We start from the raw sequence: 60,948 nt of genomic DNA on the forward strand, positions 1-60,948 counted from the left end.
ACAGTTTTCCGTTTCAGAATGGGAGATATGTCAAGCCCATTTCTGAAAGAGAGGTAACTTGGTAACTTACTCTGTGAACCTAACCTGGAGTGCGTTTCCCAAAGCCAACTATTGTCGCAAGTTCCGTTGTTACAATTAGGGATCGACCGATATGGATTTTTTAGTGCCGATGCCGATACCGATTTTTTTTCATCAGCCTTAGCCGATGACCGATACGGGTTGCCGATTTTCTTGGGTCGATATTTGGAGCCGATACTGCTTTTGCTCACTCAGTTTACATCATAAAAATGACACGTAGGCCTATATAATATATAATGATAACAACTGTTACAAGTCTCAATTAAGAAAGGGACATTTATTGAACTTAAAAAAAACACAATATTTGACAAATATTAAAAACATGTGAGGTAGAACAGAAAAAAAGTTCAGTGCTGAAAATACTGAAAATAAATATTTAAGCATAATTCAAATTCTGAAAATAAATTCTGAAAATAAATATTTAAGCATAATAAAATAATTTGACTGGAACATGTTATTCTGTGTAGTTGCCTGATCTATGTAATCGTGATCTCCATTTTAAACAAAACAAAAACGATTTTAAACCAAATAGATTCTAAGTTTATTATGAATTATGGATCGCGTCTAAAACGTGTGGAAAGCACGGCCGCGCCGCTTCTACAAGCGCTTGCGTCTGTTGTTGCTATGCAAACATGAACTGCTCTCTCCATGATGACGAGGAAGTAAGGATTAATTTATTTCCAGCCCTTTACGACTACATATATTTATGGAGATGAGAAATAAAAACCCGCCCTGTCCAGCTATGATCCGCTGTTCGGCCGAGCTTTCGATGTTGTCATGGAAAGGTCAGTTGTTTTTTGTCACATGACCTGCGTGCGCTTGCGGCATTCTGAAAAGTTTTGATGTTTTCATCTCACCACGGCATAGGAGCGCCTGGACAAACCGTTTATACTGTCTATGGGACAAACCGTTTATACTGTCTATGGGACAAACGAGCGCGCTGCATCGCGTGCGTGTCACAACCGCGTCGCTTCTTTTACGAGCACACGTCCAAACGTCAGCCAGGTGGTCGCTGAATAAAACTCCCACAAATATCACGGAATCACCGAACAACGTCGGCATTATTTAATCCTATGACCAGTGTTTGTAACAGCTGCCATATGCATATGGATAGCCTCAAACTTAGCTATTTGCAGCTCCCTAAATACAATGACAAGCAGTTTTATAGATGAGGCATTCGCGTTTTCCATTTGGACCCACAAACTTGCTTAGCTATAGTTGCACGCACATATAGAGCAACGTGTTTCCACTTTCAAAGTGTATTTCAGCTAAGTTAAACAGTTAAAAAGATGCTTTGAAATTTTAAAACTAACCTTTGTCTTGAAGAGGCTTCCAGCACTCTGCTAGTGTGGGAGGGGCAGTGCATGGGCTGCACGTGAACTGCAGCGTCTCCAGCAACACAGAGCTGCCTGCAGATGCCTGTCTGTAATTAATGCCGGGAAAAAAACTATCGGCGAACGCAGCAGCCGCGTATCGGCCGATGCCGATACACGTCAAACCCGCAAATATCGGCCCGATTTATCGGCCGACCGATATATCGGTCGATCACTAGTTACAATAGAGTTCAATGGAACTTGCGACCATGGTAATATTACACTTTTAATTTAATTAATAATTTAATTTGAATTTAAACAGAAGGATGTTTATCAATACAATTTATAATTTTTTCATTAGCCTATATCTATTTCGGTTATCTTGTGTCTTATAGTGGATATCCTTAATTAAATCATTCATATATTTTTTATTTAGACCTGTATATAATTTTTTTGCTAAATTGTTTATTAAATAAATTATAGTTTAAGTGTGAAGTAACTTGACAGAGATTTGTTTATTTAAAGAGATTTAATACCATAATAAATTCTGTATGCCTGTAACACAGCTTTATGTATTATATCTCCCAGAGAGCATCAGAAATTACAAGAAGCATAGGAGAGATGATAGTGAGGGACCTCCAGCCAATCTCAATTGTAGAAGACAGGATTTATTGCAGTTGTCAAGACTCTTGATCCACGTTAGCAAATCCCTAGCCAGAAAAAGTTGATTGAGGGTACAATTAACAAACTTTATGGTGACCGTAAAGCTAACGTAATAGCAACATTACAACAAGCTAACCATATGATTCTCACAACAGATGTGTGGACCTCAAGGTCCACAGAGGCATATCTAACTGTGCCCTGTCATTTCATTGACAACTGGCAAATGCAGGAATTTGTGTTAGAAACCTGCCATTTCACTGCACAGCACACAGCTGACAATATTAGTGCAGAGCTGAAAAGAATATCTGAAGAATGGGGCATAACTCAAAACTTTCTGGTACAACTAGCTGCTGTCTCTCTCTCCCGCTGGTACTTGTTGTGATTCGGGACAAGAGGTTGTGGCGAATGTTCAACTTCAAACCCTGTTGCCGTAAGTGTCTCAATGGGGTTAGAACTTTTCGTTGAGGTAAGTATATGCCCGTTCTCCACTTCCTGCTTCACCTGTCCGATGATGGGGTCTTGCTCTTGTGCTAGTCTCAATTCAGAGTTGGACAACTGCTCTTTGTGTCCCATTTCCAACTGTACAGGACAAACATACATAGAGGGAATGACTTCTGGAGTAGCACCCAACTGATCCACCAACCTATTGTATGATCCTGGACAGCCACCAGGGAGCGTCAGCTTCGAGGTGCTGGGTTTTGACATAATCCTCGACCGCAAGCTCAAGCCCTGGCTGCTAGAGATCAATCGTGCTCTGAGATTTGGGACAGATCAAAAGATTGATTACGACGTGAAGAAGGGGGCTTTACTCAATGCCCTGAATCTGCTCAACATCAGAGCGAGTGATAAACTTTCTTCACCCCGTCCCCTGCCTCATGATCTAAGTGGACAGATGATATTGCCACCTCCTAAAACTGTTGTCACAAAGACAGCGAAGAGGAAGTAGATTGGTGCCAAAACTGTGCCTCAAAAGTCTCTGAGGCAGTAAGAGATCAGCTGTTGGAGATATGCCTTCACCCCCAATTATGGAGACGATCAAGGAACGTCCCCCATGAACATACCACCGGCACTATCCAATCAGAATGGAGTAAAGAGGAAGGTCCACACCAAGAAGAAGAAGAAGGGTTTCATCACAGCCAACGTTGCAGGAACAAAATATGAGATCGTTCGTATAGTCATTAAGGAGATGACCTTTCATAAAGCCAGCGATGAGGATGAGATGGCCAATCTCATCTGGAATGACTCTGCCGTGCAACATGAGAAAATCGCTGAGCTCAGTAACTACCAGAGGATAAACCATTTCCCTGGAATGGGTGAGATCTGTCGGGAAGACTGCTTGGCAAGGAACATGGCCAAAATGATTAAAAGTCAGCCTCAGGAATATAGCTTCATCCCCAAAACCTGGATCTTCCCAGCCGAGTGCACACAGTTCCAGAATTATGTAAAGGAGTTGAAAAGAAAAACGCAAGCAGAAAACATTTATCGTTAAGCCTGCAAATGGAGCCATGGGCCATGGTATATCTCTGATTTGAAACTGCGAAAAGATCCCGGTCCAGGACCACTTCATTGTGCAGGAATACTTGGACAAGCCTTTCCTCATGGAGGGCTACAAGTTTGACCTGAGATTCTACATTCTTGTTACTTCCTGTGATCTACTGCGTGTCTTCCTCTACAACGACGGCCTGGTTCGAATGGGTACAGAGAAGTACCATACACCAAACGAGTCCAACCTGAACCAGCTGTACATGCACTTGACCAACTACTCTGTAAACAAACACAATGAGAACTTTGAGCGAGACAAAACGGTGGACAAAGGCAGCAAGCGGTCTATTGGGTGGTTCACAGAGTTCCTTCGAACAAACAAACACAATGAGAACTTTGAGCGAGACAAAACGGTGGACAAAGGCAGCAAGCTGTCTATTGGGTGGTTCACAGAGTTCCTTCGAACAAACAATTACGATGTGGCCAAATTCTGGGGTGATTTATCAGAGATGGTGGTGAAGACCCTGATAGTGGCCAAGCCACACGTCCTCCACGCCTACCGTTTGTGCCGTCCCGGACGAGCCCCCAAATTATGTAGCGCCCCCTACCCTTGACCTTTAATAGGGCGGAGCACCCAGGTTCTAAAATTGTCTCTCAACTTTATAATAATGTCCCTCCTATTACCCTAGTTGACTACTGTAAACTCGAATTATATTTATACTCTTTTATTAATATGCTTATACTGAATGGAAATTAACCCAACAGAGAAAAAAGCCTTCAATCAACACAAACGGTAAGTTTAAAGAAGTTAACAATAGGATTTATTAAAACAAAATTTTAATCACATATTAAGCCGTTTTTTTTGGTACCACTTAAGTGTGACTTTAATACAACTTTATATTTACTTTCATAATTGGTTTTAGTGTCTTTAAAATTGATTTAAAGTGCACTACTCAATGCACTGACAAGCAATTAATGTGAACTAAAATGTACTTTAATGTCAGTTAACAATACACTTAAATGTGAATTAAGTATAATGTTTTTCTACAAACGTATTGCATATTACATGTAATTGATTTCAAATGTATCAAAGATTAAGCTCAAATTAAATGCAATTAGTTGAAATTAAGAGTGATTTTTTGGAACAACTTAAGTGGGACTTTAATACAATTTTATATGAACTTTGAAATAAAAGTGTACTTTCAAATATACTGACAAGCAATTAATGTTAACTAAAATATACTTTAATGTAATATACATGTACACTATGTAAAATGTCAGTAACCAACCAGTTAACTGGTCCCATTGACTTCCATAGTAGGAAAAATAAAATACTATGGAAGTCAATGGGACCAGTTAACTGTTTGGTTACTGACATTTTTCAAAATATCTTCATTTGTGTTCAGCAGAATAAAGAAATTCATACAGGTTTGAAACAACTTGAGGGTGAGTATATGATGACAGAATTTTCATTTTAAAGTGAACTATCCCTTTAACTCTCATTTAGAAAGAGTCTGGAGAACAATGATGCTTATATGCACAATCATTTTCTCCCTCATACAAAGGTACCTAAACCTATCCATCACAGAAAACATTTTGCGTTTTTACATTTTCAGAAAACATCATTCTGTATGATTTATAAGATTGTTTCCATGTAATTTACTGGTATTACTATACTTTTGGGGTAATTTGGTCCCCATAATCTAGGGATTACCAGTACACACATCATTTTAGAAGCAAACACACAGTACCTCAAACACAAAACCCATGAATTAATACAAACAAAATGTGATGAAAAGTATCATTCCATGTACAACACTAAGATTCAAACGGGTAATGCTTTACAAAAAGGTATTATTAGTTAACTACTTCAGTTAACATGAACTAAGAATGAATAATACTTTAAGCATTTATTAGTCTTAGTTAATGTTAATTTCAACATTTAATAATGCATTATTATATTCAAAAGTTGTGTATTAAAATTAGTTAATGCACTGTGAACTCACATGAACAATGACTATAAATTGTATTAACTAACTTTAACAAACTATATTTTAATTAACTAATATTAACAAAGATTAATAAACTGTAAAAAAATGCTTATTGTTAGATCATGTTGGCTAATACATAAACTAATATTAACAAATGAGACCTAATTAAATTGTTACCGAACCTTGTTAATTTTAGCTCTTAAACCTTTACATAGCACCAACATTAAACAGGACAAAATGCTTACTCCAGCATTACAGTGAATACAAGTGTGTCTAAAAACAAAAAACAAAACAAAAACTTAAGAAATACAAAGGCACAAAAAAAAGAAAACCAAAATCATTTGTCACCAATTTTTTTAAGTTGTTGGAAAGTGCTGTTTATGTCAATGTCCCAGGTGCTCTCCAATGTAAATGTGAATGGAAATGTTCCAAAGAGGCAGGAAAGTCAGAAAAAATACCTTGAGAAAAAAAAACCCAGAAAAAAAAAAAAAAAAACCAGAAGGAAAACATTTGTTTATAAAACAGATCCAGTCCATTATTATATTGTTAATAATTTTAGCAATAAGACGGATCACAAAAATGTATATGTTCTCTTTTTATTTAGTACTACCCTGATGAAGCAGTTTATTATGCAAAGTGTACGTAAACTTTTGACTGCTAACTGTTTATGAATGTGTGATGTGATGAATTACCTCAGTCATCAGGGTCACATCGTAGTAGAAAGCTGGGCAAGGTTCCTTCTAATTTCAACAAACAACAGGATTCCATTGACCACGCCATCTTCACTGACACCCCAGCAAACATGTCAGTATGGGCCCACTGTGGGTAAGTGTATGTTTTCTGTGGGACAGTGTGGGCAAGGGCAAACCCTTTGGGGCCCCATGTGGGCTTTCTGTGGGCAAGCCACAGCCCACTGTGGGATTGCCCACAGAAAACCCACACAGGTTAGCCCATGCAGGGCCCATAGCTGTTTTTCACTGTGGGGCCACCATGAGGGTTTACTGTGGGCAACCCACCATAACAGTACAGTTAAATCATTGTTTTAAGATTAGAAGCTCAGGGTTAATCAAACTATTTTAACAATGCCGTAAAATGTCATAAATGTTATTTCATTCAACAGTCCATCCCATACTTTACTAAAACTGCACAGTCAACAATAGCAAGACAAGTACTATCTTTAACTGTTTGCTTGTAGCAGCTGTTCCCAGACAGACTGATAAAGTCAGACAGACCAGGACATTACAGTAGTTTAAACACCATTAGACCTCAATAAATCACCAGCACTTATATATTAATACATTCGTAAATAACATAATAACATTATAGAAATGCAGTTTGCATCTTTATAAATATACATTCATGGAACCATAAAACTGACTAATTAATACTTATAAATCAGTGAATAATGGATTATGAGCATGCGCATTGAAAGAGCAAATGAGTGACTTGTAAGGAATTATAAAAAATGTATATAAATTTAACTATATCTTATAATGCATAGGTCTTAATGAGTCTTTATAAATATATTTATAGAATAATAATATTGCTCATAAAAAGTATAAATGGAGCTATAATTCATTATGAGCATGGTCTGCATAGAAAGTGTTACCATATTTATTAAATAAAATTAACCTATTTGTCACAATAAAACAATGCAAATGGTTGACTGATTTGTTTTGGTATTCGTCGGTGATGTATTTATTATTAAAAAAAAAAAAATTTATACTAATAAATACATCACTGATAAATTATATACTTGTATATAATATTATATTTCTTAAAACTGCAAAAGAAAAATTACAAGTAATACAGTAGATGGCGTCATCACGTGATTAATTCTAACCAATGAGACTGCTGGAACTTTGCATCGTTAAAGGGATAGTTCACCCAAAAATTAAAATGCTGTCATCATTTACTCACCCTCATGTTGTTCCAAACCTGTATGATTTCCTTTCTTCTGCTGAACACAAAAGAAGATATTTTAAAGAAGGTTGGTAATTAAACAGTTGCTGGTCCCCATTGACTTCCATAGTATTTTTTTTTCCTACTATGGAAGTCAATGGGGTCCATCAGTCGTTTGGTTACCAAATGGAGCTGTCATTCTGAATCTGGATTCGACTGGTACCGCCCAGCTTTGCACCAAAACAGGTAAGCTTTTTAAATGTCCTTAGTAATTTGAGTTTTCTATTAAAATGAGTCCCATAAGAAATTTTACCATGATGTACTATAGTACATACCATGGTATACCATAGTAGTACCATGGTACCTTACATATAACCATGGGGTACATACTATATAGTACTTCAGATATTATCATGGTACATTGCATGGTTCTGTAGATGTTACTATGGTACATAGTATGGTACCTCAGATTTACCATGGTACATACTACCTCAGATATAACCATGGTACCTCAAATATTACCATGGTACTTTGCACGGTACTGCAGACTTAACTATACCCAGTATTACCATGGTACACCTTGAGCAAATAAATAAATAAATGAATAAATAATATAAAACAAACCACACTTGAGTATTTTGAAAAACAAAAACACTGTACCCACACAAGTACTAGTAACTGATTGATGAGGGCTCAAGCAACATCTAGCATGACCCATTGTCCTCCTACCCATTGTCCTACTTAACGAGTAGTTTTACTTTTGATACTTTAACTACTGTTTTACTAACAAAGCTTGTGAGCTTATGTCAAATTTTGAAAGAAGGCCATATAGCTTTAGGTTAGTATTTTGCAACTTTTAGTCGTTTTAGTTAGTTTCTACATACAGCACTACAATGTCTTTTATTTAGCAATATCCATACAGAAACACCCAAACCCCAAACTTGCATGCACAAATTCATTAGGAATACAGTGTAAAATAAATTAATATAATAATCATATATAAAAAAAAGAACAATATTGCAATAAAGAAATCCTGCTTATCAATTTTCATTGGTTTAATTTACCCAGAGATTATATGGTATAGACTGTAGAGACACACTACAAGCCATTAGAGGGCGCTATTTGCACTCGCGCTTCCCGCTTCTCTTGTTGCCTAGGATACAGACCGCAGTGGTAATTGTACACAAACAGTCTTTTTGGAAATATGTAACGTTACGCTCTTTATGAATTTAGCAACTATACAATTGAAGTTGGCTGGTTGAACCTTACTGAGGGTGATTATGAACCTGACGTGGACAAAGAATATGTGGTATGGTGGTCCCAAAACGGAAAAACGACTGCTTGGACAGACAAGATATTGTCAACTAACGGTAAGTTTAGCTAATGTTAAGTTATAGTTTCACTCACAGCTAGCATAACATTAGATTAACATTAGTTTGTCATTGTATCTGTAATATCTGTGTCTGTATATGTACCTGTTTTATGTCTATGCATCTATCTGTAACGTGTCTGTTCTCCTTTCCTTTCCTTCTTTTCTCTCTTTAGGTGAAGTTAAATCTGTCTTCCCAGAAAAGTCAGATGCTGAAATTAAGGGATTCATTCACCAGAAGTTGTCAAATGCGGCCAAGATCATAAAAAGACAATCATGCTAAATCTATGGAAAAATAAAATAAACATGGTACATACCATGGTAACGTTACATGTCCCATTGTACTATTAAAAATACCATGGTTTATGTACCATGGTGCATATCATATGTGTACCATGGTACCATCAATATACCATGGTACATGTACCATGGTACTGTCAAAAATACCAGGGTACTAGTACCATGGTAAAATTTATTATGGGGTGAAACGGGTCAAAATGGTAATTAATTAATTGGTATTAAATTACACTCGTTTTATTGTTATCTGATTATAGGCTATACAGTATAGCTAACGTTTCTCTCTGCTGCTGTTTAAATGAAATGGTAATAACGGTCAACAAACGTTAGCTGCTCAGACAGTCCGTTTTTTTTGGTAATCTCCGAGGTAATGTATACTTTTAATACTGCGTGAATTAATTACCTGTAACTGTTAAGTGTTTCACACTTTTGGTGTTATTATAATTTGGTTTATTATTGTTTTCCCGTTTACGTGATGAACTAGGGCCGAGCTAGACACAATGGCCGGGCTGAAGTCATGTCAAGTCATGTCTTTGTTTTAAAGTTTTAAATAGCGATGTAAACGAGGATTTATGTAGCGTAAATACAATACATGAAGTTACACACTCTTGTTAAATATCTTGTTAATAATTAATAGACACCGATAAACACTGCGCGCGGACAGACAGCAAATCAGTTAGGCTAAGTTAACGTTATTTAAGTTAACTTCCATAACGTTACATGGGGTCATAACTATCATCTTATCGTGACCTAAAAACAACAGATTTTACAATTCTATCTTTAATTGATAACTGAAATGAAATCAACCATCTGTAATATTTAATTAACTTACTTATGTAAAGTTATAATAGAAGTAAAACATTTAGGCCATGAAATACTATTCATTCATTTAATATCATTAATGTAATAATTTCTTTTGAATACATAAATTTCATCAGAACGTTTGTCCATACAGATACTGTAAATATTTGAAATATAAATGTTTGTTACTTTTTCTCCCTTTTCCATGTGTGTAATCAGATCATTTGTGCTGCTCTGTGTAAGCATTCTGTTGGAGTCACTGTCTGACACATTCTCAGTGTTTGCATTGTAGATTTGTCATAGACATTTACATGTTCCTCACCCCCTGAACAAATACTGTATTTGAAATGTTGTTTGTCCTCTCTCTTTTCAGTATTTATTGCCATCTAATCCTGATTGCAGAATTGAGCTCCAACCCCAGTTAAGCAGACCTGAACCAGCTGATCGAGGTCTTCAGGATCAGCAGACACTACAGACAGGCTGGAGCTAAACTCCTCCTTGACCAGGACTGGACACCACTGCTGTAAGTGATCCATCTAGTCATGTTCAGAACATTTTGCAGGGGACCTCAGCTCTGGCCCTTGAGGACCACTGTCCTGCAGACTTTAGCACCAGCCCTGGTCCAGCACGCCTGAACAAGCTAATCGAGCTCTTGGTTAAAAGAGCAAGTGAGATTGATCAGGTCTGGACATAAACTGCAAGACAGTACACTTCGAGGACCAGAGTTGAGAACTCCTGACATATTAATTAGTCAATAATCACTGATGAAAAAATAATATTTTTTATTTGTATAGATTTATGTAATATTTGACTAATATTCAGTTGTCTTCTCTCTTTTTTCCTCAATTGTGATGTGTGTCAAACACCTAAATAAACCCAAAAGAGCCACTCAGGCACAGGTCACTCTTTTTCTGTGCAAGTACATTTTTGACTGTCAGACACATTCTCTGTATTTTTTTTATTATAAAAATGACATATTCAGGCTGCAAGTTAAAGCTATCAATGATTTCTTGGTAAAGACATTAAAAGGATTGTTCTTCATGTTGTTCCAAACATGTATTTACGTTTTTCTGTGGAATGCAAAAGAAGATTTTTTAAAATTGTTTAATCTGTTTTGTTCATACAATACTGGTATCCGAGGGGATTGATTTATTTTATTATAGGATTCATAATCCACCTTAATGTGTTGTGATGTGGTTTTATATGCGTTTTTTTTACTCAAAATCTATTTAAAATAAATGCTGCTCTTTTGACAGTTCTGTTCATCCGTTCCTGAATTTTTTTTCACGATTTACATGCCGACGACTGGATGCTGGCTACTTAATTTTTATTTTATTTTTTACATCCCAGGAATGATTACAACGTTCTTGTAATTATTGTAAAAAAATTAATTCTTTATTAAAAATAGATTAAAACAGAAAACAGTTATTTTAAGTTGCAATAATATTTCAGAATATTACTTTTTAATGTATTTATTAAATAAATGCAGTCTTGATGAGGGGATTTCTTTCAAAAGTATTTTAAAAATGTTACTGACCCCAAACTTTTGAATGGTAATGTATTGAATTGTAGTGTGTGTGTGTGTGTGTTGTGTGTGTGTATATATATATATATATATATATATATATTTTTTTTTTTATGACTGAATAAATGAAATTATTTGAAACATATGACTTCTAATGTACTACTTCAACTTTCAACAAGTGCAATTATTTTGCATGTATTGTGGCAAATGTAATGTACAACCAAACTAATCTTGTTGTTTGTTAAGGCCACAGGTATATTACAACACATCTTTGCATTGGCCGCAGTATGCCCACATTTTTCCCAGTGCACCCACTGTATGCCCACACTTTTCCCAGTGTACCCACAGTATGCCCCCACTTTTCCCAGTGCACCCACTGTATGCCCACACTTTTCCCAGTGTACCCACAGTATAGCCACACTTTGCCCACAGCGTGCGCTTGCTGAGGGCCCATAACTGGCCCCAATGGGGGCCCACTCTACTTACTGTGGGCCAGCCCACACTTTGGGCTGTTCCGATGGGGCTTTGGGCTGTCCCGATGGGGCCCCACCTGGGCCCCAATGTGGTTCACGCTGGTATCTGGGCGCACAGTGGGCTGCCCGCAAGGGCCCCTTTCGGGCCCCAAAGGAGCATGTTTGCTGGGACTGGGCTTAAAGTGATTAAAAATATAAAACATTTTTAATGCTACTTTACAGGGAATTAAACATAACTATCAATTACACAAATATAGATAAATGACCCATGCAAATTGAGAAAGGTAATCATGAATTTTAAGCTTGCCGCACATAGCTATCTTCATGAAGGATGATCCTGTAGGCTATTTACCACGGTTGACACAGCAATGCTGCAACCTTCCTCGTTTGGTTTGTTACCTGTAAAATATATGATGATTATAGGGGCATATGTAAATGCACAGGTGGAAAAGATTCAAAGCATTTACAAGCTATAGGGATAGTGACTTGATAGTAGTATTTTAGCTTGATCAGGGTGTGCTGTCTTGGCAACAATTCATGATAAATCTTGTAACATCCCCTCATCAATACAGGTCTGTGATTCCACACTGCTTGCACTATCCAATAACAAATATGAACTGATCCTGAAAAATGAATGTTTAAATCTAGATAAGCACAAAAATATTACATATTCCAAAACAAATAGTAACTTAACTCACTCTTCAAATGCAAAACGAAATTAAATACATTACAAGCATTATTTCTAGAGGTTTGTGATATATTAAATATGTATGGTGGTTATATAAGATTGATTAATATTAAATGTATATAAATATCTTCAAGTGTTTCAATATTGGACCAGCATTCAGCATGCAAATTAAACTGTAAGACATTTAGTTTGTTTAAAATTATTTAAAAAGTCGGTTTAATAAAAAAATAAAAAAAACATTCGCAGCCAAATTCCTTGAACACATTACGATGTAAGACATTATTAAAATGCAATCATAGATAAATTATTGGAAACATGATTAATTCACCTCCCGAGTATATTGCGTATAGCCTACTATCAGCGATTAAAAAGCACACTTAATCGTAATATCAACTGCCATGTTACGGTGAAAAAAATAAAATAAAGTGTTACAGACCCCGGGCAGAAGGCCAACTATAGGCTACAGATAAGAAAGTTCTGCAAAATAACAGGAAATATTGATGAGACGAGAGCCACTGCGTCACGTTGCACCAAATCCTCAGCAGATGGGTTTTTTTTTTCTGGTTTTTTTTCTCACATTGTTTCTAATAAAGCATTAAAGTATATTTCTTATTCTTATTATACAAGTGTCAGTCTTCCTTTTTTGTCCATATTATTCAAAAGAAACAAATTTCACATTTACACTTTTCCCCCACAAACTATAGGCTAATACATTTTAGCTTTCCACAAGACTCTTGTATATACTTCAAAGTCAAAATAATATTTTATGCATAACACAATTACAAATGACTTAACATGTAAGGCCTAAGATCCAACAACAGTATTACATCAGCTGAATGTATTGGCCTATGTCTGAAACATTTGACTGAGAAAGTGCATCCGATCTTCATATACATAACTTAATAAACCAAACACAATTTTAAAGTAAACTCATAATGAACACTATAACCTTGTAACTGGAGTCAACGAATCGAATTAAACGCATTTCACAATCATCTCGTGTTACAGCGTTCACGAAATGGCGGACAGTCTGCATATCAACATATTCACAACCCCGACCGTCATTACTCGAAATATCTGCGGCATGAACATTTGCATTACAGATCTCGTGTGCATTTTATCAAGTTGTTAATTATTTTGCAATAATACCTGCAAAATAACAGGAAAAATTTATGAGACAGAAGTCACTGCGGAACGTCGCACCAACTTCTCAGCAGAGAGCAGAATGTGAAGGCGCAGGCGCACACAGCTCCTATATAAGAGTCCTCCTTTCAGTTTTCATAATAAGAGTCCCGATTTCTCATAACAACAGACTTACACTTACACTTACACTAATCCTGTAATGATTTACTTTCAAGTCCCACATTTCTTACAATTCACATAAATAAAAATAAATTTCTGCTTAATGTATAACAACTTTACACAAAATGTGCACATACTTTGGGGTGTCACAAAAGCATCAAGATTTACTTACTTGACTGATTATTTGCAGTATAAGGTCTCATCTGCAAACACCCAAAGGTAGATGAGCCTCCTTTTGTTCTTTTCTTGTTTGGGTTGGGAAGCTTCCATTTCCTCACGCATCGCGATTACAGAAACATAACAGCGCATTTTGCGAACTTTTTATTTATTTTTTATTTATTTTTATTTTTATTTATTAATCTTTATTAAATCATTACGATACAAGAAGTAAGAACACACAAATAGAGTCATTAATACAGAGAGAAAAAAAACATAAACAAGAGCAGAGCCAGGGGGAGTTTCAAATAAATACATTAAAGATAGAGCATAATTGAATGGTTTTAGCAGCCTTCTTATTTTTTTAATCATGGATGGATTTGATGTACTGTTCCGTCTCCTTACCAAAAGCAATAAAAGAAGGTTTAGAATTACTAAATTTGGCTTTGTGAAAATGATATTTCCCTAAAATGATCAATAGATTAATTAGGTATATTTCTTTCTGTTTTTTACTTTTATTATCATGGAAACCAAACAGTACATCTTTCCACAACAAAGAAAAATCAGCAACAAGTTTAACAGTAATGTAGGCTATCGGGACAGATCTTTCCAGAAAGCGATGGTGTAGGGACATTGCCAGAACAGGTGTACCATTGTTTCTGGACATATTCCACATAAAGAACAGTTAACACATATGTCAAGCTTAAACCTAAGGAGATAATGCTTAGCAGGATAATACCTATGTATGATTTTGAAAGAGATTTCTCTTACTTTATTCGTAAGGAGGTATTTGTAAGGAAGGATCCATATATTACCCCAGTTCAGGTTGGTTGTCAACAAAGTTAGACCAATAGGGAACAACATTAGGGGTGCTGGTGACATCTCTCTGGAATAAAGAGCGAATATTACGATTATTATTCCTCGTTGTGGTTGCGAAACAAATATTACCAACTGAGGTCAGCTTAGGGTCCAAATCTGGTAGGCAATCTGGTTTTCCAGCCCCTTTTAAGAGAGTTAAAATACCAGATAGGATGGCATCCATAACAATTGCAAACTCTCTTGGGGTGATTGGAATGCCAAAAGTGTGAAGGAATTCAGAATAATTCAGCAATAATCCATTATCATTTAATAGTTGGGATACTAGAATTATGTTATTATTGAACCAAGTTTTATAAAATAAGGATTTATTCTTAAATTTAATAAACTGATTATTCCAGATGAAGCACCTATGTGGGGAGAAATTATGTTTGTAGATTAGTGACCATGCTGAGAGCATTTGTTTATGGAATTTATATCAAATTAAGGGGATTTTTTCTATTTTATAATCACATAAAAGTAAAAATTCTAGACCACCAACCTTCGAGAAAATATAATTAGGTATAAAATTCCATATAGATGTGGGATTTTTTTAGAAAATGCTTTATCCAATTTATTTTAAAAGTATAATTAAGGGTTGTAAAATCAAGAAAGTTTAGACCACCACGTTCAACAGTGTTCATAATAATGCGTCTTGTTTTTCCAAAAAAAAATTGAAAAGTGAATTGTCAATGGAATTACAGAGCTTTTTGTTGACAAACAAGGGGATAGCTGCATAACCTTCTGCCTTTGCCAGCAATATTCGTCCTTTCAAGGATAAATCCCTCTGCAGCCATTGATTTAGCTTTTTCTTTGTCTTATCACTAATCAAACTAAAGTTTACAGAGCATCTCTCCTCCTCATTTTTCATTATAGTAATCCCTAGATAAGTGGGAACCTTATCTTTGATTGGTATGCTACAGATCTGGGAGGTGTTGCTTTCTTTAAGGGAAAAAAGTTCACATTTCTTCAGATTTAAGCAGAGTCCAGAAAAAATTATGTAGTATCATCTGCTAGTTGGGTGAGGATAACTGCTCTTTCTGCAATTGAAATTCCTTTTAAAGCACTATTTTTAATATGGGTGGAAAGAAGTTGAGTACATAAAATGAATAGATAGGGGGACGCAGGGCAGCCCTGTCGGATGCCTCTTTGCATCTCAAATCTTGGGGATGTCCCATTTTTTTATTTGATAGAGCTATTGCCTTTGCAGTACAATGTTCTAACAGCTTTACAAAAAAAAATCACCAAAACCAAATTTCTCAATAGTTTGAAATATAAAATTATGCTCTACTGTGTCAAAGGCTTTATAGAAGTCCAAGAAAAAGATAAAACTATCATCAGGGCATAAAAATGAATAATCAATTATATCTAATACAAGTCGAATATTGTTTGAGATGTGTCTTTTTCTCATGAATCCTGATTGGACTTCATCAATAATAGGGTCTAAAACATTTTTTAAACGTTTAGCAATAATTGAGGCAAAAATTTTGTAGTCAGTGTTCAGCAATGAAATAGGTCGCCAATTATCTATAAACAGTGGATCCTTTTTGGGTTTTGGGATTAACGTAATTAAGCCTTGGGTTAGCGAAGGAGGTAGAGAACCTTTTCCAACACTTTCTAATATTACTTCAAGTAGAAAGGGAGCTAAATCTTGTGTAAAAGCCTGATAAAACTCTGCAGAAAGGCCATCAACACCCGGAGATTTGTTAGTTTTACAATGTTCAATTGCAAATTTAATTTCCTGCAAGGTTATATGGTCATCGCAGAGTTTTCTATCATCTTGAGAGATTGGAGTGACGATAAGAGAGTTCAAGAATGTAGTGGTTGATTGATGGCAATATTTGGACTTGTATACATTTCTATAGAAGTCCGCACAGAAAACAGCTATGCTCTTTGAATCATCAGTTACAGTATCGTTAATATTAAGTTGCTGGATTAAATAAAATTTCCCATGATATCTTTCTAAGCCGAAAAAATAGGCAGAGTTCTGCTCCCCTTCTTCAATCCACCTTTTTCTTGACCTTAAAGGCACCTTTTGCTTTGTTGGAGTAAATCTCATTTCGTTTAAGTTGTTCTGAAATTAAAGTTAGTCGTTCCTCTTCTAATATATCTGCAGGGTCCTTCTGGTACAAGGAAATTATTTTAGAGACCACTCTTTCTTCCTCCAATTTACGATTTTTGGATACTACCATAATCCCTCAAGTATTGGTCAGCTTTAAATTTCAGAAGTTCCCAATTGCTGCCAAAAGCATCCTCGGACTTTGCTTTATTCAAAAATTTCAATATTAGATTTTTTATTTCTGATTTAACCTCATCGTGTTGAAGAAGCGAACTGTTTAGTTTCCAGTAAGCATTCCTACATCTAGTGGAGGGCATTTTTCGAACTCTAGTGTAGTAGTGCGTCATCATGACGTAGTATTTCTGGCGCATGCGCATTAAACAACATGTTCGTATATTTCATGCATGGTTACAGGGCTCTCAAGTGTCACGCATTGAGCGTGGCAGTCACTCATTTCTGTCTTTTGTCACGCACTCCCGCCACACATTGTATTTAGAAAAACTATTTATTAAATATATTAAATATGCCGCAGCGCCCAAAATTGATCTGGGGCACGTTCAAGTTCAAAACGGTGCGCAACGTTTTGCTACGGTTTCCGGGTTGAACGTCATGTTTCCTGGAAACGGCGTGCACCGGTGTGCAACGGGGTTTGAGATACGTTTTCTCTTGTTTGGTGGGTGTGTCAGAACTGCAGTCCAATCAGCAGCAACATGTATATAAAACACGGGGTATTAAAGTGACCTCGCACAATGGGTTCAAGCAAAGTAATTTATAAATGTGTTCGATGCAGCTCGGTATACGCAACAACTGAGGATATTAGAAGACATGTTTGTCGTAAGTTTTATTGTAAAAATATAGGATATTAACATAATGATAGTTGTTTATATTTTTAGCTTCATTGCAAGTGTATGACATTTGGTATAGAAATAAACAATGGTAATTAAGTGCTTTTCCTAAAAATGAGAAAGAAAATACAGGGTATTAAAACAGTATGAACTACAAATAAAGTCAGTATGTGAGGCTAAATAGATGTGTTTTAGTCTGAATTAGGTAAGATGTGTGCTTCCATTTCAGTTTCAGCAATCCCTTCACTCGATTGGGATGTTCTCTTTTGTTCTGGGCGGCAAGTGCAGTAACTGTAACATCGGGCATATTTTGTAGTATTAAACACATATTTATACCGAATTCATCAGGCTCCGAAAATTCTTCACAAAGAACACAAAGAATGGCCTTCTCAGCTGCCATAGTTGCAACTCTTGCGTCATCAGAACAGTGTGTTCAACGCATCACCGTTTCTGTTTAAAAAACGTTGTGCAACGTTTTGTCGGGGCTGAACGCAGCCCTGCTCAGAACAAGTAGTCTAAGACTAGTCATATTTTCTTTATCACATGATGACTGGCATATTGTCACATTATAAACATATCTCTCTCCAAATAGGCTTAATAATTGTATTAGCGCTAAATAATTTAAAGTGTATTGCATAGTCGATGTTATAGGTCACTTTTAAAATCATGTCAAATTTTATAATTATATCCTGGCCATGGATGTCACTCGTACATGTCTTCAAAACTTGAGAGCCCTGTGGTTAAATGTTATTTCCATAGACAGTATATAAAAGGGTTATTTCAGCTTTTCTGTTTAAGTTGAAGTTGTTCTAACTCATTGTTTTGTTAGACTCTGTAGCCTAAGTTCACAAAACTTTACTCTTTCTCCTAACTAAAAGTCAATATTTTTGTTCAGTGTAGTGTAGTCTGATTACAATTAAATGTGTGTTTAATTGACTTAGAACAACATAATGATATTGAAAGTATTCTGTTCACAGTTGTAAAGTACAACACATTACTAGTATGCTAAGACTCCTCTCATAAATTACATTTTATTGTCAAATATTATGTAGAAAACGAACAAAAATGTCAACAATAAGTTGTACTGGATTATACTGTATAAGCAAATGTACTGGAAAAATACATTTCAAGTGCATTAATGCACATAGTGTCACATTCACCGTCTGTCTTCTCTGCACTACACTTCCCAGAATCCTCCGTCATCATCACCTTCACCTGCATATCGTCTTCATCATCCTCAGCACCTGTGTTCATTCATCATCATCTCCTTCACCTGTTGTCTTGTCATTATCTTCTCTGTATTTAAGTTCCCCTTCTCACCCATGTCTTTGCTGGTTATTGTTTGTGCACTAGCACACTGTTTTGAGTTTGTATTTTGTGTCTTCGCTTGACCTTTGTCTTCTTCAACCTGCTGACGTTACAGAATAACTGGCCTAGGTAATGGATGAACGCTAGTGATGGCAAAATGAGGCTTCCTGAACCACTGAGACCTCACAGCCCATTGCTTCAGCCAAAGGTTCATTACTCGAAGCTTCATTCAGCATTGCTCACTAGTGACACCTAGCTACTGTGCAAAGAAATAGCAGACAAATTAATTCATTCTGAACCAGTGTCGCGGGCGCGCCCTCCCTCCCTCATTTATTTTATATAAAATGTATTTTTTTATAATTTTTTTTATATTTTATAAAAATACTTTTAAAAATATTTATTTGTAATGTAAATATACAAATAAATATGTATATTTATTTGTATATATATTTAAATGTATATTTTATTTAAAAAAAATTTATAAATAAAAATATTTATTTATTTTGTAGCCTACTCACTTTTGATGTCTGTAACCTTTCATTTGCAATAATAAAAAGACATGATCAGACATTTGTCCATTACTGTGTATAATATAAAGTATCTTTCTCTGTCTGAATTTATTTGTCCAGAGTCACACAAACAGTTAATTAATTATTCATAAATTGTTTGGATAGTGACAGTATGAACAACAACAGTGACACTGTGTTGAGTGCAGTGCTTATGTTAGAGGGAGTGTAATAAAGTACATTTATTCATTTAGCAGATTGTAGATAACATATTAAAGTAAACTGCAACAGAATAGTCCAAAAGGAAGGATTACAATAGATTTTTTATTGAGAAACAGAATTATTTCAAGTGTGTTGGGTTTAGACGATTCCTCTTCTTGGACAAAATCTCTCCAGCCTTGGAAAAGATCCTTTCACAAGGAACAGAGGATGCAGGTGAACGTAAAAAAATGGCAGTGGTAACCTACAAATGAGGACACTGATGCTTCTGTTGAGCCCAGACAGGGGAGGATTCCCTCTTTCTTGCTGTCTCCATTACCAGGAAAAAGGAAGAGTCACAAAAAGCAAACAAAACCAAAAGGGCAATCCAAATCAAAAAGCAATCCAGTCCAGGTCAAAAAATCTAGAGCAATCCAAATAATCTTATCTAATTAATATAACAAGACTATAATATAGCTAGGCCTACTATAATAATAATATAGGCTACTATAACTATTCTAACCTGATAATGTAATAATATACAGCCCTCACATATGACACAATAACGACAATGACAATGATAGTTTTCTAACTCTCTGACTCTCTTGACACTACTACAACTCCTGACAACACCCACAAGGAGGCACGAGTTTCGAATCGCCTTTTATCCGGAAGCGACACTCAGACCGAACCGATGACGTATCCACACAAACCGAGGCCTCGTTTGTCATTAGTCACGTGATTTTCACGTTAACAACACAAGCCTCGAATCGCGGCTTCATCTGGCACGCCCACTTTTTCTCGACACACGCTCCGACGCCTCGGTTCAAATGTCAAATCACTAATGAACGCCTCAGTTCAGGAGAGCCACGATATCCTAAGTTTCAGTACGTCCTCTAAGGGGACCATGGAGGTGGTGCCGACAGGGTCCCCTGTACCACCTGGTCCATCTGGGACATCTGAACAGCCATCTCCGCCATGGCCGCCCCAAGGGCTGTCTCCGCCATGGCCACCAGAAGGGTCATCTCCACCATGGCCCCCTGACCAGCCTGCTCCGTCTGGACCGCCCGAGGGGTGGTCTCCTGCTCCGCCATGGCCCCCTGACCAGCCTGCTCCGTCTGGACCGCCCGAGGGGTGGTCTCCTGCTCCGCCATGGCCCCCTGACCAGCCTGCTCAGCATGGACCGCCTGAGGGGTGGTCTCCTGCTTCGCCATGGCCACCTCCTCGGCCTGCTTCGCCTAGGCCACCTCCTTGGCCATGGCCACCAGAAGGGTAGTCTCCACCCTGGCCACGAGAAGGGTCGTCTCCGCCATGGCCACCAGAAAGGTCGTCTCCGCCATGGCCACCAGAAGGGTCGTCTCCACCATGGCCCCCTGACCAGCCTGGACCGCCTGAGGGGTGGTCTCCTGCTCCGCCATGGCCCCCTGACCAGCCTGCTCAGCCTGGACCGCCCGAGGGGTGGTCTCCTGCTTCGCCATGGCCACCTCCTCGGCCTGCTTCGCCGTGGTCGGCGATACCATCCTGGACTCTCCTGCCTGTCGTTTCCCTGTCCACCCTCCGGTCACAGACTCCAAGATGCCCACCCCCCCTCCCGTGTTTTGCCTTGTACGGCGTGGGTCGCGCCTAGCGGGAGGGGAGAGTAATGTCACATTCACCGTCTGTCTTCTCTGGACTACACTTCCTAGAATCCTCCGTCATCATCACCTTCACCTGCATATCGTCTTCATCATCCTCAACACCTGTGTTCATTCATCATCATCTCCTTCACCTGTTGTCTTGTCATTATCTTCTCTGTATTTAAGTTCCCCTTCTCACCCATGTCTTTGCCGGTTATTGTTTGTGCACTAGCACACTGTTTTGAGTTTGTTTGGATTTTGCCTATGGAAATAAATATTGAGTATTTTGTATCTTCGCTTGACCTTCGTCTTCAACCCGCTGACGTTACACATAGTATATATTATAGACTAAACACATTTAAAATACATTAACAAATTATTTTGGACAACACTTGAATTGAATGATTTTCCATGTTTTCCATTAAAATTCTTATTTTTAGTATATTAGTCAATACATCAAAATAAATTTCCTTTAATAACTTTTTAAGAATTTTAAAACCCTATAAAATCCTAATTATTTAAAATGTTTAAGTAAAACATAAGTAGACATTACATTTTTTTTTTAAACATGCACTCAAGTGAGTTTAGAAATATTATCATGAAAGTGTACTGTCTTTAAATAAAATTTTAAAAAAATTTAAATACACTTGTGTGTTTAGAAATATTGTGATGAAAGTGTACTATCTTCAAGTGAAACTTAATTAGACATTATTATAAAGTGCATTTTTAAAAAGTACACTTAAGTGTATTTAGAAATATTGTCATGAAAGTGTACTTTAAGTTAAGCTTAATTAGATATTATTACAAAGTGCATTCTTAAAAAGGGCACTTAAGTGTGTTAAGAAATTGTCATTAAAGTGTATTCTATTTAAGTACACTTAAGTGGTCTTTCATTTTAATTAAATTATCTGCAAGTGCACTTTTTAAAAAGTATACTTTTAAGCACAAAAAGTACGCTTTCAATACAATTAAGTACACTTCTTTTTCACAAGGGTAGGTACAATTTCAAACAGTTTTCTAGTAGTTTCTTCTGAAATACCCAGTTCTCCCGTTATTCAGTGTTCTATTTGACTCGAGGTAAGCCTATCTTCGATTCTCTGCTCATTTTTCATTTCTACCTTTTTAATTTTATTGTATTTAGACACGTTTCGACTTTAACAGCAGTGTGTGAAAATTATTGCAGTTTTATTGCACTTAAGTATTGCCTCCTAGCAGCTAGTTTCGATTTGGCCCATTTTCGCTTTATTTGCTTAATTGCTGGGCTAAGTCAGCAACTGTAGAAAGATATAAATATAGAGTTTCAGATCATAACCAGCGGACAAACGGTCAGTAGGTGGAGACGGCATAGCGCGATAGTAGTTTCTTCTGAAATACCCAGTTCTCCCGTTATTCAGTGTTCTATTTGACTCGAGGTAAGCCTATCTTCGATTCTCGGCTCATTTTTCATTTCTACCTTTTTAATTTGATTGTATTTAGACACGTTTCGACTTTAACAGCAGCGTGTGAAAATTATTGAAGTTTTATTGCACTTAAGAGACTCTCTATTTATATCTTTCTACAGTTGCTGACTCAGTTGTCGTGTTGTAGAGATGGATTGGCAGGGAGGACGAGAAGCTCAGTCTTTGCCAGGTTGAGCTGCAGGTGATGTTCCTTCATCCATGTCGAGATGTCCGCCAGACAGCTTGAGATCCGTGCAGCTACTGTGGGATCATCTGGTTGAAATGAGAGGAAGAGCTGTGTGTCATCAGCATAGCAGTGGTAGAAGAAACCATGTGCCTGTATGATGTGTCCCAGTGACGTGGTGTAAATGGAGAAGAGCAAGGGTCCAAGAACTGAACCCTGGGGAACCCCTGTGGTCATCTGATGTGCTTTAGATACCTCGCCTCTCCATGCGACCCTGTGAGATAGGACTCAAACCAGTGGAGGAAAGTTCCTGTGATGCCCAGTGATGAGAGGCTGGACAGAAGGATCTGATGATTCACAGTGTCAAAGGCAGCAGACAGATCCAGGAGAATGAGAACTGAAGATTTGGAAGCAGCTTTTGCGATCCGTAGGGCTTCTGTGACCGACAGTAGTGCAGTCTCAGTTGAATGCCCTTTCTTGAAGCCAGATTGGTTGACGTCCAGCTGGTTGTTCAGAGACAAGAAGGATGTTACTTGGTTGAAAACAGCTCTTTCAAGTGTTTTCGCAATGAATGGTAGGAGAGAGATAGGTCTGTAATTCTCTACAAATGATGTGTTTAGTTGTTTTTTTAAGCAGTGGAGTTACCCGAGCCTGCTTGAATGCAGTAGGGAAGGTGCCAGTATGGAGGGATGAGTTGATGATGTGTGTGAGTGCTGGTAGAAGTGTGGGAGAGATGGCTTGTAGAAGGTGTGAGGGGATGGGGTCTAGAGGGCAGGTGGTAGGATAACTGGAGAGGAGAAGTTTAGATACTTCTTCCTCGGTTAGCGGAGAGGAGGAGGAGAGAGGGTTATTGGCTGTGGAAGGGGTCAGTCTGGGTTCCTGTGTGTGTGGAGCTGAGAACTGACTACTGATAGATGTTGTTTTGTTGGTGAAGAAGTTAGCAAAATCGTCAGCAGTTAAAGAGGAGGCGGGTGGTGGTGGAGGTGGACAGAGGAGAAATTTGAATGTCTTGAAGAGTGATCATGTGTTGGAGGAGCTGTTGATCTTGTTGTGGAAATATGAAGATTTTTTCGGCATGAACATCACCATAAAAAATGGAAGAGAGGAGAGATTGATACATACTCAGGTCAGATGTGTGTTTTGATTTGCGCCATTTCCTCTCCGCTGCCCTGAGTTCGGTCCGGTGTTCACAAAGAACCTCAGATAACCAGGGGTTAGAGGGAGTAGCGGGTCCAGGCCTGGAGGAGAGAGGGCAGATATTGTCTAGAGAAGAAGTTAGAGTGGAGCATAAGGTATCCGTTGCGTAGAGAGTTTTAAAGTCCGTGTTTAAATCCAAGCACTCCTGTGACAGATTTAAGTTACACTTTCCGTCTTGGCGTCTTGGCGGCAGGAATTTAAATCTTTAACAATGTCATGAATAAGAAAATCTGAAGTGTGGATTCACACCATCAGAAAGGATATTCTCCAAGGCTGGATTTAGCATCAAGAAAACCATGATCGCACTTCTGCCTGCCAACCTTAACAAGTTGGTTTTCCTCGGGACATTCTAAAATGCTTAATGTGACTTCATGTATTGGAACAGTGATATTAAAAGACCAAACTCAGTAAAGACCATACTGAATATGACTATGAACGCAACGCTTTTTAATTAAACAGTAAGCGTTTTCCTCTCAAGAAAATGCTTAAGGCGGCTTAATAGGCTACTTAGACAGTGGTATTAAAATATCAATTTCTGTACACAGTACACACCTTATTAAGAAATCGTACTATGTCCAGATAAGCAGATTTACCCAAAATATGAACGCAACGCATTCCTCCAATAGAAAGCCACGTTAAGCGTTTTCTTTATAATAATGGTTTTCTATGGGAGGAAAATGCTTAAAGGTCCTGTTCTTCGTGATCCCATTTTTCAAACTTTAGTTAGTGTGTAATGTTGCTGTTAGAGCATAAATAATACCTGTAAAATTATAAAGCTCAAAGTTCAATGCCAAGCGAGATATTTTATTTAACAGAAGTCCCCTTTCAAAGCCTACAGCGAACGGCCGGTTTGGACTACATCCCTCTACTTCCTGCTTTAATGACGTCACTAGAACAGTTTTTTTGACTAACCTCCGCCCACAGGAATACACAAAAAAAGGGGGCGTGGTCTTGTTGCACTCCCACGGAGAAGAGGAAGAGTTGCGTTTGTAGAGTGTGTTTGTCGCCATGTCGTCGAGACGCTGTTATTTTCATCCCGGAGTCAAATCACCTTTGTTTGGCCTGAGCGCATGCATCTCCACGTTATGGTAAGAGGTGTGACCTTTCCGGGCAATGTGCGCTAAGCTGCTGTCGAATCACAACACAGGAACCGCTGGCACAATCAGATCTCGTTACGTATTTCTGAAGGAGGGACTTCATAGAACAAGGAAGTCATCAGCCCGTTTTTAGGGAAAACAGTGGTATACAGTGGTGAAAACAGCGGTATACAGATAAGTAAATTGTGTGAAAAATACTGTGTTTTTTTACACGCAAAACATGAACAAATATAAGCTTCAAAAACACAGGAAAAATGGGACCTTTAATGTGTAATTAAACGTGTTGCATTCATATTCAAGGCTCATCTGCTTTTCTGTAGGCTGTATAGTATGCTTTATTATTATTAATAAGGTGTGTACAGAATTTGATGTTTTAGGCCACATTTACACATAGCTGGGTATTTAGAGAAACGAATATTTCTCCCCCTCCGTTTTCAAAAATAACATCGTGCACACAACATTGTTTTCAAAAAAGTTGTCGTTTACATCAACCCGCATAAATGCGCCGTCGAGCAACATCATAATTATGCCAAACCTATGGGCGGCAGTGTAGGGAGAAGGGTAAAGCCATGCAAGCCAATCAGAATCCTCAAAATCGACAACAACGAATAGCACGAGCGACTTCCAGTTCCTTTCAAAACAACAGACATGGCGTGAGATTCGTTTGTGTGGACAGACAGCGAAGCAAATGCAAACAGGCCAAAAACGTTTGCACAAAAGTAAAAATGAGTACCACCTTAACAGCCTCCATGATCAAATAGTAGCCAAACAAACTCTAAACATAGGGCGCTCACATGACGTAAGCATTTTCTGGCGCATAATGTGACGTTTGAGAACCTAAAACCCCGTTTCTCCCAGTTGACACGGCAACACATAACCGGCGTTTTCAGAAATCTCCACTTTGGCCGGAGTTTTTAGAAATAATCGTTTTCTGGGATAAAAACGGCGTTTTCTTGGATAAAAACGGCGTTTTCGTGTAAATGACAGGCCAAAACGCAGGGAAACGTAGTGAAACGTAGTATTCACAGAAATACAACGACAGACACAAACTTGTAATATATATTTTGCGTTTAATCTTACATTCACATTCGCGGTACTTCCTCAATTAGGCACTTGCAACTTCTCAAATCTGTCACTGCAATTTCAAATTTCGCGCCTTGACTTTTGCTACTCTTTTCGCGATTTATTAGGTGCAAAACTAACTTGTGCACTTGAAACTCAGAGGCGGTGAGAGAGAAAGGGGGTCGGGAGGAGGGGGGGTCAAAGGAGCCGTTTTATTGGTTGGCACCTAGCCAATGAAATGGGACTTCGATGATGTCACGAAACCCGCGTGCACTGAAACGCTAACATGGCTTAATGCAATGCATAGACTGATATTAAAAGAAATAAACGATATTATCAAACTCAGTAAACACAATGCTAATAATGCATACTACAGAATAGCAGATGAGCACAGAATATGACGAAAGAAAGCAAATGTGTGTTCAGTGCAAATAAACTTGCTGCCTGTGTTTTATTAATAATGTAACGAATTATGTGTTTTTTTGTTATTGTTTTTTTATTTTATAACTGTTGGTCCATTAAGCCTCATTAAGCGTTTTCTTGGTTTTCTATGGGAGGAAAACGAACAATTAAACGCGTTGCGATCATATTCTGTGCTCAATTGCTTTTCTGTGTGCTTTGTTTGTATGGTGTTTCCTGAGTTTGGTCTTTTAATACCACTGTCTCAATTAAACGCGTTGCGTTCATATTCTGTGCTCATCTGCTATTCTGTAGTATGCATTATTAGCATTGTGTTTACTGAGTTTGATAATATAGTTTATTTCTTTTAATATCAGTCTAATGCATTAAGCCATGTTAGTGTTTCAGTGCACGCGGGTTTCGTGACATCATCGAAGTCCCATTTCATTGGCTAGGTGCCAACCAATAAAACGACTCCTTTGACCCCCCCTCCTCCCGCCCCCCTTTCTCTCTCACCGCCTCTGAGTTTCAAGTGCACAAGTTTGTTTTGCACCTAATAAATCGCGAAAAGAGTAGCAAAAGTCAAGGCGCGAAATTTGAAATTGCAGTGACAGATTTGAGAAGTTGCAAGTGCCCAATTGACGAAGTACCGCGAATGTGAATGTAAGATTAAATGCAAAATATATATTACAAGTTTGTGTCTGTCGTTGTTTTTCTGTGAATGGCATTTTACACATTTGTGTCTACTTGTCTGCAGCTTCAGATTCAGAATACAGGTTTGTGACTACTGTATGCGAGTGCAAATTTCAACATTCAACTTCAGATTTTTATTTTACAGGTTTTCACATTGGAGCTGTGAGTGTAAATGTTCATGTACAAGTACCAATATTTATTGTACAAGTTCTCAAATTCAAATCTACGTGCTCTCGAGTTTTGCTACTGATTTACCTTCATAAAAAGACCACCTAGCGTTTATTGTTGTCTCTGCAGTTAAAAAGACAAAGTTGACAATTTTGGCTATACTTTTGTTATTTTAATCATTTTGATATTTTTATTTTATTTATTTATCTCTCAGGGTTGTCTAATGTAACTATTTGTGACTTGGGGTTTAAATATATGTTTCCTGCACTTTAGGCATTATGCACACATTTGTTCTCCACCTTGTGCATTGATTTCAACTTATTTCGTTTTTTATTTATTAGAAAGGTATATTCTGTTCTAATTGAATCCTGTCAATTAATTTTTTTTATTGTTTTTCGGAGCATCACTGTTGCACTGTACTTAGAGCGTGCTCGCACGGGCAATTTAGCCGATTTAATTTAATTTGCCAACATGTGAACTGCAAATCCCATCTGCAGGCCTTTTTGCAGTTATTTGTTATTTCTTAGTTTTATTGTTTCAAAAATGTTTATACATTTTGTTCTATTTTGTGTGATGTTCTGTACATTGTGGCTTTAGAATGTGGCAGCAAATTTAATTTGGAGACAAATGTTAATCATTGTCATTTAACAGGGGCAGACAATAGGAATGCAAATAACGTATATATTTTACATTTTAGACAGCAGCATTTGAACAGGACTTTTATTTTGTTTAGGCGATATGACGTCATAGGAACGCGCCACTCTGCTGCGTCTGTTGTGATTCGGCTGAAGAAAGGTTGGTGTTTTAAAGCATTTATTGTGTTAATCAGTGCAATCTTTAATCAATTATATATGTGTGTTTTTTTCACACGCGATGTAAGTAAATTATGTATTATTGAATGTAACATTAAACGGCTTTATCTAACAATAATGAACGTTATTTAGTGAGTGAAACACATCCAAACAAGTTACAAAAAAGGTGCATCTCATTTCGCTCCATATATCGTGAATCAGTCTATGACCAGTTTAAACATGAATTCGGCCACAGGTAAGTAGCGACAGAGAACTGATCTTTTCGAAACGCCGCAAGAATTGAATCAATTAAGGTTACTTCGTAAAATGATTCAGTGATTCAAAGCGCTCGAATCACCTCACGAGACTGCTGATCAAAACAGAGTTTGCTACGAAATCACAAGCATGTGTTATTATGACAACTTTTATATATTACTATTAAATATAATCTACAAAAGCATAAATTACTAATCATGAAGTGTCTCTATAACTTGTTCTTTTATTAATTTATATTCTTAATTTTGTTGTTTTTGCTGATAAGGGCATTTAAAGTCAGCACGAAATATTAACAAACCCTATTCGGTAATTTTTTCTCACGTGGTCACTAAAAAAATTGTCACATGATTGTCTGCTGTAAATAAAATGGCATATATGCTTGAAATAAGAATAAGATTGTATTTAATTTATACATTTATTATAACATGTAGGCTAACATAATATACCATTTAATTACATATAACAGAATAAGTAAATTGTTTTTTGTTTTTTTTCTTGGCCCATGACATGCTAGTTGAAATAGTTTTCTGTATTGCATATTATCTTAAATGGATGGATGGCCTTTTAAAAATGTGGAAATTAGCAAAAATAAGTTAATGCAGCCTCATTTAAATATAAAGCTGCTTAAAAAAAAAAAGGATATATATATATATATATATATATATATATATATATATATATATATATATATATAAGCTGCTTGGTTTATTTTTGATATATATAATATAATTGTATTTCAAATATTGCTGCCACAGTATCGACCCATTTCAAATGTTTACATGCTTATTTTCTCTTTCTCCAAAAGCGCTTCTCCCCCTTAAAGGGTTAGTTCACCCAAAAATGAAAATTCTGTCATTAATTACTCACCCTCATGTCGTTCCAAACCCGTAAGACCTCTTTGTTCATCTTCGGAACACATATGAAGATATTTTCTGGGCCTTGAAAGTTGCAATGACGTTGTCAGCTCTCAGATTTCATTTAAAATATCTTCCATTTGTGTTCCAAAGATGAACAAGAGTTTACCTTTAAGAGTTTCGATAAGAATAGGAAAAACAACTTCCGTTTTTTTGTCAACTTTAAATCCATTAACTCTCACTCTGACTGACTCTCTTACCAGTGCGCTGAACTACTGAACTAGAGCTGATTGAGACGCACAGAGATTTAGTTTGAATTTATTTTTCTTTCTGTTAATTATTCTCATCTTAAACATGACAGAGTGTCCAAACACACAGAAAAACTCCTGGTGAAGCGACTGAGATCTACGTGACACTATTATGAAGATGGCGTTTATTAAAGAAGAGAGTGAAGAAATAAAGATTGAAGAAACATTCAGTGTGAAACAAGAAGAAACTGAGGAACAAACAGGTTAGTTTCATTCTCAAAGCTGAACTCAGTCCTTATTAAAATGTCAACAGATATGAATGATTTTTTTTAAAGTGAGTCCTGAATGCCCTAATTAAGGCAGCTCCTTTTCGGGACGGTCTCTTGGCATTGCGTATTAACGCGATGAGGTATATCCTCCTTAAGTACTGAAGCCTGATTGTTTCGCACCAGTAAAAATGACTGGCCAATAACTTTTGAGTGCGTGAGCTAGGGGTGGAGCCATCTGCAAGCATTGGATTACTTTTTGCCTTCGCACAATGCATTGGATTGGCTTGATTTTTTAAATTTTTTTTTTTTTTGATGAAATGAAAGTCAGGACTCTCTGTGCCAAGATTTCCACCAACTTGAACTGTGCGCCGGCCACAGAAGGAAAGGCAGAGGCAGCAGTGTGTGGTTAGGCCACTCAGATGTCTGCACACTAGAGATGCGCGGATCAGCTCCAACGTCACCCGAATCCGCAACCAAAAACATATCATCCATCCGCCACAATAATTTTCTCTGATTTAGATATCCACACCCGATGGTCAAATTACAATTATTCTTATGTGTTAAGTGGGTGATAAATGGATGATCACCTTCAAAAGCAGACTCGGCGACGCTAGAGCTGATGTGCACATCTCTAATGGTAACATAATACACTGAGGAATGCTGCTTTTAAATGAACATTTATTTAAAGCAATTTATTTGACAATTTAATTTTCTTAATGGCATAAACATAGGCTTTACTCCATTGAAACGTAAACTGGAATGTCACTGTTTCTGTCACTGCGACTTCTCAAACACACACACACACTTCACAGCCGTGGCATACTACATACCCAGCACTTGATTCATCCTCGTTAATCACTTTGCTAAATTGCTCCCACGTGGTACTTTTCTTTCTTTTCTTCCTTTTTATTTTCTTTTCTTCCTTGTTTTGCCTCCATTTCTGCTTAAAAAAGCGGACCCGCGCAGCTCTCGTAGCGCATCTTCACGAGAGTGCAAATTAGTGCCTGTCTGCCTGGTGGAAAAAGTATATTTTAAACATGCTCATAATTTTAGAGAATGTAGTTAATATTTACATTATTAATGATTTATCATATCCACCCGAAAACCACCCGCGATTAATCAATGTTATTTTTATTACTTTACCTGCCTGATCCGCGGATTATCTGCAGAGCCCCCTGCTCCAACTGCGATCCGCGCATTGCTACTGCACACCTACACTGCTCCAACCGCGATCCGCGCATCGCTACTGCACACCTACACTGCTCCAACTGCGATCCGCGCATTGCTACTGCACACCTACACTGCTCCAACCGCGATCCGTGCATCGCTACTGCACACCTACACTGCTCCAACTGCGATCCGCGCATTGCTACTGCACACCTACACTGCTCCAACTGCGATCCGCGCATTGCTACTGCACACCTACACTGCTCCAACCGCGATCCGCGCATTGCTACTGCACACCTACACTGCTCCAACCGCGATCCGCGCATCGCTACTGCACACCTACACTGCTCCAACTGCGATCCGCGCATTGCTACTGCACACCTACACTGCTCCAACCGCGATCCGCGCATTGCTACTGCACACCTACACTGCTCCAACCGCGATCCGCGCATCGCTACTGCACACCTACACTGCTCCAACTGCGATCCGCGCATTGCTACTGCACACCTACACTGCTCCAACCGCGATCCGCGCATTGCTACTGCACACCTACACTGCTCCAACTGCGATCCGCGCATTGCTACTGCACACCTACACTGCTACACCACACCACACCTACACCAACAAATAAGATTGAAAAACATTGCTATCCAATCATGAAAAGACCAGGTGTAAATGCCCTGAAATGCATTTGAGATGGATTTAAATCCGATCACTTAAACACTACAGGAGGTGGTTTGAGACACATTGTAAATGCATCTGGTTTTTTAAGCAACCTATGTAAATTTTACTCCTCCCAAAATGGTAATAAAATAAACACAAGACTGTGTTATACAAGCTCTCTGTAGCCAGATATGACCAAGCTACTGCAAAAGCCATTGCCACACACTAAACCTGGATAAGTTGAATTTACTAAAAAAATGGAGGTAGATAACTTGAGTGAATGAATTGATTACTTGAGTGAATTAAACTTAAAAATTCCAGCCCTTTTAACATCAGTGGCCTGTTGCACAAAGCCGGTTTCAGTTTCTACCAAGGTAAGTTCAAGATGAGCTTGAACAAACTCTGTTTGTTTTTTTGGGGCTCAAGAAGGTGGATTAGTTTTCATTGCATGGTTTCATTGCTATGGTAACTTGCGTTATACAGCTAACCTGCTCCAGAGCAGGTTCTATTCTGTGTTAGACATCGCAGACCAAAACTCCTGTGGTCAGCTGTGAGTAAAGATGCAATTAAGCTCTAAATGAATCAGTGAATCAATCAATACGCTCTCCATGTTCCATTTATTTGGCTGTTTTGCTGCATGTGAGACACTTTCAGGTGCACGCCCTTTAGAGTTAATCTAAAACCCTGGATTAAACCTGAGTTGACAGAGAACGAGCATTGTGAGACTGAGTCTGATCTAAACCAGGTTGGATTTGTCAACTGCAAACCTTCTCTGGAACTCAGAGTTTGTTCAACTAGCTTCATGCAACAGGCCTCAGGAATCGCATGCAGTGATGTACAAACATTCCTGATGTAAACAAGGAAATGGTTCTGTTCTTGTACAACTTCCATGTTTGAGACTGTTTTAATAGCTGTGCTTATTACTCTCTTTTCACAGTTATTAGGGCAATACTTAAACTGCCAAAGAATCTCTTCCTGTGATCTGCACAAAACAAGATGGTATGTAATTAGAGAGTTATTAACCTATATAAAACAGGAGTACATCCATCTGTTTTTGTATTAAAACATTTTTGATTAACTTAAAAGGTAAAGTAGGCAATTTTCGGAGAGGCTAGCAATAGCAAGCTAGCTTTGAAAACGTAAGATCCCTCCCTCCCTTCAGAGCATCTCCAAAGCCACGCCTCCTTCAAAACACATGAACATTTTTTTTGTTCTGGTTTTATCTAGTTTATTTTCCTGTTTCATTGGTGTCTAAGTATGAAGGGTTATTTTTTTCTTTTTTGCTCACTGAATATGTTACTCACCTGTGTCTAGTTTAGTTAATTATTGCAATAACTATTAATATTTTAGTTTATCCTGTGTTTATATACTTTGTTTTCTCAGTTATCTGCCAGTTGTTGTCTTTATTTGGTTATACAAAGCGGTCACGTTTGTTTCTCCTTGGATCATCATCTTGTTTTGTTGAAGAATGCTGCACATAGATTCTTGTCTGCAAGACGTTACTGAACAACCGGCCAAGAACAATTAAACATTTATTTACCAGCAGCAGTCTCCCTCAAGGATCACATCAGCGTATTCCTCAGTGTAGCCGACCAGGTACCTTTCCCAGATAATTTCCTGATTGCCTTTTTAATTTTGGACTGAAGGAACCGCTGAAATCTGTTTCACATCAGGATTTATGGGAAGTGTTCCCGGTTCCGGCTGACCTAATCTATGCAGCCTAACATTGAATTATAGAAGTCTATAATGTATTACGTGAATGCTAGGTTAAAAAGATGTCTTTAATCTAGCTTTGAACTGACAGAGTGTGTCTGCTTCCCGGACAATGTTAGGAAGACTGTTCCAAAGTTTTGGTGCTAAATAGGAAAAGGATCTACCACCAGCAGTTGATTTTGATATTCTAGGTATTAACTGGACGGAATTTTGAGATCGCAATAGACGTGAAGGACTATAATGCGTTAAGAGCTCGCTCAAGTACTGCGGAGCTAAACCATTTAGTGCTTTGTAAGTAATCAGCAATATTTGAAAATGTATGCGATGTTTAATAGGCAGCCAGTGCAGTGTTGACAGAACCGGGCTAATATGGTCATACTTCCTGGTTCTGGTAAGAACTCGAGCTGCTGCGCTTTGAACTAGCTGTAGTTTGTTTATTAAGCATGCAGGGCAACCACCCAGTAGAGCATTACAATAATCTAGCCTTGAGGTCATGAACGCATGAACTAATTGTTCCGCATTTGTCAATGAGAGCATATGGCGTAATTTAGATATATTTTTAAGATAGAAAAATGCGGCTTTACAGATACTAGACACGTGACTTTCAAATGAAAGATTGGTATCAAAGAGCACACCCAGGTTCCTAACCGACGACGAAGACTTAACAGAGCAGCCATCAAGTGTTAGACAGTATTCTAGATTATTACGTGAGGAAGTTTTTTTGTCCAATAATTAGAATCTCTGTTTTTTCAGAATTTAGAAGTAGGAAATTACTAGTCGTCCAATTTTTTATATCAGCTATGCATTCCGTTAATTTTGTGAATTGGTAAATATTTGAATTGTCAGGGTGTGAAGAAATATACAGCTGAGTATCGTCAGCATAACAGTGAAAGCTAATTCCATGTTTCCTAATGATATCTCCTAATGGTAGCACGTACAGAGTGAACAGCAGCGGTCCTAGTACTGAGCCTTGCGGTATGCCATACTGAACTTGTGATCGATAAGACATCTCTTCATTTACTGCTACAAACCGATAACGGTCAGATAAGTATGATTTAAACCATGCTAGTGCAATTCCACTAATGCCAACATAGTTTTCTAGTCTATTTAAAAGAATGTTGTGGTCAATGGTGTCAAATGCAGCACTAAGATCGAGTAACACTAATAGAGAGATACAACCACGATCGGATGATAAGAGCAAATCATTTGTGACTCTAACGAGAGCTGTCTCGGTACTATGGTATGGTCTAAATCCGGACTGAAAAACCTCACAGATATAATTTCTTTCAAGAAAGGGACACAGTTGTGAGGATACTGCTTTTTCTAGTATCTTTGACAGAAAGGGTAGATTCGAGATCGGCCTGTAATTGACTAATTCTGTAGGATCAAGTTGCATTTTTTTAGCAAGCGGTTTAATCATAGCCAGCTTAAAGGTTTTTGGTACGTATCCTAGAGACAAAGAAGAAGTAATGATATTAAAAAGAGGATCTATGACCTCTGGGAGCATCTTTTTCAGTAGCTTAGTCGGTATAGGGTCTAACATACATGTTGTCGATTTAGATGAATTAACAAGTTTGCAAAATTCTGCCTCTCCTATAGCAATAAATGTTTTCCTCAGGGAGACTAAAATGCACTCCCTGATGCGATACTGTAGTAGACGGTTGCATAGTTATAATTTTGTCCCTGATATTATCAATCTTATAAGTGAAGAAGTTCATAAAGTCATTACTGCTGTGCTGCTTGGAAACTTCTGGGTTTGAAGCTTTCTTTTTCGTTAGTTTAGCCACTGTTTCAAATAAATACCTAGGATTATGTTTATTTTCTTCTAATAGGGTTGAAAAATAAGCAGATCTAGCAGCTTTTAAAGCCTCTCTGTAAGTAATCAAGCTCTCCTTCCATGAAATGCGAAATACCTTTTCTTCCAGTTGCACTCCATTTTTCTGGCTGCTCTCTTAAGGGCCAGAGTGCGCTCGTTGTACCACGGCGTAGGACTATTTTCTTTAATCTTCTTTAAGCGCAACGGAGCAACTGTGTCTAAAGTGCTGGAAAAGAGAGAGTTAAAAGTTTCTGTTGCAATATCAAGTTCTTCTAAGCTATCTGGGATGCTGAGATGATGAAACTGATTAGGAAGATTATTGATAAAGCAATCTTTAGTGGCAGAAGTGATAGGTCTAACATAGGGTTGTGCCGATGGATGATATCATCGTCCATCGTGATGGCTGACCGACATCACGATGGAGAGCCACCATCGTGATGCCACGCCCCCCGTTGCGAGTCGGGAGTGCGACGCGCTAATCGTAGTCTCCTCTATAGTTAACTTAAAAACATTGCAGGGATTGCTATGTAAATTCAATTGAGAATATAACTAATGCATATATGCTATTTTAAATACTGTAGTCTATGCCAGAGACATGACGTGCTAGTCTGTGAAAATACCGTGTCAGGCAGGCTACACAAATATTGATCTTGACATTGTTGGCCTCTTGTCTTTTTCACATGTCTTACCAGTGGCGGCTGGTGAAAAATATCTTAGGTGGGGCTGTCATAATCAGCCGTTTTTAATAGTCTGGTAACCATGGGAGTATTAGGCCTACTTTCTGCCCTTGGTATGTGTATTGTGCTTTGATGTTTATTTTGTTCTATTCCTTAACCCAGTCCCAGTGGTTCTCAAACTTTTTAGGGTTGTACCCCATGCTTTAATATCCTTCTGCTTACCCCCACTCTTCAGTCACACCTTTTTCAGTAAGGGACAATATTTGCCCCCTTAAATCGATTTTTTCAAATGCATTTTTACCTTTACAAATACCTTTATAAAATAAATAATGCTTTGAATAAAAAAATAAAAAAAGTTAAATAGATAAATATGCAATGATGGTAAAAACGAAGAGATGCTTTTAAATATTAAATTAAAACCGCCAGTAGCCTATGTGATGAGTCATCGAGTCATTCATTCAGTAACGAAGCAAGTGGCTGTATTTATGAATTAATCATTGAATCATTGACTCTAAAGATTCGTTCACAAACACTGCTGTGTGCTGCAGTTCTGCTGTGGCTTTCATTGGCGCTATTCATTTATTGTAAAAATACTGACAACTGTGTTGAAAATGAACATCACTTAATATTTCGTTTGTTGAACTGTTGTATAAAATCAATGTCACATTCGCAATCGTGTGGATCTTCATATAATGTAATCAACATTAAACACAGGAACTCACACAGGGTATGTGTTTGTTTCAAAGAGAGTTTGAATTATATCGATCTCCATGCACAGCCTGTGTCTATATTTGTTCTTCATGCTAGTAAGTGCTAACTTAAATCCCTACTTTTACAAAGGTAACGTACATTGTCGAGAACGGCAGTATAGCGCGATTTGCCGAGGCAGCAATCTGCACGAGACCTGTCATATAGCCGACACGCTGCTTAAATGCATTAAGTTTTGTTTTGACCGCAAAAGATGAGGTAATTTGATCGTATGCCATGTATTTACAGCATTTAACCTGGGAGAAATGCATACTCAGTTTAAATCGTATTTTAAGATGAGGTAGTATTAAAGGAACGGCAAAATTCAGCATTTTGTTCCCGCACCCCCTTCTGTCACCTCACGGTTTGAGAACCACCACAAACCCAGTTTGAGAACCACTGCCTTTATATATCTTTGTAAAACGAAACATAATAATAATATTACAAATAATTATTAGTATTAACCACCCAAACACAATTTAAAACAAACTGCATGATACCAGTGCTCTGTGAAAAAGTCAGTAATTATTTAATGCCATATTACAAGACTGAAGCATACACAAAAACAAACAAACTGCACAAACTTTCCATTTGCATTTGAAATTTAACTCAAAAATTTTAGTTACTTTCTCAGAAAGGTCCCTCACTTCGGTAACTGTCCATGTTGGATCTGTCCCTGTTGTTTTAAAAAGTAATCACGGAAAGCAAAACAAGGCATTAGCATGACCAGCCAGGCCGATAGCTGTCTGATGGAGATAGGCGCGCATGAGCGCGTGCGCGGGCGGGCACGCGCAGCTTGGGGCGCTAACAGAAGCGCCCATAGCTGACTAGATTTGAGCTCTCTGATTGGCTACAGTTTATGTCAAACATGTATATCTTAAATCAGCAATTGGCTAAGCTGCTCCACAGACCCGCCTCTCTGGGGCGATTTCTCTAGCGCCCCAGAGCTGATCGACGTGCACGCAGGTGGAGGAGACGTGTTGAAAAAGCAGACATTTTTAATTTCTATCATATTTTTCACATATACTGGGTGTATTTAATATCTTAAACACACAAATACTGACAATTTGTATGTATGATTTATGTATGTATTTACTTATTTATTTAATGAGTGTGGCTCATAAACTGTGGGCTGGCTCATGGGGGGGGCGGCGCCCTAGCGCCCTCTATTGGCCAGCCGCCCCTGTGTCTTACACTGTACATTTAACTTAAAATATTTTTGTATTTTGTACAAGAAACAGCCCTTATTAATGAATTATTAGTAGCCTGTAGTGTCTCAGGAAATATTGCTCATTGTCACATAGCTCTTCTGTGACTAGTGCACTGAAGCGGCAGTTTAAGATAAACCCAGACTTCAGCGAACGTCAAATAACTTATGTCTGGTTAATACTTTTAAAGACAATGGCCCTCATTTATCAAAAGTGCGTACACCAAATTTCCAGCGTACACCTGGCGTACACCCAAAACCACGGTGACTTTGAGATTTATCAATATGGACGTTGGCGTACGGCACGCTCAAATCCTACGCCAGCTCAGGAGGTGGTGTCCGCACGTTTTGAGTGCGGGAATGCGCAGAAAAACAATTCCTAACACCACAAAACGCACTGACAAACTAAAAGATATGATATATTATGACCCACTGTAAAAAAACAACATAAGCCGCTTTTACACCGAAATTACCCGGAACAATTTGTCCCAGGAACTTTTTTCCCAGGAACCTTTTTTGCCCCAGACCGGTTGCTTTCTGCGTTTACACCGCGGTCTAAAGTACCGGGAAGGTAAACTGCGTGCAACTGCTCCTCCCAGTCTGCGACGGACAGTAATCAGTTTTGAGCGCCACATTTATAAGTATGGAGGAGATTCAAACTGTGCTGCAGTTATTGGTTTACTAACGAGGTAATTAACATAACAAAATAGACGAGCACTGATACTAAAGCGTGTTCAGAAAGCTCGTATTTTACAAGGTATTTCCTTTTGCGCAAATACGCTTAAAAAAAGCCTGAACCCCGTCTATCAATCATAAATAGTGACAGTCTTGTAAATAGTTGTTTGTTACCAACCTCAATGCGCTATTTCAATCCTGTGTGTTTGCCTTGCAATAGATGTCAATGTGTAAACATAATGACTTAATATTAAAAGCTGTGGCAGAAAAGAGACGAGCACTGATAAAGCGTGTTCAGAGCTCGTAATGCTAACGTTAGATATAAAATTGTATGTTATCAGCTATTGCAGACATTGGCCGTGAGATGGCTGTGACGAACGCGCAGAAAGTTTCCTCTTCCACAAATACCCAAATAATAAAGACTGAAACTCGTCGCCAGTCCCCCAGTTTTTTTTATTAAATTCCATATTTGCAGACAGACAACTTTACTGCATGAAGCCACTTTTTAAAAGGGAGGTTAAAAATAAAGAAAATGCTGCGTGGAGTCATCCAACCAAAATGCGGCGTGAACACAACCAATCAGCTTGTGCAGCGCACAAGTCCCACCCCTGAAAGTTCCTGAACTTTGAAAAAGTACTACCTCGTGAGCAGGGACTATCGGAGGGGGAAATATTTACCCGGAACTTCATTTAGACCCTGGTTCCTGCGGTGTAAACACATCGAGTACCAGCCCAAAGTTCCTAGTTCCTGGGGAAAGTTCCTGCGGTGGAAACGCGGCTTTACTTCCATATGTCACTCCTCGCGTCGTAAAGATATGATATATTATGACCCACTGTAAAAAAACAACATAGTAGGCCTAATTATAAACTTCAGTGTTTATTTTTGTGCAACATGGACTTCAATGTTTAATTTGTGTGACTTTACCAAAGCATTTGAATTGTAGGCATATGTATTCCTTAAGTTGCGAGCCTGTGCGCTTTACCTGACGTTTCAAGCCTTGTTTATACTTTCGCCTGGCTCCGCAGCGCGAGTCTCCGCAGACTGCGTGCGCACCTCCCCAAACGGACGAGGCGTTTATACTCGACGCGCTCGCCGTTGTACTATTCTTTGAAACGATGGTTAGGCCAGGGTTAGGCCCGGCAGGTGTGCACGGACTGGGTTTAGTAATGAAAGGCTTTCAATGACCAAAAAAATAATTCAGACTGACAAAATAATAAAAATGACATTCTTCTTTTAAATAATAATAATAATAATAATACAAATAATAATAATAACGACATTCTTCTTCTAAATAACAATAAGCGTCATTAATAATAAAAATCTAGAAATCAATTTTGTTTCTTTCCACTTCCCTGGTTTCGCTTTCTCTTTCTCAAAGAAGTTTCTCTTTGCCGTCTTCCGTGTGTCCATGGCGTAAAATGAGGGCGCGGGGGAGGCGTAGACTTGAATATATAGGGGCGTGTTATTCTAATGACGCTCGTTTTCTAATGACGCGGCATTTATCAAGCGCGGGTATTGCGTACACTTGGATTTCAAAGGTACGCACAGCTTCATAAATCAGGCGGTGAGAAGAGTATAAGCATAATCTTACGCCAACATATACGCCCGTTTCTACGCAAGAATGATAAATGAGGGCCATTTTGCCTTGGTCATAATGTCAAAATAATCAAATGAAAGAATGAAGGTGATTCTGATAACGCATTTATTAAAACACAGAAGAACTCAGACCGAAACTCGGGATTTACATTTCACTTAATAATTAGCAGCACAATTAACTTTTTGTCGTGCAAAGCATAGCAAAGGCTACAAAATAAATTATGTTATTGAAATATTGTAAAGTGATAATATGAACTACACGAATGAACATTTAAAAAATAACATGCAAAATCAAAATTGAATAACGGATAGCGAAAAGTGCGTAAAGAAGTCTAGTATCTTTCACCATAGACCATGTTTAAATTTCGATGTTACGATGTTATGTTGGTCCAGAAATACCAACATATTAACTTAATCTGGTTTTAATAAGCTGCGGATTGGAGTAACTACACTACCCGCTGTGCTGAAGACCCGCTCTGATGGAGTACTGGTAGCACATATGCACAGATATTTCCGTGCTAATCTTGCCATGAACGGAAACCTTTTTCCGTTCGTTTTCCACCAAGTCAGTGGGTCCTATTCCCCATTAATGGCCATTTCCTGCAGGTACATGGTCATTTCTGCAGCTGCTGTGGCTGCTCTCTTCGCAAGAAGGCTGCCCAAAGACCACTTTTTTTTCTTAGGCACGGTGGTGGTGGCGGCGCTGGCATCTGATTCCTCTCCCTCTTCTCCAGCATGTGAGGGACCTGGTGTTGGCCTTGTCAGCGTCAGAGCAATGTCTCTCACAATCTCTTCCATCATTTCAGATTTTGTGGAATGAAGTTCGGGAGGTTTCAAATGGTCCCCTCGGTACCTGGGGTCAAGCAGTGTTGCTTTACACATCATCCTCTGGATGATGTCATCACCATATCTGCCTTCCATCTGCTCTAGGATGACACTCTTCAGGTCGGCTGTCAGTTTGGAATCATCATCTGACTCCTCCAGCACACCTTCTAAATGGGCCAACATCGGCAGCAGTGAGGACACCGTTACGTAATTTTCTCCAGAGAGAATGTCTGTGAAGTCCGCTACTGGCTTCAGCGCGTTGTTCACAGATTCCAGAACATTTATGTCTTGCCATGTCAGCTGGGGGAGTGGGCGGCGGCTTTTGTCTTGGGCAAACACCATTGATGGCTTGCTCCTGCTCCAGCATTCTCTCCACCATTTGCTGTTTTGAGCCCCATCGTGTTGCACAGTCCTGTCAGTAAAGACCCAGTAAATAATAAAATACATAATAAATAATTTAAACAATAATTCGTTCGTTGTTAGATAACCGTTTTAAAAATTACCGTGATCAGTGAGTGCTCAGGGAGTTTCAATTCCACTTGTGCTTTCTGCAGCTCATGTCGCCAGCTGTGCGAAAACGCAGTGTTGACTGCCCGGCAAACCCCGAAAGCTCGGTCTGTGCTGGCCTTCTGTTGCGCAAGCGAGTTGTTTATGGCCAGGTTCAAGTTGTGCCCAAAGCAACTTAACCATGGCCATTTCAACTGCCGGATGGCTGCAACAATATTCGCCCCATTGTCGGTAGTTATACAGGCAATTTGTTTCTCCTGTAGTTTCCAGTCATTAATTGCTTCTTCCAAATTATCTGCTGTATGGCTTTCGGGCATGAAGCTAGTTTGTAAGCATTTGGACTGCAGTGTCCACTCCTTATTCACATAATGCACTGTCACTGACATGTAGGGCATCACCCAGCTATTTCGTGATGTTACTTCTGACCTTGTTGAAAAGGTTTGGGATAGCCGTCTTGGAAAAAAGGTATGCAGCATGGCCTTGAACGACGGCTTCTCCACTGTATTGAATGACACCATTTCTTTGGCCAGGAAGCGAGTTACCGCATCTGTCAACTGCCTCCATCTGTCACTGTCGGTTTTATATTTAGTGCTTTTTGCAAAAGCCCCAGTTATCGTCTGCTGACCCTGGCTAGCTTTTTTGCTAGGCCCAGCACGTGCAGGCAAGGTGGCATATTCTGCTGGATGGCGCACACGCAAGTGGTCATGAAGATTGGTCGTCTGCCCATCTTTTGCGCGGACCACACATGAGCAGATCTTACACACAACTTCAGTCGGGTCCCTTGGCTGTCCACTCTCATCAGGTCTAAATCCAAATAATTGCCATATAGCCGAATTAGTACCCTTTTTAGCAACCAATACCAACGCCATTGTATCAACTTCTTCTTAAGTGGAAGGAATAATGTTTTAAATACCGCAAATTCTTTGATAAAATCTTTATAGTGCCCTGGTGGCCTGTATACAGTACCCAGCACAAATCTCAAACGTGATTTATCATTTATACTATATTTTTTTACATTAAGCACCAACACTTCAAAAGAAGTATATTTAAAACTTGACTTCTTGGTGGTTTTGAAAAGATTACTATAAATTACAGAAACACCTCCCCCTTTGCGTTTCAGACGAGGTTCATGTTTATAACCGTAATCTTGGGGGGTGGACTCATTTAAAGTAATGTAATCGTCTGGTTTTAGCCAGGTTTCTGTCAAACACAGCACATCTAGGTTATTATCTGAAATCATATCATTAACAATAAGTGCTTTTGGAGTAAGCGATCGAATATTCAGCAACCCAAGCTTTAGCATTTGCTCAACTGTATTATATCTGTTTTTTATTTGTTGAACATCAATAAAATGTTTAACCTTAGATGGGTTTGGACGTTTTTTGGATTTTCTAATTCGGGGAACAGACACAGTCTCTATATGATGATAGCTAGGTGAAAGAGGCTCTATGTGATGGGATTTATCTGACCTTGGTGACGCGAGGCCGCTAGCAGACGGTCGGTTTAGCCAATCTGTCTGCTTCCTGACCTGGTGCCCAATTTGTCATTTTTTTATCTCTAAGACTATGAGCCAAATTACTAGAGAGAAGAGCAGCACCATCCCAGGACAGATGAATACCATCTCTTTTCAACAGGTCAGGTTTGCCCCAAAAACTTCCAATTGTCTATGAATTCTATATTATTTAGCGGACACCACCTCAACAGCCAGCCATTGAGTGAACACAATCTACTAACTATCTCATCACTCCTGCGAACAGGAAGGGGGCCAGAGCAAATTACAGTGCTTGACATCGTACTTGCAAGTTCACACACCTCTTTAATATTCATTTTGGCGATGTCCGACTGGCGGAGTCGAACATCATTAGTGCCGACGTGAAAAATGATCTTAGAGAATTTACGATTAGCATTAGCCAGCACTTTTAAATTTGCTTTGATGTCAGGTGCTCTGGCTCCCGGCAAACATGTGACTATGGTGGCTGGTGTCTCTATTTTCACGTTCCGTGTGATCGAATCACCAGGGCACAATCAACAGAATTCTCAGTGGGTGTTTCACTGAGCGGGGAAAATCTATTTGTTATGGTAATCGGAACGGAAGAGTGGTTTTTTGATCCGCGACTAGAGCGATCCCTCACTGTCACCCATTTGCCTGGCTGCACAGGCTCTACTTCAGCTGGAACCGAATCATGTAAAGAGTTCACTATGCTAGGCGCATCCAAAATAATATCTAAAGCTCTAGCACTCTTACTATCCTCAATTAAAGTTTGGATGCGTGTCTCTAGTTCTGAAATCTTCTCCGTCAGCCTGACTGTCTCCTTGCATTTATCACATATAAATCCTATATTGTCGACAGACAAGGCTATGCTAAACGTGACATGAAGTGCAGGTGACAATAAGAGGACAAGACATTACTCACCGTGTTTGTTGACTGATTCTTACTCACCTGAGCTTTTTATGAACTCAAAGGCACGAGCGTGTGAGAGAAAAATAAATAAAAAATAGTTACTAGCGTGTTGTGCTAATAATAATGGAAGCTAGCGATGTCAGGTTAATCTGAGATGTTGGGTAAGCTGTATTTAGTAGTATAAACAACTAGAAATGATAGTAAATGATGGTTCAAAACAAAGAAATACGAGGCTAAGACAGAGCTTACAGCACCAAAGCAAACAAACTCACAGCAGGCAGTGAGGTAGACAGGAGCAATCGATCAGCGATGGGGGATAGAATCCGGGGGAACAGAATCCAAACCAATGTCCATCCCGCTGGTTTCGTCCAGTCTTCTGGCTTCGCCTCCTCTGTTGGTTCTATCCAGTTCCTTGTCTCCACTGGTTCCGTCCAGTTCCCTGGCTCCTCCTCATCCTTCCGATCTGTCATCCTTCCAGCTCCACTGACATAACCATTGTCCTTAGTTTCCTCAATTATGTCACTTGTTGTCTTTGTTTGGTTCTACAAAGCTGTCTCCTTGAATTCTCTTTTTGTTTTTGGTTAAAATAAAAATTGCTGCACATAGATAATCGTCTCAAATGTCACTTTAAATGTCATCATACATCTCATGCATCAAAGCAAATGTTGTGGTCTTTTGTAAAAAGAAACACTAGAAAAGCCAGTAAATCTTAACTTTTATATGGTGCTTAAATCTTGACTGAAATTCTGGACAATTCTCCATAAGGTTTCTCTCCAAAACCAAACACTATTTTTCTAATGTTTTTAGACATAAATGGTAGATTTGAAATCAATCTACTAACAAGTTCTTCTAGGCCAATCCCCCCAATATATAGATAAGGGGTTTGATATCTATCTATATATATATATATATATATATATATATATATATATATATATATATATATATATATATATATATATATATATATATATATATATATATAATTTTTTTTTTTTTTTTTTTTTGTTAGATATTTGTTGGTTTTGGTTTTGATACTTTACATGTCTACATGTTGAGATGTTTGTTGCTTTTTGCCATTAAACTGGGGTTCTTTTTTCTTGTCTTTTTTTTTTTTTACCCTAGACCTGATGGCATTGGAAGAAGAGAGTCAAGAACTGACTGAAAAGGAAGAGAAAAATCAGAATGAGAAACATCATGATTTCATAACTGGAGAAAAATCTTTTAGTTGCTCACGAACTAAAAAGACTTTGTCACAAAAAGGAGCTCAAAAGACAGGAGCTAGAAGTAATTTCACCTGCAAACAATGTGGAAAGAGTTTCACTCAAAACGAAAGCCTTAAAAGCCACATAAGAGTTCACACTGGAGAGAAGCCTTTCTCCTGCCAACAGTGTGGAAAAAGTTTCACTCAAAAAGGAAACCTGAAATTCCATATGAAAATTCACTCTAGAGAGAGTCAATTCACCTGCCAACACTGTGGAAAAAGTTACACTCAAAAAGGAAGCCTTAAAGTCCACATGAGAATTCACACTGGAGAGTACCCTTTCACCTGCCAACAGTGTGGGAAAAGTTTCACTCAAAAAGGAAGCCTTAAAAGCCACATGAGAAGTCACACTGGAGAGAGGCCTTTCACATGCCCTCAATGTGGAAAGGGATTTAAACATAAACCAACCCTTACTGCTCACATGAGAATTCACACTGGAGAAAAGCCTTTTACCTGCACTCAGTGTGGTAAGAGTTTTACACATAAACCAACCCTTAGTGCCCACATGAGAATTCACACTGGAGAGAAGCCGTTTGTATGCAGTCAGTGTGGAAAAAGTTTCAGATTTACAGTAATTCTGAATGAACACATGAGGATTCACTCAAGAGAGCACTGTTTTAAATGTCATCGGTGTGGAAGTAGTTTCACAGACAGGAAACATCTTACGAATCATGTAAAAATTCACATCGGCGAGAAGCCTTTCATGTGCGATCACTGTGGAAGGAGTTTCACACTTAAAGGAAACCTTAAGATTCACATGAGAGTTCACACTGGAGAGAAGCCTTACACCTGCCCTCAGTGTGGAAAGAGTTTTACGATTAAAGGAAACCTTGAGGTTCACATGAGAATTCACACTGGAGAGAAGCCTTACAAGTGTCAGCGGTGTGCAAAGAGTTTCACATATCAAAGAGACTTGAAATGTCATTTACAAACTCATTTTGGAAAGAAGTTACAATGTTCTGAGTATGACAAGAGGTTAACAAAAAGGAGCAATTTAAGAAATGACCTGCTCATTCACTCTGGAGGAAGGCGATTTAATTGTGATCAGTGTAAAAAAACATTTCTTTTGCTATCACACTTAAAGATACATATGAAAAGTCATGCAGATGTGAGACCCTATTCTTGTTTTTATTGTGGAAAGCGTTTTAAATGGCTCAGCAATTTAAAATGGCACCAGAAAATATGTATCTGTGTGAAATCGAAGCTACGTTCGCGTCCTATAATTTCCATTGTGTAGAAGTTGTCACTCATACATTTGATTCAGTATAATACTTTGATATCAGTGTATTGAATAAATACATCTGCATGGCTTTCTGATAGTATTCAGACCCATTTCCTTATGCTAAAATGCATAAAAAAAGTTATCTCTCATTTTTAACCATTCAAAACCCATTGACAAGTATTCAGAACTTGAATTTTTCCTTAACTTTGTTGAAGCACCTTTCTGCAGCCATTACAGCCTCAAGTCTTTTTTTGTGAATGATTTGTAAAGCTTTAAACAGCTGGATTATCTGCCATCTTTAGATCCTATCGAGATCTGTCAGTTTGGATGTGGACTTTAAGTGAACAGCCATTTTCAGGTTTATCCACAGATGTTCAATTGGGTTCAAGTCTGGGAATTTTTCCGGGTCATTCAAGGACATTCACAAAGTCGTCCCTGAAGGCCCTAACATACTTACTGCAAAGTTTTTTTTCCATTCTTTTCTTTGGGGTAAAAGAAGTTGAAATATGTGACCAACGGTATACTGTTAAGAAACATTCCGACGCCATCCACGCTGCTGTGAGCAGAGTTTAGATTAATATGTAATGTAATGCTTGGAGGCAATCAGGATGTTCAATCTGCGTATCGGCTCATAAAAGCTCCTCTTTTCACATTAAATCAGCAGTCCAGCTCCAACATTCTACTAGATAATGGTCCCTGAAAGACCTGTTGTCACAGACCCATCTCTAAGTCTTTCCTGTGACTTCAAAGACTTCACCAGGCACGAATAGGCACAGACATGTCCCTGCATTTAACTCATATCCCAAAATGTGTATGTATTCCTGTGTTGTATGTTTGTCCCTATATTATACTAACCTAGTTATGATTCTTTAGTTAAGTAACTTCAAATGCTGATATCCAGGTTTATGTAGGACTGTTTTAAATGATTTCATACCCCCCATTTTGTATTGAAATGATCCTCTCTTTATGCCTTAATTAATGGGGTAGAGTACATTACTGTAAAATGCATTATACAATTTTTTGTTTGTTTTTTTACTATACTTTGTTGTAAAACTGTACAAATTCCTAGACCACCATTAAACATGCAAATATGCTGCGAATGGAGACAAAGAAAATGTCCGGCAAACTTACCTTCAAGTTAACTTCGTTCAAACTTCCTGTGGACAACTGATTTCCGGGAAGAATCACTTGAGCTCACGAACTCACCAAGAATCTCCGTATTCTACATGCATCCAGGACTCTTGTTCAGCACCAAACCAATGCAAGTAACTGTTCTTATCAATCTTTAGATGCTTTTTAAGCTTTGGCAATTTGATTCTCTGATGGTTCTCATAGGTTAACTGTTTGTTATTCTTGCCATTCTTTGCTCCTCTCTCTTTCTTTATTTACTTTTTTTTTTATATGTATATATTCTTTGCTCAAGTTTAGTTCTATGTATCCGTAGTTTCATTTATTAAAAAACATTATATCTACGCTCGACTGTCTGTGTTTGCAGCTCACACATCAAAATCACTTTTAACGTTTGATCTTGCTACATACTTTCGTACTGTTAGTACTATATAGAACAGGAAAGGTTATTCTTCTTGGCCAGAAGAATAATCTTCCTTAAGAGTTGATAGAAGATTATACTGTCGGTTTGGTAGACAAACAGAGCAGTCGATTTAAAATGAATTGTTATAATTCATTCTGAAAGTTGATCTAGCCTATATATGTTTATAATTAATTATAATCCATTTAAGTTAATATACATACACTAGATTGCAAAAAGTATTGGGACACCCCTCCAAATCTTTGAATTCAGGTGTTCCAATCACTTCCATGGCCACAGCTGTATAAAATCAAGCACTTAGGCATGCAGACTGCTTCTACAAACATTTGTGAAAGAATGGGTTGCTCTCAGGAGCTCAGTGAATTCGAGCGTGGTACCGTGATAGGTTGCCACCTGTGCAATAAATCCATTCGTCACTACTAAATATTCCACGGTCAACTGTTAGTTGTATTATAACAAAGTGGAAGCAATCAGGAACAACAGCAAAGTGGTAGGCCACGTAAACACACAGTGTGGGGTCAGCGCATGCTGAGGCGCACATTGCACAGAAGTTGCCAACTTTCTGCAGAGTCAATAGCTACAGACCTCCAAACCTCGTGTGGCCTTCATATAAGCTCAAGAATAGTGCATAGAGAGCTTAATGGACCTATGGCCGAGCAGCTGCATCCAAGCCTTACATCACCAAGTGCAATGCAAAGCGTCGGATTCAGTGGTGTAAAGCACGCCGCCACTGGAGTGACGAATCACGCTTCTCTGTCTGGCAATCCAATGGACGAGTCTGTGTTTGGGGGTTGATAAAAATGTTGGTAATTGGATGATGATTAGAATATGAATATGATAGGAATCATATTTTAAATTTGGCATATTTTTGAACAGGGTCAATTAAACATGAAAAGAAAGGGAGAGATAGGCTATAAGAGTTATTTTTAATAAGCACAAACATAGTCCAGTCATTTTATGAAAAAAGGTTTAACAAATTGCAACAGAAGCAAACTCAAATAATTTTGTATCCTCAATATGTCCTGAGTAAGGAAAAAAAGTCCAGAAGAATTCCATTAGGGGAAAGTTTTGAAAACTGTTTCTGGGGATTCACTTTTTATTTGACCTAGCTTTTGTCTTCTGCATTCTCCTTCCCATTGTCTCCTGTTCTTCCCTCAGACTCGTCCCCCAGAAACAGTCCCACGGACCCAGCCCTAAACCCCATCTCTTAAAAATTAATAAAGGCTGGTTTCTAAAGTACTTCCTGCCTCTATGTATTAATGCTCATGGGTAGCCTAAATGGGTTCCATTCAGACATTACCATTAAGTATTTTACAGTTATATGTCAACAAGATTCAACAAGACATTTTCACCTGGCTATACCCAATGTTTAGATCTGTTGTGGTATTTATGCAAATTAGCACATACATAATTAGATTATGCACCATTAGTCCATGTTAACAAACAATTTTAAAAAACTTGTAATACATTTTTTGTTTGTCTTGATGTAAGTAATCAACTCAGTAATTTTCATGGTGATATCTAAAGGTTACAATTTTTACCCTATTCATGTGAGAGAAAGAATGAATAGGCTATATTTGGGTCTTTTTCGAAACTTTCCCCTAATGGGATTCTTCGGGACTTGTTTTTCCTTACTTAGGACATATTGAGTGTTATACCTGGGTGTTATATTAGACCGCAACTTGTCTTTTGAAAATCATATTTCATATGTTACAAGAACAGCCTTTTTCCACCTTAGAAACATTGCTAAGCTACGTAACATGCTATCTGTTTCTGATGCAGAAAAGTTAGTTCATGCATTCATGACCTCGAGACTAGATTACTGTAATGCTTTATTAGCTGGTTGTCCTGCATCCTCAATAAACAAGCTACAGTTAGTCCAAAATGCCGCCGCTAGAGTTCTTACTAGATCAAGAAAATACGATCATATAACACCAATTCTGTCGTCTCTACATTGGTTACCTATAAAGTTCCGTATCAATTACAAAGTATTGCTACTGACCTATAAAGCCCTAAATGGTTTAGCTCCCGTGTATTTAACGGAACTTCTATCGCCCTACAATCCATCGCGCTCTTTAAGATCACTAAATTCGAGGCTTCTGGTCATTCCTAGGATATCTAAGTCCACTAAAGGAGGGAGAGCTTTTTCACATTTAGCTCCTAAACTGTGGAATGGCCTTCCTGATATTGTTCGAGGCTCAGACTCGCTGTCCCAGTTTAAAACTAGATTAAAGACGCATCTCTTCAGCCAGGCATTCACATAATACTTACATTTTATACTACAGTTGAATCAGATTGAATGCATTAATATTGCGAACAGCAGCTACGCTAATTATTTCCCATATGCTTTTCTGTTGTTATCTCGGGACGCTAGTCCCGAGGTAAATACAGATCGTCAGCTCCAGTTTGTATCCAGCCTCTCATGGAAACTACAGATTCTCCAACACCCGTGCAGAGACGACTCGGCGCCTATGAAGAGACGACTCGACGCGGGCGATGTTTATGCCCTAAATCAATACATGATTAACTAACTGTATTTCTCTATGTACATTTCTGAAATGCACTTTCTGTAAAGCTGCTTTGAAACAATATGTATTGTGAAAAGCGCTATACAAATAAATTTGAATTGAATTTAATTGAATTGAGGATACAAAATCAGTTGAGTTTGCTTCTGTTGCAATTTGTTCAAGGTTGACCCCCATTTTGGCTTAAAATGATTGGACTAACAGGCAGATCAGATGCAAACAGACCCCAGCCCTTGCATCACCACTGGCTAGTCAGAGTCAGTGTGGTCAGACTTCAGGACCAGCAACAGCTCAGAGCATCTACCAGACACAGGCAGTCAATCACATACCAAATTCAGGAATTTAAGTTGAGAAGATTTTGCCAGATTAAAAGGATAGTTCACCAAAAAATGAACACAAAAAAATAATTATAAATTAAATAATTATAATTAGAAAGAATAATTATAAATTATTATAATGAAAGAATTATGTTGTATTAAATCTTCCTAGGATAAGATTTTATATTGATGGGCAATAAAATTGTTTACATTTTTCAAGTACATGTCTGCTTGATGCCTGCTATATCTAATAAAAAAATATATAAAAAAATTGTAAATGTGAGGTTTTTTTTGTAAATAAATGCAGCAGTTCATAAGACACATGCTACGGTATCTTATCTCCTTGGTGCTTCAGCTTTGTTTTCTGCAAATATTTTGGATGTTTAACACTTATAGACACAAACAGAGTGACCCAATTCCTTCCATAAGCTTTTCCACTGTGTGTGTGTGTGTACTGTGTACCCCCGCAAGTAGCAGTGGCCACCCCCTGGCCACCCCATGTATAAAACTCTAGTTCCGCCACTGGACACACACATCCTTAAACGATAACTGTGACTATATCAACACATACAATATCGTTGACGAAAAAAGACGAGACGCGTTTAAAAAAAAAAAACTTGACCAAAACCACTTGCTTTTGTTGAATTACAGTGGAGACAACACATTACAGACTGCAAACAAAATGCTGAGTTTTGCCTGTTGTGTATTAAAAAAACCGGAACAAACAATTTCAGACCAAAACAGCTGCAAACTAAACATGCAGCGAGGCGTTACCCAACGATCACAGATTCATTCGTCCTGAACGGACATAACATTGCCGTTCATTTAATTCTACTCTACCTTAAAGGGACAATGTGTAGTTTTTTAGGTATTTTATTATCTAAAATCAATATTTTTATTCATAAATATGTCCTCAATGGTGTACAAATACCTATGCCAATGATCAGACTAATCCTCGTAAACGAAGAATTTATTATCTTTATATACATGGGACGGGTAGGTCCACGGAGGCTTCCATGTAGTTCCGCCATCTTGAAAAACTATAATAGCAGAGAGGGACAAAAAGTACTAGGCCTACGCGTTTTCGTTTCTGTCATGTTGTCCTTGCATAGTCTCCGCAAATGGTTTGCTGTTCTACATGGGGATGCTCCAATCACTCAGAGAAAGGTGTGCGAATGCATGGCTTCCCCGCTGACACGGAGAGGAGAAAAAAAATGGTTGGCTCAAGTCAGCAGGAGCAATCTAAATATAAATAAATATTACAACAACAACAAAAATTGTGAGGTAATTATACTTGAATGTTAGGTTTAGTATTTAATAGAAATAAGGAACTCATGGTGAGGGTGCGGTCTCATTGCAGGGAGTCATCAGTGTTACCTATAACTGTGCCTTTAACCACCATGTGATATGTGTACAGTATGTGGGTAAACAAACATGAGTTGTGTGTGGAAACTAAACTCAAATCACTCTGCAGGCACATTTTGAGTCAAAACTATTTGTTATGACCAAAAATTCCATGAGTAGGCTGAGACCAGATGCTATTCCCACCATCTTTGTGCATCGTCCTGTGGTCAAAAAGAGGAGGGGCCCCTTCACCATGATACACCCCTAGACCTGTAAAGCTGCTGATCACAGCTATAGTGTTACAGGTGACACATACATAAGTACAAACTTGCACTAATTTAAGTCATATTTAAAAATTTGAAGTGATGTGATATTATTTACAATATTTAAAATTAGCAATGCCATGTATTCTGCCTCTATCAGTTTCAAAGGTTGAGGAAAAAAGGGATGAGGACAGTCAGAGAAGGGAAAGTGACAGTGAAGAAAGAGAGGACATGGCTAGCGAGGAGAGACAGGGACAGGTGACACTACCCAGTCAGCCAGCAGACAGTCACCTGGGTCTATTAAAAGAATTATAGACACAAGAAAAAATTTCCAAAAATGCTAAGTCAGCACTAAGAAAAATAAAGAATGAATATGCAGCTCTCAAAAAAACTAAGAAAATTAGGGACAAAAATGTAAAGAATTTTTTTTCAAAAGACCAAATTAAGGCATTAGGAAGATGAACCTCTTAAGGGATGAAATGGAGTAATGATAGTTAAGAAGGCATTAAAAATGTGCTTTGCAGCTGGTCCAACTGGTTACAAGACCCTACAGGAATTGCAGATTCCCTTGCCAGTAATCAGAACCATGCAAATAAGGATGGAATGTGTTAAATTTAAGGTCTGGTGTGTTGACAGAGGTATTTGATTTTTTAAAACTGAAGGAAGATCGTTTGGCAGACCTTGAAAGGGAGTGTGTGCTGTCCTTGGACGAAATGACAATCACTCCAAGTGTGGAGCTGGCACATGCTCACAGGCAAACTGTATGGTCATGTCACTTTGCCAGGTCACACAGGAGTAGCAACACATGTTTCTGTGTTTATGTTGGCTGGAAACACAACTCGCGGAAACAAGTAGTGGCATATCATTACAGTGGCAATTCTACCAATGGAGCAGAGTACAGGCCAGTGATTACCGAATACAGAGGGCAGCATCCATAGGGCTACATGTGCTTGATATCACCACCGATATGGGAAGCCCTAACCAGACCATGTGGAAATCCTTTGGGTTCGACCACACTAAAACATGTGTGCCACATCCAACAACACCAGACAGGCGTCTCTATTTCATGCCTCATGTTACATATCTGGTAAAAAATCTAAAAAGTGCCCTTGTCCGTGGACAGGTGTTAAAATTCAAGAGGGTGTTGTTAACCCAGAGAACCTCCCTTCCAACAAGGTTTCTGTGGTCCCTATTAAGGACTTATTGTCCTTTCAAGAAGGGATGGCAGTAAACCTAGCTCCCCATCTGTCAACTGTAGCCATCGAGCCAAGCCACTTTGAAAAAAATAAGTTTGGTTCTGTTCTTAATGTATTTAGTAAGGCAACAAGTGCTGGACTGAAATATATGGTGCAGCAAGAAAACCGCACTCTCGCCTACCTGACTACAGCCTGGTTTCTGGAGCAAGTTGATCATTGGTTTGATCTTATGTCATCTCACCATCCAATTACAGCACTGAGCAGGGTCAAGATGGAGGAGTATGAAAAGGACATCATCTTCCTGCAGGATATCATCCATCTGTTCCACTGGATAAAGATTGGTCATAAGGGAGGTTGGAAGCCCGTTCAAACAGGGTTGATAATGGCAACAAAATTCATTTTGGTCATAAATTAACCCTCTGATGGTCTTCGTTTAGCAGTCACACTGGGGGCCTTCCCGGTCATAAATGACCGGACACCTAAAAATGAAACTTCCTCCATCCCAGTAAAAACCAATGCAATTTATTTTTGTTCTATAATATTTATTCTTTTTAATTTAGAATTTTGAGACAATTTGATTGAACTTATTAATATTTATGCAATATTTATAGTCCATTTTTTGCCATTGAAAATAATGATTTTTTTTTTCTTTTTTTTAAAATAAAAAATTCTATGCAGTATTTTCGGGTAAAATAGAGACTAGGCTTTCAGAAAAAAAAAAAAATTAAAAAAAATTAATCAATTTATTAAACATAAAATTAAATAAAACATGTTATTGCATGGGTTTACCACTAGATGCCTGTATAGCTCTAAATGGAGATGTTTGTGAATTCTAGTTGTTTTTAAACCAAATTACTTACTTTTAAGATGTGGATTGAATGTATTTTTTTAGAAATTCTCAAATAATACTTTTTGCCAAGGTTTATAACATTTTATTAATTATTATTTTAATAATTTTAATAATTATTATATTAATTATATATACATATATTAATTATAATTATTAATTATGTTATGTTTTTCACTCTTGATGTTTTAGAGCTTCACCCCTTCATTGCTGAGCACTTTTTTTCTGCATCGTGGCTGATTTGTAGAGAATTTTTGTGTTTTTGTCAATTTCCCATTCATTTCCTATGGGGGTCATTTTTGACCGAAGACCAAAATCGTGACTAATTTTTTTACGACCACTTAGCATGCTCGGATCATGAACTCAATTTTTTTGTATGTTCACATACCTAATGCCAGAAAAGTCACCAAGTTTCGTAATATTCCGATGAAGCTGTGATTTTTAAAAATTCAAAACAGATATTTGTAGTCTGAATTTATTGGTGTGTATGTGTATAAAAGTGTGTTTGTATGTGTGTGTGTGTGTGGGTGGGTGTGAATTTTTTGCACTCTTGATGTTGTAGAGTGTCACCCCTTTACTGCGGTGTACTTTTTTTTAGAATTGTGGCCGATTTGTAGATTGTACAGTCAAAAGTTCAGAGAATTTTTGCGTTTTTGTAAATTTCCCATTCATTTCCTATGGGTCGGTCATTTTTGACCGAAGACCACGAAAGGGACTATTTTTTTTACGGCCACTTAGCATGCTCGGATCATGACCTCAATTTTTTTTTGTATTCACATACCTAATCCCAGAAAAGTCACCAAGTATCATAACCTTCCGATGAAGCTGTGATTTAAAAAAATTCAAAACAGAAAATTATTCGGTCAGAAGTGACCGAAGACCATCAGAGGGTTAAGAGATTCTGACACAAAAACACAGGTTTGTGTTAACTTCAAGGTTCTCACAAGACTGCCTTGAAAATACATTCAGCTATGTGAGGTCTAAAAATCCCATACTAACTCCAGTGGAATTCCATCATGCACTGATAATTATATCTGTAGGGCAGTTCCTCACCACCATCAGGTCAGGGAGCTACCAGAAAGACGACAGTAGCTTTTTAGCAGACTTCCTGGACACAGTGGAACAAAATGTCACTCCATCAGTCAGAGTGGAACAGCTGATGGTGGAGAACAGAACAGCACCTGACCTGACCTCACATTAACTGAGAAATGTATTCTCTTCCATCTTGCAGGCTACATTGTCCACAAATTAATCAGATTTGCCATCATCTGTGGAAAATGCAAAACTGCAACACAACACACTGATGACAATCCTGCTGGAGATAACAGTATCTTGGTGAACTTAAAAGAGTTTAAGGCAGCTGCACTTTGTCGTCCGTCCCAAGAAGCCTATGACTTAACTCAACGAATTGAGAAACTATTTAGGACCAAAACTGGTTCCTCCCTCACAGAGCTCCCCAACGCAGTGGATGTCTCAGTGGAAGATCAGTCACTCTCCAGCAGGCTTCCATCATGCAGTGGAGTACAAGAAAAAAAATCATCAAAAGATTTATAAGGCTGAGGTTGAGGATTGAGGTGAAAAAAATCCCGAACTGACAGAAAAAAACAACACTTAAACCATGGACATCTTGGAAGCAAGAGCCAATCTAAAGAGAGGAAAAGGACCAACAGTAGCCAAGCTTCAACATCCAACAACCAGCAAAGAGCTCCAAAGGTGCTAAGATCAAGCACATTAGTTGTTGCCATGGAAACACTTGGACTAACATCACTACAGCCAACATCACTAATCCTCCACCTACAAGCACCCACCCAACATGACTGCTCCTCCACCTAACAGCACTCAGCCAACATCACTACTCCTCCACCAACACTCCTCCACCTATCAACATCACAGCATCCAGCCAACATCACTAATCCTCCACCTACCAGCACGCAGCCAACATCACTACTCCTCCACCTACCAGCACCCAGCCAACATCACTACTCCTCCACCTACAAGCACCCACCCAACATCACTGCTCCTCCACCTACCAGCACCCAGCCAACATCACAACTATTCCTCCACCTACAAGCACCCAGCCAACATCAAGCACCCACCCAACATCACTGCTCCTCCACCTACCAGCACCCAGCCAACATCACAACTATTCCTCCACCCACAAGCACCCAGCCAACATCAAGCACCCAGCAAACATCACTTCTCCTCCACCTACAAGCACCCACCCAACATGACTGCTCCTCCACCTAACAGCACCCAGCCAACATCACTACACCTCCACCTACAAGCACCCAGCCAACATCAAGCACCAAGCCAACATCACTACTCCTCCACCAACACTCCTCCACCTATCAACATCACAGCATCCAGCCAACATCACTAATCCTCCACCTACCAGCACGCAGCCAACATCACTACTCTTCCACCTACCAGCACCCAGCCAACATCACTACTCCTCCACCTACAAGCACCCACCCAACATCACTGCTCCTCCACCTACCAGCACCCAGCCAACATCACAACTATTCCTCCACCTACAAGCACCCAGCCAACATCAAGCACCCAGCCAACATCACTTCTCCTCCACCTACCAGCACCCACCCAACATCACTACTCCTCCACCTACAAGCACCCACCCAACATCACTGCTCCTCCACCTACAAGCACCCAGCCAACATCAAGCACCCAGCCAACATCACTTCTCCTCCACCTACCAGCACCCAGCCAACATCACTACTCCTCCACCTACCAGCACCCAGCCAACATCACTTCTCCTCCACCTACCAGAACCCAGCCAACATCACTTCTCCTCCACCTACCAGCACCCACCCAACATCACTGCTCCTCCACCTACCAGCACCCAGCCAACATCACTACTCCTCCACCTACCAGCACTTTAGTATGATTCCTTTAATAAAACAGCAGTACAATACACATTTAGCACACAACTTTATTTGTTTTTGCGAACTCCATTCAAATTTATATCAATAGGGTGCATTTTATTATTAAACAATTTTATTCTTTAATATTTTTACCACTTCCACTATATATTTCCATTATATTTCAGGCCAGCTGACAGTCCTGCCTGGGCCCGGGACAAGATAATCTTCGATGGGCCTCTCCATAGATCTCTCCTTTTCCCTTGCTCTTTCTCTCCTCCGCTCTTCCTCTCATGTTCCTCTCCTCTCCTCTGCTCTTCTTCTCTTCTTCTTCTGCGCAAGACAGTGCTCGACATGTTGTTTGAAGACGTGAGTGGGCACGCGCGGCCCTGTCAGGCGCAGCAGTCATTCTATTCTACATCACTCACCGATCAAATAAGGCTTTGGCGGGACAAAAATTAACTTTAGCAACCGCCAAAAAAAATTCAATGTAGGAAAACCCCTGACAAGGCTCGTAAACGTTGGCTGCGCTATTTCTTACCTTGCTCTATGTTGACTTTACTAGTTCCAGCTTCACTGTCACCACCTTTTTTTAAATATTTGTTTAGAAAATCTCTAAGGCCTCTATTTCTTCTTCTCTTTTCTTTCCTTTTCTGAGCACCGGACTTGTGCTGACCGGACATTTTGAGCGTACTGAACTTCAAATGACAACATAAAATTTTGATCAGTGGCCAAACCATTTTTGTGTTGGGGGTGGGGGGGTTCTTGACCACTATTTCAAGGACAATTAGGAAGAAAACAAATAAAAAGCTTTTATGTAACTCAAATATTACATATATTTTCCACAAATAGGCCTATTTTTTATTTATTTTTTAATTATTCCATAATTTAATGAGGAATAATTGAATGATTATTCCATAATCCCTACCCTGGGCCCGGGACAACAGACCTGTTTGTCCCCCCCTATTGGCGGGTGTGGTTATATTTAACTAATATGTAGCTAACTTACCCCACCCTGCAAAAAAAAAAAAAACATGTTTAGACTCCTTTTCTCTAATTCCAAAACGATGGAACAGATTTTACAATTAATAGGGTGTTTTCCAGTAGCCAATCCTAGCCTAATCTGTTATCTGATAACATTCCTTAAATCTACAAATTTAATGAGTAATGATCTACTAGGTGCCTTTAGGCCACATTTACACATAGCCGGATATTTAGAGAAACTAATATCCCCCCCCCTCCATTTTCAATAATAACGTGCACACAACATCGTTTTCAAAAAAGTTGTCATTTACATCAACCCGCATAAATACGCCGTCGAGCATGATCAGTAGCCAAACAAACTGTAAACATAGGACGCTCACATAACGTTAAGCATTTTCTGGCGCATAATGTGATGTTTGAGAACCTAAAACCCTGTTTCTCCCAGTTGACACGGCAACACATAATCAGCATTATCAGAAATCTCCACTTTGGCCAGAGTTTTTAGAAATAATCGTTTTCTGTGATAAAGACTGGGTTTTCATGTAAATGAGAGGCCAAACTGCAGGGAAATATCTGCATCTTCCCTTCGTGTATACGGGGCCTTAATGTACAAGTTATTTTTATTCAGATGTACTGATAAAATGCAATCTTCTTCTTTAAATGTCCACCCTTTTAAAAATGCTTCGCAAACAGTCTGTTCTGCTGCATCTCTATGGCGCTGTATGTATTTGCTGCTACTTCCGGGAAATATTTAGATGCTCCACGAGCCGCCATTGCTGTAAAAAACAGACAAACAAACAAACTTTCCATTGGATTGAATGGAGTTGTCACAACTCTATTTCTCTATGGCTCTGCCCTAAACATACTAAGCCTATTGTAAAAAAAAAAAAGAAGAAAAAAAAAGACAAAGGGTTCATATTTTAATTGACAGATGAAGTTTATGAGTAATATACAACAGAGACAGACAAAAATAGAAATAATCATGGAAATTGCATGAAATTATTAAGCATTCATTTATTAGTATTTAATAAATTGTTGATTACTTAGTGCAGATATAAAACATTTGGAAAATGACCAATTTTTATGAATTATTATTTAAAAATATATAAAATAATTTATTTTATTTGGCAAAATTAGGGCTGTCAGTTAAACGCGTTATTAACGGCGTTAACGCAAACCCATTTTAACGGCGTAAAATATATTAATCTTATTGGTTTATAAGACTGAAAAAGAATAATAATCCTGTTTTGTCATACATTTATTGTAGGCTTATGACTTTTACTTTTTTAGTAATAATCATCACTTTTAGTTCTCTTTTCAGATCAATATATAAAGTATTGTCCATGGCCGGCCCAGGCTCAGTTGCTAGGCGAGATTTTAGATAGCGCCCCCACAAGCCAACCCCCGTTTTTAATCTTAACCAAACAACAAAGGACACAGGAAGAAAAAGAAAAAAAACAACCACCGCTCTTGAACTTTAAAAAGAATATGAATACTATACTATAGAATTTTTTTGCCCATTCTCAATGGGAAAGTGCCCAAGGAACATCGCTCGGCAACATTGCTCAAAAGAGTTACCCCGTATATCATCACCTTTAGAGAACAAGGAGCAGACTGCGCGGTTTATTAAACAGGGGTGAAAATGGTCATTTATTTATTGTGGCTTGAGGAAAAGGCAACAACCTATTTGTAATATCTCTATTAAACCGTCTAGTACATAAGGCTACAGTCAAATTACCCCTCATTCATGCAAAGGCCACAACAATAAGATAATAGATGGGACTCTTCCAGGAGTTTGCAGATATTGTGACGGTCCACATTTCCAGCAACAGTTTTTGTTTTTTATCCATTTTATCATCTTTTTACTGAATTTCTGGAAGGTGGGGCATTGGCTTAGGAAATCTTTATTTATTTTTTTTATTACGGTGCAGTAATTTAAATCAAGCGAACGCTGTCGTTTTCTCAACATGAACACAATTATCCAACATCTAACTTGTAAGGGAAAGTTTAGCAAATCAGCATTGCATAAGTGCTTTTAAATAATCATTTATTTAACAGATCACTTTAGGTAACTTTAGTTGACCCCTGCGGGGAGTTTTATTGAAGCCTTGCCAACACAGGTACATAACAGATATTATAAAAGAGGAGAAAAAATACATATTTGTTATCTTTGCTTAGTTAGATAATGCAACATAAACACATTGATGTTATGAGCAATAAAGTTTGAAGGTCATTAACAACTGATTTTTATATAAGATTGCTGTGAATGGTATAATATATCAACATTATGCACATGTTATTTATTCCACACAGTCAACGTTTTAGAGAGAGGTCTGTTTTTTTCCCCCAGTTTTTTTCAAAGACCACATTTACAGATATAGACAGAACAAACAAACCAGCCACTTGAACCAAGTGTTCAAAACATTAATGATGTATAGAAGGGAAAAATTCTATCATCAATAC

The 60,948-nt window shown here is 38.4% G+C and overlaps 1 protein-coding gene across 1 annotated transcript; it reads left to right on the plus strand.

Moving 5' to 3' along the window:
- The first annotated feature begins 28,387 nt into the window (after positions 1-28,387).
- Positions 28,388-48,072, plus strand: LOC311289462 (uncharacterized protein). Its single transcript, XM_084407498.1, has 3 exons — positions 28,388-28,461; positions 29,949-30,098; positions 45,224-48,072. The coding sequence occupies exons 2-3, from the start codon at positions 30,008-30,010 to the stop codon at positions 46,597-46,599; spliced, it is 1,467 nt and encodes a 488-aa protein (XP_084263624.1). The 5' UTR covers positions 28,388-28,461; positions 29,949-30,007; the 3' UTR covers positions 46,600-48,072.
- Positions 48,073-60,948: the final 12,876 nt, after the last annotated feature.

The sequence above is a fragment of the Rutilus rutilus genome (assembly GCF_951802725.1).
Source record: "Rutilus rutilus genome assembly, chromosome: 4".
NCBI lineage: Eukaryota > Metazoa > Chordata > Actinopteri > Cypriniformes > Leuciscidae > Rutilus > Rutilus rutilus.

What these genes read in the sequence shown, in the direction of transcription:
- LOC311289462 (XM_084407498.1), top strand. Translation starts at nt 30,008, where the DNA reads ATGAAGATGGCGTTTATTAAAGAAGAGAGTGAAGAAATAAAGATTGAA. An exon ending in AGAAACTGAGGAACAAACAG is followed by an intron (nt 30,099 to 45,223) that starts GTTAGTTTCATT and finishes TTTTTACCCTAG; the next exon opens with ACCTGATGGCATTGGAAGAA.